Here is a 72,089-nt window from a genome sequence, read left to right on the forward strand (position 1 = left end):
CATCAATGTATAATGACATCCAAGATAGAGACTTATAACTTGACTCGACGAGGGCCCTCTTCTCCTCCACCCTAGAAGGGCCTACTTGCTCCATAAAGGCTCAAAATTTTAGATCATCTAAAGCATTTTGATACTTGTAGCATAAATTTGAATAATTACCTTGCTCACTTCCACCACTCTTTTCAAACTAATATTAACTTCCTTCAATTTCTTCTCTATAGAATTGAGTCTTTCTTCTTGTCCAATTTTGTCCTCCTCCTGTAGACACCTAAAATTTATCACTTATGTTTGATCAATTTATTCCCATTATTCATCTATTATATCTAATTTCTACTAGTTAAATAATTTACTATTATTTAATTAATCATATTTATTCCTCCATTTTCTATTTGTTTTCCTAAGGTAATTAATTTAATTAATTTACCTATTCAACACTATCCCTTATACACTCATCCATTAATTAAATAAATACCCTTGTTTATTTAATTAAATCCCCATCCCCACTTTCCTCCAATATTGAATTAAATTAATTCAAAAATCCTATTTACCCTCACCCACTTGCATTTTCCTAACTTCCCCATTTGCATATTAATCCTAATCCTAATCTCCACCTAACCCACTCTACTAATCACGTGCACACATTTAATCCTAAGCACATTGGCTTCTTACAAAAGCACATGGGCTTGTCCCCTCAAGTGCCCTAAAATAATTTTTTAATTCCTTTTTATTCCTCCTTCATCCTTAACCATAGATCTTCATCGATCAATCTCAACCATTCATCAAACCTCATCTAAAATCCTATAAATCAAACCCTTAACCATTTTTACCCCCCCACTCCTTCTCCATTTGAGTGTTGTTATGCTATTAAAATTCTGAGTGATTACACATCCAACCAAATATCATGGGTAAATCTACTCAACAAAGGGGTTTGATATAATTTTTATATGCTCTTTATGACCCCTTTTAGCCCAATCTTGATGTTGTTTTGATTTATGCTTTTGGGTTGATTTCTTGGTTATTTCAATCTATTTTGAAAGCATATTTTCACTGCACACATTATAGCGCGCCCGATGGGACCCATGTCACATGTCTCTTTTAATCATCTTTACCATTTTTAGTCTTCCAACTTGCAGGTCACGAATCGATAGATCTTCACTTCCTTCGATGAATTTTCTCTTAGATTGGCATATTTGTTGATTGAAAACCAAAAACCACAATCTTATAAAACATTGGATCCGCTTTATCAACTAGCAGATTCACTCTATAGACCAACATATTCCCCCTATCCTTTGGTGGATACAAACCCCACATACTAGCAGATACGAGCAGATTTGCATTAAAACCAAACTAGTGGATTTGCTTAAAAAATAGTAGATTTGCTAAAATTACTAAAAATCCAAAAACCAACAAATTCATCAAAGAACCAGCTGATTTCATCAAGAACAAATGGATTCGCTGAAAAACCAATGGATTCGCTCAAGAACCAATGGATTCATCGAAGAACCAACAAATTCATTCAAGAACCAACATATTCACTCAAGAACCAACAGATTTGCTAAAGGACTAGCAAGCTTACTTCTATATCAGCAAATCTGCTCTATGCATTAGCGAAAAGAATTCGTTCTTTAGTGAATTTGCTCAAGTTCAACAAATTTGCACTATCATTCAATGGATTCACATTGTGTTCCAACAAATTTGCAATCAGGTATAAAAACAATTTTAAATCATTTTTTGTGAAATTTTTCCTTCTCATTTTGGAGGTACAAGTGGGGGATTAGACCATCCCCCTATACCCCCCTTATCATTGGGTTGAGTGCTCTAACCCCCTAGGTTAACCCACTACTATCTTTTTTAATCTAATGAGTTTTTTCTGCAATTTGCCTCTCAATTGCCAAAGACAAAATTCAAAACTATTAACCTATCTTTTGTAGGCCAATGGTTAAAGACAATGTTTTTATCACTAATCTAGGAACACTTTAATTTTCTTAAGGGAAAGAACAATTGTCTTCTATGTTTGGTGCACTTACACATCTATGTTTTCCTATGTTAGTGTGTGTGTAGCCTTTCCCCTTGCCTTCACAGATATTGGGTGTAAGAGAAACACATGCTATCTCCTTTTTATTTTATTAGGAGGCCTATTTGGGGATTTGGTCACCCTAAAGGACGGCCTCAACCACATGTACCAATGGGGTATATAAAGGGGTGATGACTAAAGTTGTAGCCCAATTTGTCTCACGTCATGTAAATAGAAAAATCCTAAAGCTTGGGTGATACCAAGATAGGGGTGCAAGGCTGGTCTGAAAGGCTTAACTGACCTTCCTAGCCCACGCTTGTGACAAAGTGGTGTTCATGGATGTGCCTCACGTACCTTGCATATATCAAGGACAACCTTAGCTTTCCTATATAGGACTAGATAGAAGAATTCATCCACCATTACATTGGTGCAAGGGATGTAGATTGTACCTCGAAGATACTCACTATGTACTTGTTTAGGTTCATATAGAAATCTCTTGGTTGGGCTTATCTAGCCCCTTTAAGAGAGAGCAACGGGAAATCTCTTTATAGGCCTTAAGTCTAGCTATCCATCCTCTGTGGTATTAGCACTTGTGTTGTGAGCCTAGTGTAGTAGGTATTCCTACTTGTATAGCACAGGCATGTGAGCATTTCTGTTGTGTCTTCTTATGCATATATAGTATTTACCTCCCACCAATCCAATATGAGTCATCTTTTCTCTTCTTATTTTTTTTTGTCTTTAGTCATTTTTCCATCTCAGTTAATCCAGTCTGTTATCTCCATTCTTCAAGGGATCTGCTCTCTATTCTGGTGGATTTTCCTTTTCTAGTCTTCTCTATCCCTTAGTGGATTCACCCTGTACTCTAGTGGATTCATGTTTTCTAGTTAGTCCATCCTTCAGCAGATTTTCTTCCCTATCCAATGAATTCTCTCTTCATAGTTAGTCCATCCTTTAGTGGATCAGCTTCCTTGTCCAACGAATTTGCCTTTTCTAGTCAGTCTATCCTCTAGCGGATTCACTTCCTTGTCTAGTGGATTTGCCTTTCCTAGTCCATCCATCCTTCAATAGATCCACTCTCTATTTTGGTAGATCTACCCTTCCAAGTCCATCCATCCTTCAGCAGACTTGCCCCTTAGTTTGGAAAATTTGCCTTTCCTAGTCCATCCCTCTTTTCTAGATTCTCTATATCTTTTGGCACATTCACGTCTCCTAGACATCTCCATCCTTCAATGGATTCACTCCTTATTCCACTAGATCCACTCTCTAGTCTAGCAGATTCACTTTTTCTAGTCATCTCCATCTTCCAACGCATTCACCCTATTGTCTAGTGGAATTGCCTTGTTGTTTAGCGGACCTAAATATACTTTGTGTAGTCATTGTTCGACCATTCTAGAGAGTTTTCCCTATAGTTCAGCAGGTTCGGTCTTTTTGTATACCTGACCCCATCCACAAATCCAAATCATAAATCCAATCAATTTGCATTAGTGCTTGACCTCTAGTCTTTGACTTGATTGTCCCTACACCTTAATCTACCATCATTCTCTTTCTTTCTCTATGACCAATCTCATCTAGAGTAGGTTGATATGTTGTTACCAAATCACCTTAGTCTATAGGTCTGGTTGACATCAACTATCTCATTGCTTGAGAACATACTTCTGTCTTAGGTGATAATCCCATCAACCAATAGGTGTTTCAATTCATACCCAGGCGTTAAGTAATCCTTAAGCATCACATGATCCTTCATTCAACACCAATCAGTCAGTCCATCCTTAGATAATTGAGTTATTCTTGTCATCCCCCATTTATCTTTCTATCATCTTCAGAGTTAGTCTTCATCCTAGACCGAGCTTAATCCAAATCCTAGTTTGAGTTTAACCCAAATCCTAATCTAAGCTTAATCAAAATCCTAGTATGAGCTTATCATTCATCTTATTCTGAGCTATAGTTCATCATCCATCTCTATCATTTATCCTTATCTAACTCATCAACTAATCATCATGTCACAATCTTATTCTATTAATTTTGTCCATCCTTCGTTTTCTTTCACTTCACCCCATTCCAATGATGATGAGAGTCTTGTTGATCAAGGCGAACCTGAAATTGAAAACCTTGATGCCATCATCCTTAACAAGCTTAGCTAGCTTGCTCCAAACATATTCCAAATTTGAATTGACCATCCTAGCTACCCCATCATATCTCTATGCACATCCACTCATAATCACTATCCTACCTTTGACAAGGGAAAATCACTATGTCACCCATCCACATCTCCCTCTTATATCACACCCACATATCTACCATATGCACCATCCATGCCTCCACCTTCCCCCATGGCCATATCCCAACCTCTATCTTTTCATAACAACACTACCACCTATATCCCTAGTCCAAATCCACTATCTTATTGTCCACCAATCCAATGTGCAATCCATACTCCTAATCCTCCATCAAATCCCACTCCATCCTATCTCAATCCACCATACACTTTATCCTATCTCAATCCACCATCAAATTCCACTCCATCATTCGTCAATTCACCTTCATCCACCCCATCCTACATTAATCGACTTTTATCCACTCAATCTTATCCCAATCCACCGCCCTCCATTTCTACAACTTTTCTTCCACAATCTACCTAGATTTCTCAATCCACTTCATACGGTGTGTCCCAATCCACTACTTCTCCACCATAATCCAATCAACCAAGTTCACAAGCCATTCTCGCACCATCATATGTGAACTATCTTGTCTTCCCACCATCTATGAATGCTAACCATCCATCTCAACTTCCAATACACAAGTCTCTTACTCCAAACACCCTCTAAGGACAAATCACAAAAAAGCCATCATATAATCTAGCTCCTAAGATTGATGAGTCATGTCACTCTGCTTCATCATGTGAGGCTACTAGTGATGAGGTCCCTTCACCACCCATACCTATCTTTCCTCTTCCACCTCCTAACACCATCAAAACCCCCCATCCATTAACATCATACAACTCCAACCCCCATCTCCTACTCCTAGTATCAATCAAACTCAATCCAATGAACCTCCCTTCATTCCATCCACTTCATCTACCCTAGTCAAATAACCTCCCATCCTTCCATCCATTCAATCTAAAGAGTCCATTCACCCATTTTCCATACCACCATCCATATCAATCCCATCATGCCAAGATCTTTTTCCAAAACATGTTGAAATATCTATTGATCCAAATCAAGATCCTACCATTCTGCCTCCACCACAAGATCCATTATCATTCATGTTGAGCATTGAATTTAAATGAATGGAATTTCATGGTTTCAATTGAAGCTACAAAAGTTTTCTTAAAAAAAATGAAATCAAGAATGCCCTTGAGAATTTCGATAGAACCCTTGGCATTTCCATCGATATCAGAATCCTATAAAATTATCGCTCAAACCAAGGCCATCAGATATACATACTAATCCTTCACTGAAATATCTAGTTTGACCGAAATGGTACACCTGCTATATCGAAGAAACCTATCGGTGTTTCATTGACAAGATGACTTATCGAACAGACTTGGACCTCGTTCCAAAAGGTGCTCATTGAAAACATCATTTTCATCGACAGGTGGTATGTTGAGGAAACCACAAGAAGTTCTCATCGATAAGACTTTTTGAGAAAAGGAAGGTGTCGAGGAGGTGCAAAAGTTATTGGCCGACAATCATAGTTTCATCGAAAAACAAAAAGTCGAAGGAGGATATTCTTCTTTCGCCGACATAAATTTTTTTTCATCAATGACCCGTGCAGAAGCCGGATAATGAGGGACCGTTATCGACATACTCAAAAATGACAAGACAGTTGCAAAACATGGTGGTGAAAGGATTCCCGATGAAAATGGGGTTTCGATGAGCTGGTGGAGGATTACATTAATATAAACACGTGAGGTAGAGCCCTTCAATGAAAATGAAGAGATCGATGAAGCCACAAAGATCCTTAACAATGATGGTAGTTTCATCGAACCTTAGGAGACATCGATGAAACATGACATTTCGAGGGAAGATAAAGTTAAGCCACTGAAGTACATGATTCCATCGAAAAGGGGTGCGGCCATAAAAGTGATGAGCATAGATGGACAATATGAAGGGCTTCTAGACAAATGATTACTTTCTGCCACGAGGATCAATACAAAGCTTAATAAAGTCACTCCATCATAAATTCAAATAAATGCCTTTGTAACCGTTGTGCAACTAGTGATGGTAATTGATCAAGTCACCATGAATGCTCAATAAATTGACAAAAGAGGAAACACTTATGAGAAACACTTGAAGAATTCAAAGCGAGCCTCAGAGAGTCGAGATGATTCAAGATCAAAGTCACGAGTGGTCTACCCAGAATTCAAGTAAGGTTTTTCACTCTCACAGCTCTGTAGTGATAATGGAGGGGTCATCTTCTAAAAGGAATAGGGCTAGGAAAGTGTAGCGTCGTAAATTGTACGCACTTGCTAGGGTGGTACAATTTCACACCTAGTTTAGCACCCACCTTGGCGCATCTTGCATTTTGCATTGCATTTCCCCTTTAGCACTTAATTAATTAAAGTAATTAGGTCTAAGGTTCTATTTTATCATCTCCCATATCATAAATTTGGGCCCTTTCATTAAAGTGTGCCCCTTTCATTTTATTCTTCCAATACATCATTTAATCAAAAACCCTGATTAGGTCCTATTTTGAACTTGGGGGCTTGATTTCGGGGGTCAAAACATCTCAAAATCACCTGTAACTTCGGGATTCGCTCTAAAATCATCATATCCGACGGCCCTGAAAATTTGGTGAAAAGTTGTCGGGACCGTGGCGCTCGGAGTGCACATGGTCCCGGACATTTTTCCTGAAATTTTAGGAGCACAATCCAATCATAAAATAAAGCTTAACCCCAAGAAATTGGCGGGATAATCAATCTCTAGGTCGGCCAAAAGATGAAATTGCGACCTAGGGTTTCATACATAAGAGCTCTCTTTCTTCATTTGAAAGGATCCGATTTTCGTTTTGAGGAACCTCATATGCAGCGAAAGAGCAGATCTTTGAAGACTTCAATAACATTCAACATCCATCCATCAAGCATTCATCAATTTCATTCATTTAGGGCTTGGGAGACATTGAAGAACAATAGGAGATTACCGACTGAAGATTGGCTTGTACTCCTCCCTTGAGGGTTGGGTATGATTTCATGTTGTTTTCATGTCTTTGCATAAGCTTCAATATATTCTTTATTCATGCTTTAGATCACTTTGCATCTTGATTTAGAGCATTTACATTATCATTTACAAGCAATTAGGGTTTACTTTCTAAGTTGCTCTAGTTTGCTTTCTTGCATTTAAGGACCTTGCACACACACTAGGTCTGCACACACAATACATTTTACAATACAACTTGGCTATTCGTGGAGGTGGAAATCACCGAAGCGGGGGTTTGACTAAGGCAAAACCCTATATAGCCGCCCACCACACCTTTTCAGATATAAGTGCAGGTTTCAGAATTCGGACAACGTCGCAAGTTACAGATTCGGAAGAAGTAGACGGAGACCGAACTTCACACCAAATCTCAGAGCAAAAGACCAGGACAGGGGCATGGGGTGCCCTGGTCCTGCCAGGACAGGGGCGCTGGGCGCCCTGGTCCTTGGGACAGGGGCGCTGGGTGCCCTGGTCCTCCTGACAGACAACATTTTCAGCATTTTTGACAGCTTTTCTAGAGTGCAAAACAGCAGTTTCCGGAGCAGTTTCCGGGGCAGAATCAGGACAGTGGCGCCCGCGCCCCCGTCCCAAACATTTTCAATCAGATTTTGACTCCGGGTACACATTTGCATTCTTGTCTTGTCCTTGTGTTTACAGCTTTCCATTGTTTAAGTTCAATTCTGCAATCTTGTTATTAGTTCATACTTGCACTTTGAGGTTAGGGATTGAACTTGCATCATTTTATCTTTCAATTACAACAAAGGAATAGAAATCCTAATAGGTAGCCCGTGGCTCTCTCTTCCACAAAAAGAAGTAGCCAATTGTGTGATACCTCTAGGCTCTTTCGTATTCCACAAGTGTGTGGTTGAAAGTGAGATTAGGGCATGTTTGCTTAGTGTCACTTTTTCTCCCACACAGAAAGATAAAGAGACCCAGCCCCCAGAAGACAAACCTAAGAGATAGAAAAAGGAAGGGAACTCTCTGTCCTAGGACCTAATTGACCAATGTCCTATGTCAAGCCTTAGGTCTAAGAAAATTAAAACAGATGAGGAAGGTTTGGAGGATAGATTTGAAGGCCTAGGAGAAACATGGACAAAGATAAGGGGTCATGAATTGTTTATTTTTGGGTATATACGAAGGAGTGCACCTAAGCCTGTGAATAACTTGTGGTGGTTGATCTTGGGGAAATTGGCAGTGGCTAATGTCTTTGTGAATGTTGAACTCATGAAATCCCCAGCCAACAACTATGACCCCAAGACCAGGACAACATATGATTATATGGGGAGACCAATACTATCAATTACCAAGGAAATTATTGACACTGTGTTTGATTTGGATTGGGGATTTGAAGAGAAAATTGATACTAAGAAATTGGCACAAGAGTACTTCAACCTAAAGGACATCTATAAATGGTGGAGACTCCCTATCCATAGACCTAGGGTTGCAGGATCAATAGTACCATTTGGTAAAGATGACAAAGCTCCCTATGATGTAAATTTGTTTCATCCCTACTTCAAGTATACATACTATTGCGTTGCTCAGGTTCTGGGAATAGAGGCTCATCCCTTGATGGGTGTAGCAGCCATGGTCATCTGTGCAAATTTGCAATCTAAAGATCCCCGGTTATTTGATTTTCCTACCTATCTTGTTGATGCCATCAATCATGGACTAGAAAAATAGAAAGGAGATGTGTGCATTTCAAGTATTACTCTATTCTTATGCACATGTTATTGTATGTTGGGCAAGACAAAGGGCTATGGCCAAATGAGTTGTGCATTAGGGCATATGATAAGGCTGGGATAAGGAAACTTGTGAAACTATGGATATCTTCATGAGACCAAAGATACAACAACAACCAGTACTAGCACTTCGAGGAATACTTTGTTAAGAAACTACACAGATTATTGGGACACCCGTGTGATCATGCTTTGTCTCCTGAAATTCAGAGATTCTTAAGGCCAAAGGATTATGGTGAAGACACCGAAATTGAGCACAACTGGGGAGATTTTTACTATTTTTCAGATTGTACTCAAATAAAAGTGTATGGATTTGAGGGAAAACCATATGTATTGCCTATCACTATGCCTAACAGAGTGGCATGCCTAGAGATTGTCAGGAAGTTGTCAATAGTAAGCACCCAACACTTAATTGATCATGGAAAACAATCCATCGTGCCTGGATTATTGGTCTTTTCAGATTTTATTGTCAAAAGTTCAAAGAGTTATGGTTTGCTGTAGAATAAATTGGATTATTACAAGATGGTAGAAGGAGACCCTAGGCCAAACTTTGATCCAGAGGGATACATAGGGGTAGCGAGATCATCCCAGAAACTTAAGGCTGGAGAGTATGTATCGCTCATGCCTGATGATTTCATCAGTAACATAAGAAGGGAAGAAGCTAATGGAAAAAGGGCTAAGTATGAGCAAGTGTTACAAGCCTATAAATGGAAGCTCTTCCAAGGGAGAATAAATGAGGACATGCTTCGAAACATCAAAGATCCCTTAGATCAAACAAATAAACTTATGGAGCATGAGCTAGAGTTTCTTGAGGGAGTGCCTGCTTATGTCTATGGCAAGCACATCAAAACTATGAGGGATACAGAGCCCTGGGTCCAATTGTTTCCTCAATTTTTTTTTAATGTTTTTCCAGTTGACTCCCTCAGAGAAGAATATCCTCCTGGATTTGAGGGTGGTGTGCAGATGGATCTAATGATGGGACAGTACAATGTCCAAGATGTTGGAGATATAAGGATGTTTGAACATGAAGGTTTCATTGTTGATGATGATTTCATTTCCTCTAAAGAGTTTAATACATTTTTATACTAGCATAAAGGAATACAAATTAGGAATACTATGAAAGAGAAAATAGAGGAGGAACAAGCCCAAAGGTTACAAGAAGAGGTGGGCCTTTCTAAGAAAGAAATGACACCTGAGAAAGGAAGGTAGCCACTCAAGGATGCCGGTGTGCTAATCCACTGAGGGTGCGACATGAGGTCTGCATTTCTGTTTGACGGTTTCCTCAAGAAGCAAGATCCCTAAAAGTAGATCATACCAGAGGAGATAGACAAGATCTTTATGGGCTCGGGCTATGATCCATATCAAAAGGCTCTCATAATATGGGTCTTATATCTGAAGAAGAAGAGACCCATACTTGTTGATACAGATCAAGTTTTTGGCCACCTGATGATCCAACAAGTTGGGAAAACTGATCCCTGGATCAAAGCCAAATTGAACGTGGATGTAGCAAAACTGAATCAGGAACAAACAAAGTTTTTGGTCAAAGAGAACAACGCTTACAGAGGATTGTATGAGAAGCCTACTGAATAAATCAAGAGGCTACAAGGATAGTTGTCACAAAGACTCCTATTATGGGGGGATATGAACCAGATATGGATTTTCAACCCGACCTAAGGGTCTTAGATGCTATATCAGATGTTGCCTACTAGAGGATAAAGGCTGAAAAGTTGGCAAAGCAATTGACCAATGCCCAATAGAAGATGTACAAATTGGCAAATGATGTCATTGAGCATAGGTTCAAAGCTATGTTGCCACATGCTAACCAATATTGTAAAGTATACACAAGGACTGTGAAAGCTCTAAAAGAGCATGAGAGATTAAAGGCAATATTGCAAGATGTATTGAAGGACAATGAGGCCACGACTGCAGAAGAAAGAGTTCAAGGGGACCAATACCTGATGGAGCATGACAAATACACATACACACTGAATAAAGATCTCCAAATATTGGATGAAGACTATGTTGCAACAATACTGGTTGTCTACAAGGAAGGTGAGCTAGCTCCATTAGAGCAATGACAAAAGGAATTTGCATAGATTAAGGAGAAAGTCATGGTGAAGATTTAACCAGGATGAAGATGTAGCCCCACATGTCAACCAAGTAGTGTTTGATCTCTTTTCATTGGAGACATATATGAAAAGAAAGAGTGTGGCCGTTAGATGCTATGAGAGTGACATTTATATTTATCATATTGGCATGCTTAATCTCTTTATCTTTCACTTGGTTAAGAAATTGTAATTAGGTTGTTAATGATAAAGGGACATAGCTTCTCATAGAATAGGTGTTGCTCACTTATTTATATGAGCAAATTTTGTAAAATTTAGATATTATTAGAATACTAGATACTGGACAGATACTATAGCCTCTGGCATACTATTGTACCATTTTGAAGTTCTAATAGAATCAGTAATTTTTCTTCTGCATATGTGTCGTGGATTATCTCATTTTTTGTAGGCAGTTGTTTGTGATATTATCTAAAGGAGATAAGGTTATTTGTATTCTGATAGTGAAGTTTATGATCCTATGTTATAAATTTGGATTAAAAGGATCTACTTATGGATTGTAATTGTTCCTTGTAGTTCTTCCTTGAATGGTCCTCTAATGTTAAGGTTAAATTCATTCAGGCGGTTTATGATATAAACATTTAGCAGATCTCATAAGAAATAGTAACCGGCAGATTTACCAAAGGGAGTAGGTTTAAAAATTGTCTCACAAATCATACATTAAGTCCTAGAGAAATATAGCAACCCAAATAACAGAAAAGACACTGGTCATTCACAAATCACAACCTTAAACATATTAATTACCTTTGCATTAAAACTATAGGATAAGTAAGTAGGATTCATAGAACCAATTAGCAATAGTATACATACATATAAATTTCAAGTACAAAGATCGAATAGCTTCCACAACAACAATCTTGAATTCATCTAAAATCACCTATCCTAGAAACCTATGCCATTCTGAAGTAGGGAAGAATTTAGATCAAGATACTCAATCTACTATAAAAATCATTAGTCATCAAAAGCCACTAGTGAATAGGTATACCCGCCTAGGTCTTGCAGAGCCTAAAGTGAGGGAGTTAGTAACCAAATAGGTTCACTCTATAAGTTGTCTAAGTCAAATTGGAGGCTTTGATCATAGGAGTTGGCATTTCCTTAAAACCTATCCAATCTGTTGATTTGAGATCCAACAGATTGGCGACTTTGCTGGGGATAGTATTCATTTAAAAAGACTCTATTGTGGGAAAGAACTCATGTATAAAGAAACACATTTCCTCTCTAAAGAGAGGTGGCGACTCTAAAGTAAAGAAAAGAAGTTTTATGTACGGGAGGAGGTCAATAACACAAGGCCATCCAATAGTACAATTGAACTTTGATCAGAAAAGAAACAAGAAAAAACCAAACAAAGAACCTATGGACAATCCAATGGAACACATGAATGAATTCATGAATGAGAGGTATAACCAGTATTACTTTGAAAATAACTCACAGTCAGCTTGGAATAAACAACACTATACAATTGCTTCATGCCCAATAAATGAGGACTTGGTAGTTGCAGATAAAGCATGAAAATTAAAATTCCCTCTTGGTTTTGAAAGTCATCACCCAAATTCGAGAGCAAATACATCAAGTTCCTCAGGTTTAAGAAGGATGGATGCACCAAACCGTTTTGCAGATTTGATGAAACAAATGTTAGATGTGGCTACTGAAATGAAAGATATTGGAAGAACAAGGGAGTGTGTGGAATTATGTGCTAGGCTGGACATTAATGTTAATGAAAATGATATTGATCGTGACCTGAATAAGTACAAAGAAAGATGTGAACATGCAACCCAAGGATCAAATAAGGGAAGAAGTCATAAAGATGAAACCAACACAAAGAACAATACCTATAAGATAGCTGGAAACCCCTTATAAGATCATGGGAATGACAACTTGCATACACCCATGTACCTCCTGAACATCAGTACAATCATTGTAACAACTTTGCATATCAAAATCAGTTCCAACCCTCAAACCAATTTCCCCATTATAATAACATGAATCAGAACCATGGGAATTTCTTTCAGGGAGGATATGGATTGATGAATACAGAGCGTATCAGACAATTTGACTTTTCAAGAATGGTGGTATATCCTCATACCATTCCAAATGAAATCAGAACTGCAGTACCAAAATTCACTAGGAGTAATGCTATCACAAGAGAAGCACATTGCAAATCTTTTGATACAGTCATGGAAGATTTATGCCTCCCATATGAAGATGTCAAAATGAAGTTATTCATGCAATCTTTAACAAAGGATGCACGAGATTGGTTCAGAACATTACCTGATGTTTCAATAAGTAGCCTTGCAGAGTTTAAGAGACTTTTTCTCGAACAATATGGAGATCAAAATAGCCCTGAGTTTGCACTACATGAAATCATAAGTATCAAGAAAGAACCTAATGAGACAGTAGTTGATTTCAATAAGAGATTCAATAGAGTTATAAACAAAATTCCTAATAGGATAAAACCAGTCCCAGAAGTAAGCATCTTGTACTACATAAATGCCTTTGACAGCAAGACAAATTATGAACTCAGAACAAAAAATCCTACAACTCTTTAAGGAGTTATGAAAGCTACCATAACTATAGAAAACAATAGAAAAGCTGCTGGGAGAATTGGGAAGAGAGAAGATACTAGGTTGTTCAACCCAAAAGCTCCCAAACAAACTAAAGATGAAGATAAATTGGATAGGGTATTAAATGTTGTAAATGATTTATCTGTGAAGGTAAATAAAATAGAGAAACAACAGTTCTTCCGTCGTGATAGACCCAGACTACACGATATGCCTTACAACACTACCTAGAAAGATGGGAAACTGGTGGAGAAGAATCAAAAGGATAATATGCAGACACTGGATCCTCTAAAAAGAACTGTGAATCAAGTGTCAGATGATAACTTGTGGTGCTTTCCCTATGACATGCCACATTATCCTTACCAATGTATAGTAGCAAAGAAGCTGCAGGAAGAAGAAGAAGAAGAATGTGAAGGGTATACAGATGACCACACCATAAATTTTCTATCATTCGAGGAAGACAACTCATCTGAGGAAGAGGGAGACAGTGATGTAATTTCAAAATGGATCAATCAGCAGTTTTGTATGCAGCAAATATTCTTAGATGAGGAAGAAGAAATTAAACTCAGGGTCCCCACTGAAGAAGAAAGAGAAAGAATAACGATGGCTACAGTGGAACAAGCCAAAAGAACCTATGCTCTTAGAAATAGAACCATAAACCTTGAGCAGGGAAAACCTTCTGGAATGTTCATAAAAGAAGTTAATAAGATATCTAAACCAATAAATAGAATGAGTAATCTGCAAGAAAAGGACTCAGGCAAAACCAAAGAGAAGGGTGTTCAAATAACAAGACCACAAAAGGGAGAGAAAGACAATATAGCAAATACTTCCTCAACACCAGCCACTATGTCATTTGACATTGCAAATGCTTTGACACAGATGAAGGTCTCTATACCATTGCTTGAGATGATGAGATTCCCTGAATATAGAGAAAAGACTCTAAAAATGATCACAGATGTCTCAGGAGAAAAAGTGAAGGAACACAAGCAGGGCAGACAAGACAATAATGGTGAACATGATTCGGTTCCAACCATATATCTGGGGTCAACAATAACAAAGAGTCCTTCCCAAGTGGATCCCTTCTACCCGACCCTAATGATCAATAATAAGATGATTAAAAATTACATGATTGATTTAGGAGCAACAATAAATGTTATGCCTGTAGGAGTTATGAAAGAGCTTGGAATGGGGGTGGATACAACATTTGGCAAGTGTTATGCTATGGATAACAGATCTGTTCCAGTTGTGGGTGTTATGAAAGATGTAGAGTTCAAACTAGCAGCATGCTCTGAAGCATCCTACAAAACATACATCACAGTGGTAGATGTCCCTCCTAATTATGGAATGTTATTATCTAGACAATGGTCAAACCTGATAGGGGGACCTGTCCAATTAGATTTATCATATGCTACCATACCAGTGAATGGGCATGAAGTGATAATTAAGAGAGAGCCTCGTTCCTCATACATCATTGAGGATGTGGAAACTCCTAAGTCGATATGTTTTATTCAGTCAAACATAGATAATTTTAAAGGACGATTGATAAAGCCAAAGATTGAGGATTTGTCTCCAATTGAGTCTTGCATCAAAGAAACTAATGATCAAGTATGGCACATGTACTTTGATGGCTCATGCAATAAGGAAGGAAGTGGGGCTGGGATTCTATTCATTTCACCAAGTGGAGAAACATTTAAGTATTCTTTCAAGTTAGTGTTTGAATGTACCAATTGTATACACCTAAAAATGGTCTGAAGATAATTAATTAAATAAGCAATTATTTAAGTAATCTCTCCTCCCCAATTTAATTAAATTGACTAAGCAATTTGATTAAATCTCTCATTCATCTACTTATTAATAAATCTAAGGATTTATTAAATAGGTTCATTTCACCCCTTTAATTAATTAATTCCCTCCACCAAAATCATTTCTTCTAAATCCCCTAATTAATTAAAACAAATCAAATTATGAGTTGTTGAGATTAATTATCCTTTTCATATTATTTGAATTTCTAAATTCAAATTCTCCTAACTTATACCACTCCTAAACCTAACCCATTCTACCTACCCCCATGTCTCCTTTCATCCAACATCTTCTAGAACCTTTGTGACACTTGTCACTAAGTGTTCCCTTTAATCCAACCCCCTTTGCCAACCTCCTCCAATTTAACCATTGATATCTTCAGATCAATTTCAATCGTTGATTCATGCCAACTCACCCCTAGCCTTGGAAAATCATATAAATAGACCTCATTTTGGAGCTCAAAGGGTCCCAATTTCATATCATTCTTGCATATCGATTGATCCCATCTCATTTGCATTGAAGCATTGTTACTATAGGCATCTAGCTTCTAGTTTATCATTTCTTAGCAATGTTATCATGCTTAATTTTAGCTTAAATCTTAGCTTGATCATGCTAGATCAATCATTCATATAGCTTAATCATGCTATTCTTGCTAGATCAAGCATCTTAATCATTCAAATCCTCCATCTAAGTGTATTCAAGTCACTGGAATTTGCATAATAAGATCTGAGAGCAAAACTCATACTCGCATTTACTAGGAGGCAATAAGTCGATTAGCTATGGTTTTGTCTTTCATTGTTTCAATTTTCTAACCATGCTTGTAATGATTTATTGAGTGCATTGTGTTTGCAGGTACAGGTACACTTCACAGAGCACGACACCAACAATATTGCTGAGTATGAGGCTCTAATCACAAGACTAAACCTAGCAGTTAAGCATGGAATTAAAATCCTCAGTGTATTTGGGGACTCAGAATTGATAGTGTCCCAAATTAAGGAAAAATATGCCTCTAAACATATCAGATTGAAGCAATATAGGAATGCAGTATGGGACACCATTGAGTTATTTGATGCCTTTCAGATAAATTGGGTTGATAGGTCAAAGAACATAATAGCTGACTTTCTAGTGAATATTGCACTAAAGGAAAATGATGTGACATTGAATGGGATATTAGAAGTGGAGATAAAAGTCAGACCTTCTATCCCTGATAACCTATACAATTGGCAAATTTTTCAAGATGATGCTGACTTGTTAAACTTCTTGCAATGTGTGGATCATTATCAGGCACATGCTATTAACTTTAATGACTTTGTGGAGGAGGCTGATGGGAAAGAAACCTTGTTTGGACAGGAGATTATACAACTAAAATCAAACAAACTACCAAGAGGCTTGGTTGCATTAGAAAGGACTTTCAATGCACATGATATAATAGAAACTAAAGTGACTACAACTAGAGAAAGTGATGTTGAACAAATTAACTTGGGAAACAAGGAATCACCAAGGCATGTGTTTGTTGGAAAGATATTAACCCCTAAAATGAAGCAACAACTGATAATATTGCTCAGAAAGTATAGGCATGTTTTTGCATGGTCATATGATGACCTCAAGGCCTATAGAGAAGATCTTTTCCAACATGAAATGCCCCTTAAAACTGATGCCAAGCCATTTAGACAAAAACAAAGGCCTATAAATCCAACCTTGCTACCTAAGATGAGAGAAGAAATAATAAAAATGAAAGATGCAAGGATAATCAAACCTTGTAGGTATTCCACTTGGGTTTCAAACCTAGTGCCTGTCAGAAAAAAGAATGGAGATACAAGACTCTGTGTGGACTTTAGGAACTTGAAAATATCATTTTTGAAGGATAACTACCCATTACCAAATATGGATATCATGTTGCAAAAGGTAACTGGATGTGAACTATTATCCACGATGGATGGTTTTTTAGGTTATAACCAAGTAAAATTCAGGGAGGCTGAGCAATACAAGACAACCTTTACAACACCATGGGGTACTTATGTGTATGCGAGGATGCCATTTGGCCTAACTAATGCTGGAGCAACTTTCCAAAGAGCAATGGATGTGGCATTTGTAGAGCTAATAGATGTGATAATGGTGGTATATCAGGATGATCTAACCGCTTACTCAAAAAAGGTTGAAGACCACTGCAATCACCTTGAAAAGATATTCAAAAAGGCTTTAGAATATGGGATCTCTCTTAATCCAAAGAAATTTCATTTTGGAGTTGAGGAAGGAAACCTCCTAGGACACATAGTATCTAAGGAGGGAGTATTGATCCCGAAAGAGTGGCTGCAATCAATGAAGTCCCCATTCCAAAAACTGTTAAAGCCATTCAGTCTTTTCCAGGGACAAATCAACTTTGTCAGGAGATTTATCTTAAACTTTGCAGACATTGTAAAGCCTATAGTGCAAATGTTGAAGAAAGGAGCCAAGATAGATTGGGATGTAGAAGCATTGGATTCCTTTGTAGTAATCAAAAGGGCAATATCCAAGGCACTAGTACTAATATCACCAGATTTTAGCAAACCATTTCTGATCTTCTCTTTTGCCTCTTGTCACACGGTAGCAACAGTATTAGTATAGAAGAACCAAAATGGTTGTGAGCAACCCATTGCGTATTTCAGCAAATTGTTGAGCCCATTCGAGATCAAGTATGATATAAATGAGAAATAGGCCTATGCTCTGGTGAAAGCGGTAAAACACTTCAAACCATACCTGGTAGGGGCAAAGATCATAGCTTATGTTCCTAATGCAACAGTGAAAGATATTTTCAGACAAACAGAAGTAACATCAAAAAAGGTGCAAATGGATCAATCAAATCCAAGAGTTTAACATTGAGCTCAAGATTTCAAAAATCATTTTGGGTTAGGGATTAGGTAAACTCATGGCAGGAGCAGATTTTGAAGGATTTCAAGTAAATGAAGGGGGGCTTGAGGAAGCTAGTTTCAGTATCGAGCACACACCATGGTACACAGATGTTGTGTATTATCTTAAACATATGAAGTGTCCAGACAATATGACTGATAATCAAAAGAGGACCTTGAAGTTGAAATCATTAAAGTATGTGATCATTAATGGTGAATTGTATTGGAAAAACAGAGATGGAATATTACTACTATCTTTAGATGAATGTCAGGAAGACAAAATCTTGCAAAAAATGCATGGTGGAGTGTGTGGTGGTCATTTTTCTGCCAGGACTACAACTCACAAGATATTAAGGGCAGGGTATTATTGGCCACATGTGTTTAATGATTCCTATCAGTATGTTAGAAAGTGTGAAGCATGCCAAAAATTCTCAGGAAAAATGAAATACCAAGGAGCATTGAATTTAAATCATGGAATTTTGTGGTTTCAATTGAAGCTACATAAGTTTTCTTTAAAAAAAATGAAATCAAGATGCCCTTGAGAATTTTGATAGAACCCTTGGCATTTCCATTGACATCAGAATCCTAAAAAATTATCTCTCAAACCAAGGCCATCGGATATACATACTAATCCTTCACCGAAATATCTAGTTTGACTGAAATGGTACACCTGTTATATTGAAGAAACCTATCAGTGTTTCATCGACAAGATGACTTATCAAACAGACTTGGACCTCAATGAGTTCGAAAAGGTGCTCATCGAAAACATCATATTCATCCATAGGTGGTATATCGAGGAAACCACAGGAAGTTCTCATCGATAAGACTTTTCGAGAAAAGGAAGGTGTTGAACAGGTGCAAAAGTTATTGGCCGACGATCACAGTTTCATTGAAAAATGAAAAGTCGAAGGAGGATATTCTTCTTTCACCAACATAATTTTTTTTTCATCAATGACTCGTTCAGAAGCCGGATAATAAGGGACTGTTATCGACATACTAAAAAATGACAAGACGGTTGCAAAACATGGCGATGAAAGGATTCCCGCCGAAAACGGAGTTTTGATGAGCCAATGGAGGATTACATCAACATAAACATGTGAGGTAGAGCCCTTCGATGAAAATGAAGAGATCAATGAAGCCACAAAGCTCTTTAACGATGACGGTAGTTTCATCGAAACTTAGGAGACATCGATGAAACATGACATTTTGAGGGAAGATAAAGTTAAGCCACCGAGTACATGATTCCATCGAAAAGGGGTGCAACCATAAAATTGACGAGCATTGATGGACAATATGAAGTGCTGCTAGACAAATGATTACTTTCTGCCGTGAGAATCAATACAAAGCTTAATAAAATCACTTCATCATAAATTCAAATAAATGCCTATGTGACCATTGTGCAACTGGTAATGGTAACTGATAAAGTCGCCATGAATACTCGATAAATTGACAAATGAGGAAACACTTCTGAGCAACACTTGAAGAATTTGCAGCGAGCCTCAGAGAGCTGAGATGATTCAAGATCAAATTCATGAGTGGTCTACCCAGAATTCAAGTAAGTTTTTTCACTCTCACAGCTCTGTAGTGATAATGGAGGGGTCATCTTCTAAAAGGAATAGGGCTAGGAAAGCTAAAGAGACGCAGCCCCCAGAAGACAAACCTAAGAGGCAGAAAATGGAAGGGCGCTCTCTGGCCCATGACCTAATTGACCAATGTCCTGTGTCAAGCCTTAGGTCTAAGAAAATTAAAACAGATGAGGAAGGTTTGGAGGATATATTTGAAGGCCTAGGAGATACATGGACAGAGATAAGGGGTCATGAATTTTTTAATTTTGGGTATATACGAAGGAGTGCACCTGAGCCTATGAATAACTTGTGGAGGTTGAACTTGGGGAAATTGGCAGTGACTAATGTCTTTGTGAATGTTGAACTCATGAAATCCCTAGCCAACAACTATGACCCCAAGACCAGGACTATATATGATTAAATAGGGAGACCAATAGTATCAATTACCAAGGAAATTATTGACACTGTGTTTGATTTGGAATGGGGATTCGAAGAGAAAATTGATACTAAGAAATTGGCACAAGAGTACTTCAAAGTAGAGGACATCTATAAAAGGTGGAGACTCCCTATCCATAGACCCAGGGTTGCAGGATCAATAGTACCATTTGGTAAAGATGACAAATCTCCCTATGATGTAAATTTGTTTCATCCCTACTTCAAGTTTACATACTATTGCACTGCTCAGGTTCTAAGAATAGAGGCTCATCCCTTGATGGATGTAGCGACCTTGGTCATCTGTGCAGATTTGCAATCTAAAGATCCCCAGTTATTTGATTTTTCTACCTATCTTGTTGATGCTATTAATCATGGACTAGAAAAACTGAAAGGAGATGTGATTAATGTGCATTTAAAGTATTACTCTGTTCTTATGCACATGCTATTGTATGTTGGGAAAGACAAAGGTCTATGGCCAGATGAGTTGTGCATTAGGGTGTATGATAAGGCTGGGATAAGGAAGCCTGTGCAACTATGGATATTTTCATGGGACCAAAGATACAATAACAACCAGTACTGGCACTTCGAGGAATACTTTGTTAAGAAACTACACAGATTATTGGGACACCCGTGTGATCATGCTTTGTCTCCTAAAATTCAGAGATTCTTAAGGCCAAAGGATTATGGCGAAGACACCGAAATTGAGCACAACTGGGGAGATTTTTACTGTTTTTCAGATTGCACTCAAATAAGAGTATGGATTTGAGGGAAAACCATATGTATTGCCTATCACTGTGCCTAACAAAGTGGCATGCCTAGAGATTGTCAGGCAGTTGTCAATAGTAAGCGCCCAACACTTAATTGATCATGGAAAGAAATCCATCATGCCTGGATTACTGGTCTTTTCAGATTTTATTGTCAAAAGTTCAAAGAGTTATGGTTTGCTACAGAATAAATTGGATTATTACAAGATGGTAGAAGGAGACCCTAGACCAAACTTTGATCCAGAGGGATACATAGGGGCAGTGAGGTCATCCCAGAAACTTAAGGTTGGAGAGCATGTATTGCTCATACCTAATGATTTCATCAGAAACATAAGAAGGGAAGAAGCTAATGGAAAAATGGCTAAGTATGAGAGAGTGTTACAAGCCTACAAATGGAAGCTCTTCTGAGGGAGAATAAACGAGGACATGCTTTGAAACATCAAAGATCCCTTAGATCAAACAAATAAACTTATGGAGCATGAGCTAGAGTTGCTTGAGGGAGTGTCTGCTTATGTCTATGGGAAGAACATCAAAACTATCAGGGATACAAAGCCCTTGACCCAATTGTCTCCTCAATCTATTTCTAATGTTTTGCCAGTTGACTCTCCCAGAGAAGAATATCCTCCTCGATTTGAGGGTGGTTTGCAGATGGATCTGATGACGGGACAATACAATGTCCAAGATGTTGGAGATATAAGGATGTTTGAACATGAAGGTTTCATTGCTGATGATGATTTCATTTCCTCTAAAGAGTTTGATACATTTTTATACCAGCATAAAGGAATACAAATCAAGAATAATATGAAAGAGAAAACAGAGGAGGAACAAGCCCAAAGGTTACAAGAAGAGGTGGACCTTGCTAAGAAAGAAATGACACCTGAGAAAGGAAGGCAACTACTCAAGGATGCTGGTGTGCTAATCTACTGAGGATGAGACATGAGGTTTGTATTACTGTTTGACAGTTTCCTCAAGAAGCAAGATCCCAACAAGGAGATCATACCAGAGGAGATAGACAAGATCTTTATGGGCTCAAGCTATGATCCAGATCAAAAGGCTCTCATAATATGGGCCTTGTATCTGAAGAAGAAGAGACCTATACTTGTTGATATAGATCAATTTTTTGGCCACCTGATGATCTAGCAAGTTGGGAAAACTGATCCCAGGATCACAGCCAAATTGAATGTGGATGTAGCAAAACTGAATCAGGAACAAACAAAGTTTTTGGTCAAAGAGAACAACACTTACAGAGGCTTGTATGAGAAGGCTACTAAAGAAATCCAGAGGCTACAAGGACAATTGTCACAAAAGACTCCTATTATGGGGGGATATGAACTAGATATGGGTTTTCAACCTGACCTAAGGGTCTTAGATGCTATATCAGATGCTGCCTATTGGAGGATAAAGGCTGAAAAGTTGGCAAAGCAATTGACCAATGCCCAACAGAAGATGAACAAATTGGCAAATTATGTCATTGAAAAGTATACATAGGGACTGTGAAAGCTCTAAAAGAGCATGAGAGATTAAAGGCAATATTGCAAGATGTATTGAAGGACAATGAGGCCATGACTGCAGAAGAAAGAGTTCAAGGGGACCAATACCCGATGGAGCATGACAAATACACAGACACACTAAATAAAGATCTCCAAATATTGGACGAAGATTGTGTTGCAACAATACCGGTTGTCTACAAGTAAGGTGAGTTGGCTCCACTAGAGCAATGGCAAAAGGAATTTGCACAGATTAAGCAGAAAGACGTGACTAGATTTAACCATGATGAAGATGTAGCCCCACATGTCAACTAGGCAATGTTTGATCTCTTTTCATTAGAGACAGATATGAAAAGAAAGAGTGTGGTCGTTAGATTCTATAAGAGTGACAGTTATATTAATCATCTTGGCATGCTTAATCTCTTTATCTTTCACTTTGTTAAGCAATTGTAATCAGGTTGTTAATGATGAAGGGACATAGCTTCTCATAGAATAGGTGTTGTTCACTTATTTATATGAGCAAATTTTGTAAGATGAAGATCATTTTAGAATACTAGATATTGGACAAATACTATAGGCTCTGGCATACTATTGTACCATTTTGAAGTTCTAATAGAATCAGATGTTTTTCTTCTGCATATGTGCTATGGATTATCTCATTTTCTGTAGGTAGTTGTTTGTGATATTATCTAAAGGAGATAAGGTTATTCGTATTCTTATAGTGAATTTTATGATCCTATGTTATAAATTTGGATTAAAACGATCTACTTGTGGATTTTAATTGTTCCTTGTAGTTCTTCCTTGAATGGTCCTTTAATGTTAAGGTTAAATTCATTCAGGCGGTTTATGACATAAACATTTAGCAGATCTCATAAGAAACAGTAACTGATAGATTTACCAAAGGGGGTAGGTTTAAAAACTGTCTCACAAATCATACATTAAGTCCTAGAGAAATATAAGACTCTGTAGCCCAAATAACAGGAAAGACACTGGTCATTCACAAATCACAAACTTTACCATATTAATTACCTTTGCATTAAAACTATAGGATAAGTAAGTAGGATTCATAGAACCAATTAGAAATAGTATACATACATATAAATTTCAAGTACAAAGATCAAATAGCTTCCACAACAAAAATCTTGAACTCATCTAAAATCACTTATCCTAGGAACCTATGCCATTCTGAAGTAGGGAAGAATTTAGATCAAGATACTCAATCTGCTATAAAAAGCATTAGTCATAAAAAGCCACTAGTGAATAGGTATACCCGCCTAGGTCTTGCAGAGCCTAAAGTGAGGGAGTTAGTAACCAAATAGGTTCACTCTATAAGTTGGCCAAGTCAAATTGGAGGGTTTGATCATAGGAGTTGGAATTTCCTTAGAACCTATCCAATCTGTTGATTTGAGATCCAACAATCCCTTCATCCAGATCAAGATCCTACCATTTCGCCTCCTCCACCTTAAAATCCATTATCATCCCTTTATCCAAATCAAGATCCTACCATCCCATCTACTCCATTTCATGATCCTTCACCATCTCCTCTTCAAACCATCCCACCACCATCACTCTATCCCCTTGGTTCACTTACGTTCATCCATGGAAATTCACTCACAATAGAAGAACACCTCATATAAACCACCCATCTCCTTCCATCCAATAATGGGCTTTCATCTTGTTCCTTAAAGAACAAGTATCCTATTTTGGATCAAATGCGCAAGAAAATTAACTATCAAGGTAAAGGCTTAGGCTTACATGAGTAAGGTACTTTGGAGCCCATCCATGTCAAAGTACATCTAGGATCTCATGGTCTTGGTTACATATCCCAAGGCACTTCATCCAAAAATGTTGGTACAACTAACACAAAATCCAAGTGTTCTTCCAAACCCACCATCAAATCTTCCCATCATCCCTCCAAATCAATTATCACCACCCCCCCTTCCATCATTTCAACCCAAAACAACTGTCCACCTCCCTCCCTTATCCTCCACATCTATTTTGGGTCCCTATATCCCAAAATGCACCATCGAATATCCCCCACATGCTAAATCCATTTTGAACCCTTATATCCCAAAATCTCATCCTCCATCTTGTCTCACTCATCCTCTTATGCACCTATTGCCTACCCCTTTCCCCATCATAAACATCCCGCTCTATTAATTCCCAATCCGGATCAACAAAGGCACATACCCATACATCTTATCCAACAACCTACTTCCACCCCCTCCATGTCATACATCTTCTCACACTCCTTCCAATGCTACTAGCAACAATATAGATGCTAAAAAAAATGCATAAAGCTAAAATTTGATCCAAAAATGCAATAAATCTCAAAGGCCACAAAGGTCCACTAAAGAAAAAGCAAAAACAATGTGGATCCTAAAGAAAAAAGAAGCAATGCATCCAATATAAAAATCCCTAAAGGCATACAAAGTTGCTAATCCACAAGCTAAGCATTCCACCCCTCCATCTCCTAAATCCATTTTGGGTCCCTACGTCCCAAAATACCTATCATAACTCCTCCATCATCCGCATATCCTCCATCCATTTCTCCTCCACTCATTCCACACCCTCCACAACATGTGTCAATGTTGGTCCTGACAACATCCCCCCATCACGCTCACTTTCCATCATTCCATCTAAACACTTTCCAGCACCATATCTCCTACACCACATATATCCACCAACAAAACCATCTAATCTATGTGTTTGCATAATCCATCCATCCTAATAAGGTTGTACCAATATCTAATGATTGCTCCAAATGGGCTCCTATTACCTTTGCATGGAACTTGATGCTTTATTCCTCCATCCATCTCCCTTATCACCTATCTTCCAAATCCATTTACACACATCCATCTCCATCCATAAAATTCCTCCCCAAAATAAAAAAAATTAAAATTAAAAGAAAAAAGAAAAAATGGTCCAATGGTGAAAACTTGGCAAACAAGCACCTTAGACAAGTACTATGATGAAAACCTAGAAAACATGCATCATGTGTAATCCCTTCATGCTTTTTCTCTCCACACTTGGGGGCAAGTTACTATAGCTATCCATCCATCTCTTCTTCCATCCATATTATCTACCATACCCATCATATCTTATCCATTTCACTTCCTCCATCCTCCTTTGGATCTTGATAAAAAGAAAAGCTACCATGTGTACATGCTTTGGACACCTCTTGGAATCCATTTCCCCATCACACTTCCTATCCATCTAACCCCCTAGCCACCTATCCTTCCTCCCATCCATATAATCCTACCACATACCTTCATAGTCCTTATCCACCCATTATCATATCTTCCATCCACATCCCATATCCTCTTTTTATCCTATCATATCCCTCTCGATGCCTCATCACAAACAATATATACTAAGTGGGGGCATCTTATTTCCTTTGTGACGTAGTCATTGGAAACCCTATCACACCCACCATCCATCTACTAATCCCTTTATCCAATAATCCTTATCTCTCAATTCCTCCATCCGTCAACCTATAAGTGTTTCCTCCCCAATCCTCATCTATCCCCATCCTTATCTTATAATCCTTCCATCTCCCAATCTTTATCATCATATCCTTTATGCTTTCTTCCATATTATAATATCATTACATCACCTCTTACATCCCTTGTCATTGGTAGCTCGCTTTAAGATACCTCCATGAAATCCAATGCCATCCATCTAATTTGCTCCTTGTAATCCACCATGGCATGCAAATCCTATTCACATCCTCCTTAAAATTCAACATCAAATGCTAATCAAATCACCCAATCACCTTATGGTCTTGTTCCCATCCTTGTTGCAAGCCTTGAATGAAATCCAATAACCATCATCAAGATGCATCCCTCTCAATCCTTAACTTATTTTGGGATACATCCTTCCCACATCAATCAACACCTCATCAACCATTAATACATCATGGCTTTTCATCTCGACTAGGGCAACATCATGTTAGTCTTTAGTTCATGATCCATCATTCCAAACTCTTGCACATCTTGTAAATCGTGTCTTGTACATAGTGTCAATCTTGTGTCTTCACCTAAGCTCATTTGTATATATGTGTCCTTAGGTCTGGCTTTTTGTGTTAGTTGGTTGCATGTCATCAAGACTATGTCCCCATCTAGCTGGTGCTTCAACAATTATTTTTTGGTATCCTCAAAGTTTTAGGTGTCTCACTTGTCTCTTTTCATAGGAATCCTAGTTTAGTATCTATCATCGATCTTTGTAGGATGTATCCTTCCTCACATCATACCACATCAATCCCATTCATTAATCCTCCCTATGACAAAAGGTACTTGAGACACTTGTTATTTCTTGGGTGCTTTTGGATCTTTGTTTATCTTTATCTTATGCTTCATATTTTTACCTCCTTATGGTCACCACGATCCTTGATATTATGGTGTGCTATGAATGGTGAAACTAGGGGCACAATCTTGCTTTTTTTGTTTGTGTGTGTTTTATTGATGTGTCTCATGTTGTTCCTTCATGTAGTCATTATCACATGTTACACTGGGGCATATATTTTGCTTATGGTTTTTTTTAACACCTTTTCCCTCTAAGTTCTCTATAGATTTGTGAGATGTTAGACAAGCCTTTTCTGTTTGTTGTGTTAGTCCATGCATTGGTTGTGAAATCACCTTAGTTCCTCATACCTTGGTGCTTCATAGACAATGCTAAATTAATATAAGTGCTTATTTCATGGCAATTACCATACGATGTTCTATCTCCCCCCATCAATTTATCCCACATATTTCTAATCTATCCATTCTATCTTCCCATCACCCATCTTGTTTCCTCTATCCCCTCATCTTTTGCATTGATATCTCAATCCTCTTTTCTTTCACTCATGTTCCCTTGCATTTAGCCCATCTTTGCATTATCATTGCATCTCATGTCCATATCATTGCAATATCATTTCATTATATCTTACATAACATAGACTTGTTAGTCTATCCATTAATCATTCTCATCCTTTCATCACCGATTAGGCATCATCATCATCAACATCATAATCCCTATCAATTGCATCCATAATGCATTTTCCATCATCATCCTAGTCAATTGCATCCATAATGCAATTTCTATCATCATCCTAATCCATTGCATCCATAATGCATTTTCCATCATCATCCTAAGCCATTACATCCATAATGCATAATTTTCCCTTATTCATCCATACATCATGCATGCATCATCTCACCCATTTCGAGAGTACACCTATGTTCTCTTGAACCTGCATGTCCTCTCAAGGGGGCATGCTCACCCCTATCTCCCATCATCTTTCCTCCTTGTCACTCTTTTGAATGACTGGGGCTTCTTCCCTAGTCTAACTATTTTCTTCCAAGCTCTATGTTTTAATATTTTTTGAAATGATGCTACTTCGTAACACTATCTCAAAGAGCGGCAAAATGTAGACAACTAAAATTGATCACTTATGTTTTCAGATCAATTTATTCCCATTATTCATCTATTATATCTATTTCTATTAATTAAATAATTTATTATTATTTAGTTAATCATATTTATTCCTCTATTTTCTATTTATTTTTCTAAGGTAATTAATTGACATATTCCACACTACCCCTTAGATTCTCTTTCATTAATTAAATAAAACACCCCTGTTTATTTAATTAAATCTTCATCCCCACTTTCCTCCAATTTTGAATTAAATTAATTCAAAAATTATATTTACCCTCATCTACTTGCATTCTCCTAACTTCCCCACTTGCATATTAATCCTAATCCTAATCTTCACCTAACCCACTCTGCTAATCATGTGCACACACTTAATCCTTGATTAAGTGAAAGTCAACTCCTCCCATCACATAAGCACATGGGCTTGTCCCCTCAAGTGCCCTAAAATAATTTTTTAATTCCTTTTTATTCCTCCTTCATCCTCAACCACAGCCCAATCTCCCCTTCTCCTAATCCTTTTCCATTTGAGTCTCGTTATGTTGCTGAAATTTTGAGTGAGCACACATCCAGCCAAATATCATGGGCAAATCTACTCAACAAAGTGGTTTCATATTATTTTTATATGCTTTTTATGACCCCTTTTAGCCCAATCTTCATGTTGTTTTGATTTATGCTTTTAGGTTGATTTCTTGATTATTTCAGTCTATTTTGAAAACATATCTTCACTGCACACATCTCCAATTTATAAATGTTTTCAAGAGTCTCTAAAATTTTCCAACTCAATTTAATCTCCTCCTCCCAATTAAAAATATATTATTTATAACTTCAAAATTATAAATAATAAATTCCACTTAAATTTTAAATATTTTCATTCTAAATTTATTTAAAATATGCTTTCACCACAAATTTCACAAATAAAAAGAACAAATATGAGATGGTAGACAATGTGTGGTGTAGAATATCTCAAAATTAGGCTTATAAAGCAAATTGTTAATTGTGTTCACAAATGAAACAAAAAGTCATAAATCCTATAGTATTAAATGCAGTCCTTTGGTAACAAACTCTCTTCCTTCCCTGTAATATAAGTGGAAGGAGAGGAAGTGTTGGTGGATTCAACTCTTGGGCGGGTAACAGATTTAAGGTGTGAAAAGGTGTTGAAAGGGAAATCAAGGCGATCGATCGAAAGGAAGCCTGTCACAGCTCAAAGTGAGTCTCTCAAATGCTTCCTTTTCAGGAAGATCCAGATGGCTACAATGACTATGTCCAGATTTGGTTGTTTTCCCCAAAGGCGTCAACTGTACGTGGGATGTTTCTCACCTCGCTCCAACTCCAAACTTGCCTATTAAATCTTTATTTACGCTGTAACTGAGTAACTATGTTTTATGTGAATTTGGGTAGTAACCCCTATAATTCTATAGAATAAAAGTTTAAATGCAAAATCCACTAGGGTGAAGAAGAATGTCACGTTCATGTACATCTGCCCAACCCTTCTGTTATGAATTTGTCTTCTAACTATATCAAAACGAGAGACCTATTCTTGTATGAATATTGTACAATGTACAGTGAGGTCGTATTCAAGCAGTAGAGGGTAAATGACGTCGAGGAAGAGTCCTTACCCAATCCTCAGAGTATGGACATCACTAGTGTGCCATAATTTGCTATTTATCCCCCATATCTTGTGAGCTACAGTCCAATCTATAACCCAAATTGATCCTACCCTCTATCGTTTCATTATTGGATATGATATTACTTTTCAAACAGAACCAATTGCCTGCTATTCTTGAGAGATTAATGTAGTTATGGACCATAGGAACTGCTACTCCACATTCCCTAAACGAGAGAAGAAAGCCACGCTTATTTTAGATGATAGCAATATCTAAGCATTCATCATCTTTTCTATCACAAATAAAGACTTATTGTCAAAATATGGCTAATCTATTATCCCAGGCGATGCATTCATATATTCTTCGAACAAATTTCTTCCAGTTTTAGAGTAATAAAAATCAGTCAGAATACGTTAAAAAATCTTTTTATCTTCATCGACTGTACAATGTTATTCTTAGCAATGCACATCCGAAGTTTATTCGCTGAAAGATGAACAGTCCTACAATGGTATCTTTCTTTATTCTTTCACACCGCCAGCATAATTTTATAAAGTTCACTCCACAATATGTTTTAAAAAATTCTCCAGTGTTGTCATAATTTTCTAGCATAATGCGTAGTTTCTGTAGTGCATGCAAGCTGAGAGTGTTTTTGTGGTCCGTCAACCTCTGCTTTTGTGTCAATAAATTGGCAACGCCTAATTTACCCGGGAGCTTTGTCACAAGGTCAAAAATTAGTAGCATACAAAATTAAAACAATGTCTAAAGTAAATTTAAAGTAAAAAAGTTCCTTTTTTTTCACAAGGAAGTTCCATATCTCCTACAAAGACATTTTGGTTGGTCGTCTATTTTATCTTCTTTATGTTTTTATATTTCTTTTGTTGTTTATGGCTTGACTCATGCTTATGAGTCTCATTTCTGCATAGTATTTCCATGTAAAGGCTTATTAATATGCTTTGATTTAGCCGAAGTTCCACGAAACTTGTTGGAATATTGATGTTCCATATCCTCTATGCAAACATCTTGGCTGGTCAATGTCCAAAAAATTCTATTTTATCTTCTTTATGTTTTTATATTTATTTTGTTGTTGTGAGGCCCTACCCCGACCCATCCTATCTCTTCAGTTATTTTCATATTGGAACTATTTTGGATGCTAGTTTTGACACACTAGGGATATAGAACTTTATATGGTCCCACGATTTTGGTAATATTGATATATATTGATGCTTCATTTCTATGCCTTGTGGTTATAGAATATTATATGATCCTAGATTAGGGTAACATTGTGATGATGTAAGTTATTATCTGAAATTCAGGATTTGTTATAATGCTAGAAATATGTTTGCATATCTTGTAAATAGATCAAATTTTGAGGATTATGATGAATTGCTACGATTTGTGACAAATCGTATTTTATAATGACAAGTCTTTGCAGAATGAATGTATTGTATCCTAATTGTGTGTTTTATATTATATGAGGCTATTGGGAAGTACTAATGTTTAAATTGAGATGTGCAGGAAATTATCCATGTGACCATGGAAATATTATGGAGAATCAAGCCTAGGCCTATGTGCATTCGTAAAACCAAGGGTTGTCTATTTGGAGAGGTAACACCCCGTATGTATTGTATTTTATTCGTAAATGTAAAATGTTGCATGAGTGTAAATTGTATTTATTGAATTGTTTAAATCGTTTAAGGGACAATTGCCACGTGTGTATTATGATGTGGAATTATTTTGTAGTGTCACTTGACACATATGTAGTATGTTGTGTTGACAATTTGTCATGTCACCTTTTTGGAGAGTTTTATTTTTTTTGTTAATTGTTATATCTCCTAATGATCCTTGAAGGAACCAAGAAATCTAGGTTAGTGAGCCACAAGGAGGGTCAACTCAGAGTTGACCCGTAGGTTAACTTTAGGTGGACTTTCTGAGGGTCAAATCAACTCCTAGAGTCAATTTTAGAGCATTTCTATTAGGCCTCATGGGGTACCTATGGGTGAAGGCCAAAATTGGCCATGTGTCTTTCCCTTAGGACTTGTTTAACCACCCAAAAAAGTGGTTTTCCCAAGATGGACGAATTCCATCTATAAGAGTGCCATCCTTGGTAGGATAACCTTCTTGAAGGGAGTAATCCCTCTTCCCCATTCCATTTCCCTTCTCTAGGTACCTAGGTTAGGGAGTGTGTAAGACCTAGGGAAGACCAATCCAATGGGGGATCCCTCACTCTATCCAAGAGGTTGGAAGGAGTGAGAGAGGCCTTCTTAGGCTAGGAATGGAAGCTTAGTGAGCTAATCACCCACTCTCCATCCTTGGAGATTTTCTAGAAATATTTTGGAGGAAAACCAGTTTTAGGGATAGTAAATTGGGGCTAAGGAATTGCAGAAAAAGATTGAGGATTGGGCAACTCTTCATCAAGCTTTCCCCTAGATTTTCCTTTGCAGGTCAAGGTTGGTGTTACTTTTCCCTCTTATGTAAATGTAAAAGAATATGTTCTAGAATGCTTGAATGGAAATTGTTGTATTTCTTTATTTGTGTTGTACTTGTAAAATCTATGTGACTTTTTGCTTATTTCTGTTTTATGTATTGTTGTGTTTGGGGAGTGTTCAAGACCATCCTTTCCTTGGGAGGATAGATTGGTCTTGGAGGTGGAGGGAGCTTGACAACCCTTAGGGTGAGAGGCTCTCATTATGAGAGTGATCTCAAGGGTCTGTCCATGAGACCCTTGCTGCTTTTCTTTTGTGTTATTTCACTTGGGGGTCATAAGGGGGTGCAAGTATTGCATGGTTGCCTTTTTGGGGGTCATAAGGGTGTAGGGATTAAGGATTATTTTTGGTTATGCTTTCATGGATGCCATGAGTTGGCTGTAAGTTCTATCTAGCAGATTTCTCCCCTAGGGTACTTGGTCCACTTCCACCCTAGTAAGACATCACATTTTGTGATGGAGTTTCATCCTGGGAAGGGATGTGTCTGTTGTGTTGATTTTTCCCCTTTGCTTGTTGTGTTGCTTGGTTGTAACCCCGTCTAGGTCTTGATTCTCCAAGCTCGGGGGTGGCTTCTGGTAAGCCTAGGCTGGGAGGTGAGCACCCCATGGTCACAACCCTAAAATTCTATATGCAGGTTGCTGGGAAAAGAATCTAGAAGTTGCAAATTTTTATTCAAATTCAGAAAAGCCAAAAAAAGGATATAATACCATGTTTTGTTGCAGAAAAATATTATAAGGAGCCTTGTGTTGTTTTCTTTCATTTTCTGTATAAAGAAATGTACTATTGTACTTGAGTCCTCATTATTGAAATGAAGGAATCAGTTGGGTTATTCCCTCCCATTGTAATAGATGATTTTGTATTTGAAATTACTATGAGAAGAGTGCATTTTATTAACTTCTAAAATCTACAATGTTGTTGTAAATAAATTTAATTCTGTTTCATAATGAGTTCTGTATTCTGTTTATTCCTGCAATTTTAAGTAAAGAAATATGTATAAAAAATAGAGAAGATGGGAGAAATGAAATGTGTGAATAAGTAGATTTCTGTAGTATTTGAATACTGTTATTTTGTTACTTTTACCTCTGTATAGGCATAGCTGAAAACTAGTATTTAAGCATTGTTGTAGAAAACATGTTGTATAGCTGTTTTGAAAAATATATATATATATATATATATATATATATATATATATATATATATATATATATATATATATATATATATATATATAGCTAGGAAATGTGGAAATCATCACAAGCAAATCAAAATACTAATCTAGCTCAATCACAAAGGCTCAAATGCAATGATCAATCCTAAACACACTCAATAAAGACATGAAAGAAAAACATTCAAGATTAAAAGCTAAGCAAACCAAATGCAGATCTGAATATCTCCTTCATGTGGCTCCATTGTCCTTCTTTCTTCTTCAAATAACTTTGTTGTGGATCTCACCTACAAGTGCATACACATGAGATGAAAGCAAGTAGACAAGAATACTCGAAGCATGATTGATTCGATAGAGTGATTATTAAATAATCTGATTCGATTGGGATTGAAGAAATTCATCCAATTTATAGATAAATTGGAGAAAAGATCAAATTAGCATGAAGAGATTCAAATGGAAATTGCAAATCAATATGACAAATTATGACAAATTTGCACTTTCTATGCAAAATTGATTGATTGATAATTCATGACAAAATTATGACAACTTTCTATGTCAAAATTGATTGATTGTCAATTATGACAAATTATGACAAATTGAAATGTCATTCCCATGAAATTAGGAGAAAAATAGGAGGAAATTAAATTAGAAATTAGGAAAATTAGAAAATGAGGAATTTAGGAATTAGGAAATTAGAAAATGAGGAAATAGGAATTTAGTGAATTAATTAATAATTTTTCATTTATTAATCAATTCACAAAGAGGGAATTTAGAAAATGAGGAAAATAGGAATTAGGAAATTAGAAGAAATTAGGTAAATCAATTAATAATTTGTCATTTATTAATTAATTCACAAAAAGAGGAATATTTAGTTAGCCAATTAAATTAAACATTTAATTGTGACACGAAGACCTAGGATAAATAAACAAATTATTTAACCTAGAGGGAGAAATGACAAACAGGGTTAAATGAATAAAATCATGAAACCCTAAAAGATGAATTAGAAATGCAAGGATGACAATTAGGTCTTGACAAAGGATAATTGATATTGATTCGATTTGATCATGATTCTGACTTGATAAAAGACCAATGCTGACAAACGATGTGATTGATAAATGCGCCAATTGACAAGGAACAATGACTAATTGATCCAAATTGAGAAAGACGACGATCGATGACAAATCGATCACAAAATGACAAAATTGACAAGAAGACAAGGATCGATGACAAAATAGATTGCAAAATGACAAGATTGATGACAAATTGATCAAAAGACAAGAATCGATGACAAATCGATCGCATGATGACAAGATTGATAAGAGGACAAAACCCTAATTAGGATTCACGATGTCCAAAATGATGACAAATGAATACGCAAATTGATGCGATAGGATAAGATTGACCAAAATCATGACAAATATTGCTATCGACAAGACCAAATTCGAGAGCGAGATAAATGAAGAATGAAGAAGAAGGACTCGATGCTCGTAAATGATAAAGACCAAGTGCATGACATAGGAGAAATGTTAATGCGACGCAAAAACCTAAAATAAGGCAATGCGCAAATGTTAAAATACGACTCCGCAAGCGTTGACCATTTTTAGGTGTCTACAATATATTAATAACTTCTGAATGTTGTATATTAAGATAAATCACACCTAGGAAATGAGATTTAAAATCAGTGAATGTGCTAGTATTTAACCCACTCCTGCAAGTTGTAAAACAAAAAAAAATATTTATGTCATGGACCTATGTATTGCTGTTACAAAAAATATAGGGGTTGCATGCTTATGTGTTAAAATTATTCAAAATAAGCTTCCTAACCCTATTAGGTTGATATATATATATATATATATATATATATATATATATATATATATATATATATATATATATATATATATATATATATATATATATATATATATATATATATATATATATATATATATATATATATATATATATATATATATCCCTGCATCAAAAAAAAAATACTCAATGGATACAAAAAAAAAGATATATGTTTATATTCTAGTCATGGCAGTGTATATATATATATAAAAATATATACATATAAATATATATATTATATATATATATATGTACATATAAATATATATTTATATATATATACATATAAATATATATATATATATATTTTTATATTTAAAAAAAAAAAATCATATAAAAATAAAACTAAGAAAAAAATAAATAAGGGAAATCGGGGGTACCGGCCGAGCCACTGTGTTTACACACAGTGGGCGGCGCAAGAGGCACCGCACTGTGTGTAGACACAGTGGAACGGCCGCGGCCGCCACTGTGCTACACACAGTGAGCGATGCCCCGCCACTGTGTGTATACACAGTGGGCGGCGGTAATACCATCCGCCACTGTGTGTGCACACAGTGGGCAGCACTGCCCGCCACTGTGTGTATGTACAGTGGCGTCCGGGGGAGCCCGCACCACTACCTCCGCTCCTTCCCTCTTCGAAACCCTCTGCCGTCCATGGCCGTCGTGCCCTAATCCGACTTCGTACCTGCAACCACACACACACTCTAAACAAAAAAAATATATGGTATAATAAACCCTAACCCATTTCGGGTTAGGGTATAAATTATTAAGAAATAAAACAAAAGTGAGTAATAAATAGAAATGCAACCCTAACCCAATTTCGGGTTAGGGTTAGCATTTTATGAATAAGGGATTTCTACATTTAAAAGAATTTTAAATTAGATATGGGAAATTTGAATTTGAGTTTTAATATTTTAATTAATAATTAGGGTTATTTAAAGAATTGAATTATTATATGCTTATATTCCTTAGAGAATTAAAATTATAATATAGTTATTTCAAAGGGGTTTAAAAATGAAGAGTTAATATAGTTGGATACACTATACACTAAATCAAATTAATTTATTTAATTAGTTAATAGATTATCCTCAATTTAATTGTGGACGTTAGGTTATATTGTAAATGGGGAAAATTTAAAAGGGGAAATTGTAAATTAATTTTATGAACCATAAGCCTTTGAGACCGGTTTTGGCCGGATTAATTAAATCGTCAAAATTAAGGGTTTAGGGAAATTAGAATTGGCTTTAGCCTAATATTGGATTTAGTGGGCAAATGGCATTATAGAAATTCGAACCCTTATCGGTTGGATTTAAATAATAAATTTGTGTGTGCATCAATTAATTAATAGCATTATCATTATATTGTCGGGAATGATTTAATACATTAAGAAAACCAATTAACCCTCGTTTTTAATTAGCGACAACTTAATTAAGGTAATTGATCTAGCTAACTAATCCGTGACACTAATTAATCTCCACCAAATAGAGTCGCTCGTTCGAGTTGGTTAATTAACCCAACCTTTGTAAACAATTTTATTTACATCCTAGATAAGACAAAACTCTAATGAAGTTATTTTAATGTAGACTATGTTATGAGTTACGTTGTTAAAAAAAATAAAATTTGTTGTTCCATTTTTTTGCCCAAAAAGTTGGGCACTACAGTTGTTTATGGCTTGAGTCAGGCTTATGAGCCTCATTTCTGCATAGTACTTCCATGTAAAGGCTTACTAATATGCTTTGGTTTAACTGAAGTTCTATGAAACTTGTTCGAATATTAATGTTGCATTGTGAGCGTTAATCCTACACACATAACATAATATTGTAATAGCACATTGTGTGAACATTTAGGTGTTTGGATTTATCTTCATTGGTTGTACTTTGTAAGATCATTGGTTAGTGAGAGTTTAGAAGGGAGTTGTTGTACAAGTTTTATTTAAGTTTTTAAGGTGGGAGTGATAAGGATTTGTTTTGTGCGCGATAGGGGAAAACTTGGAAACTTTAAAACATTTAAAACTCGTCACACTTTGCACACAACATCATGGAGTAGCTTGTTTTCACTAATAGTGAGGTTTTGTTTTGAGTTGAAATGTAGCATGACAACTCGTTTGCTAGAGAATGCATGCGGTGACTTTGTTAGCCAAGATCCAACTACACTTTAGTTATTGAATGACAATTTAGTATAGTATTACTATGGGTTGAATTTTCAGAGAGAAAAGGTAATGTTGTTGAAGTATGTTGATACCCCAATTTGAACACAACTCATAAAGTGTGACACTCTATAAAAAATTTGGAAGAAATTGTACAAAATGTATGAGATAATCGTCCACAAACTGGTAGATACGAGTGGATTTGCATAAAAAACCAAACCAACAGTTTTGCTAAAATTACTCTAAATCCAAAAACCAACAGATTCATTGAAGAACTAGCGGATTGATCGAAGAATCAATAGATTTGCTCAAGAACCAATGGATTCGCCTTAGAACTAGCAAATTCACTCAAGAACCAGTGGATTTGCTAAAGGACTAGCAACCTTACTTTTATATCAGTGGATCTACTCTGTGCATTAGTGGAAATGCTCCGTTCTTTGGCGAATTTGCTCAAGTTCAACAAATTTGCGTTATCATTTAGTGGATTCACACCATGTTCCAACGGATTTCCAATCACTTGTATATTTTCACTGCAAACACCTCCAATTTGTAAATATTTTCAAAGAGTCTCTAAAATTTTCCAACTCAATTTAATCTTCTCCTCCCAATTAAAAATATATTATTTATAACTTCAAAATTATAAATAATAAATTCCACTTAAATTTCATCTATTTCATTCTAAATTTATTTAAAATATGCTTTCATGGCAAATTTCACAAATAAAAAAGCAAATATGATGGTAGACAATGTGTAGTAGAGAATACCTCAAAAATTTTACACCAAAGGTGTTCTTTATTTGAGATGAATGAATGATTTTATTGACGTCCATGAGACTAATCAGTCTATGGGATCAAGAAAATCACAGCACTAGAGCCTTTGAATTCCTTTCCATGTCAGATCTCATGCTATGAATCTTGACTAGATAGCTAGCAATTCGGTTGATATTGTCCTCATCAAATAAATGATACATGTTGTTGGCTTTCAAGAAAAACTCATATTGAGCATGTATATCATTGTAAGCAGTGCACTCAATGAGAAAGTGGCGTTTAGTCTCTATAGCACCCGTCTTGCAGAACAAGCAAGTACTCTCCTCCCTGACCTCTTTGGGTCTTTGCCACCTACCCGTTTCATATCTGAGATGATGTGAACCAGTCCTTAGTTAAGCAAGTAACAAATTTGCCTTCCCTTTAATAGCTATCCCTAAGTATGCTTTCTCATCATGTTCTCTAGTTGGGTTAAACTCTTTGATGTAATACGCCTTTTTACGACCAATGTGATTAGTCCACATGGTAGTTTGAAGCTTTTCAATGACAAACTTCTTTATTTCCCCATTAGTATTAGGACATTCGTGCAGTTGGATGTTCCATTTGTTCAACCACTTTTTGTTTTGTTTCATCCAAGTTTTCTTCCTATGGTTAAGACCTTCTTCCATCACAATCTTGGGCCACCTTTGGTTACTCATGTTTTCAACCTTCTTTAGATAACTTATTAACCGGGTTATAGCTGATGCCTCCAACGGAAAAGTACCTGCTTCTGCTAAAAGGATATCATAAGGAACTGAAGTTTTAACTTTGAGATTGCTTGTGATCAAGTGCTTTTGAATTCTTTCTAATGGTCTCCACCCACAATTTGACATGCTGCCCCCCCAAACCTCACATCCATATAGAACAACTGGTGTGACCAGCAAATCGAAAAGATTTTTCTTGGTTTTCCAATCCCACAACTCAGCTTTTCTGCACCTATTTTGAAGTAAATATAACGCTTTCAATCCCCCCTGTATCCTTTTCGCTCTACAAGTTTTCCAACTAAGTTTACTTTGAAATTCAATGCCAAGATATTTGTATTCTTTCACAATTTCCAACGGACTACCTTCAAAAAGAAATGCAATTTGCTTAGCTTTCCTCTTTAGAGAGAAAATCATAATCTTGGTTTTGGTAATGTTCACCTCCATCCCCACCTCTTTACAAAAGTGCTCTAGAGCTCTTAAGTGATTTCTCAAACCATGAACCGTTTTTAAGATCAATGGTCAAGAGGTTACCAATGCAAGACAATTGAACTTATTGCATCCATCGATTTTTCATCCTCCTTGTTGGAAAGTTTCATAGAAGCCTCCCAAAAGGGAGCGTAGACTATTCTTGATGGATTTGTACGTAAAGTGGAATATGGCTCTAACATTTTTCCTACACCATTTCCCCCCACTTCATTTCCAATTAAATGTACATGTTTTCAATTTCAATCTCCACTATTGTTTGTCTTTCCTTGCACATACACTTCACATTGTCGTGAAATGCATTATCATACGGATTTCAATGTGTTGATTTTCCAGCTAAAAAAGATTTTGTAGTTTTTTTTCCAGCAAGTCGATTTAACATTTGGCGATCTTAGAGCATAAGTGTCCATCTCTCAAATTTCCCTCGGTACCCTTCTATTCACTCTTCTTGGTGCATGGAACCTTGGTGATATGCTTAAAGGTAGAGGTTAAATGATTTAGAATGATGAAAAAAGTACAATGCTCAATGTGAAAGACAACCTCCTTCCAATTTTTTATATTGGTGAAAAATGGGATTGAAGGGCCTCGATCCTACATAACAAAACAACCAAAAAGACCTCCTCCATGTTATTAATGTACACTATTGTCACCATTTGAGTCATGCCTACAAAGTTCTAGATTGATATGTATTTGGGCATATTTACTTGATCACCACTTTACCATTGTTAGTATTTACATATCAATTTTTATAGCTTGGCATTGTCTACCATAGCTTGAATTCATCTATGTTTCTTGATTGACACGATTGCTATTGTAGCTACTGCAATGATCAAGATATAAATTATCCTAAAAAAGGTTAAAATAATGCCACATGATGCATTGAATTGATTATACCCAATAACATTTTACTTCTTGTCATAGACTTCACTTGTGTTTGAATAACATTTATGTCAATATATGTTATCTAAAATAAACAACATAGATCATAAAGCACTAGAAGAGTCATGTAGCTCAAAAGACATCAATGGTACAAAAATATGACAAATAAAGATATTATACGAATAATAATAATAATGACTATAGTTTCCTCAACTATCACCGTGAAGTTTAATATGTAAACAAATCTCAATATTCCTACTTATTTCAATGGCAATCAATAAAAATGTACGCAAATTTTGTAGGCATTTCTAATAATGTAATATAGTTGAAGTCATCCTAGTCATTCATGTCGCAAAGCCCACACTTGTCATTAGTTTGCATGCGAATGTGATAGCAATAATTATGCCTAAGCAAATACACCATTGATCTACCATTAATTGGTTTGGCCCATGGAATTCATCCACATACCCTCTCACTAATGGGGTTCAAAAAGATTAGGCCAAGTGTCCAATTAACTCCACATCTTGGTCCATATAACTCCACTTGTTTGAACATGACCAATTATAGACTATTTATTTATTGATGACTTGGTCTCCTCATAAGATATTTTTTTTTATTAAAGATAATGAGTTCAAAATTACATAAGAGTTCAAGATTACATCAACCAGAGGCCTAGCCTCACTCGATCAAAAACATATACAGTTTACAGAGGACGACACTGATCAAAAAATATAATTACAACCAAGATCTGCAACAGGACTAAGATAGAATGTCCAATGAGCGATCAACCCAAGCCACCCAGCCAAGAGGACCATCCATCCAGACCAAGTCTTTGTGAGCTTGCACCTGAGCCAGCAAGGAAAGCTCATCTAATCTGGGGTTCCCATTCTTCCTGATTTCATCTTTAATTTTCTCGCAGGCAACCTCGAACGCATGTAGGTCATCCAGGGTTCTCCGCCAAAGGGGGCCATTCTTCAACTCATGAAAATAAAAGGATGCACCGCATTGAATGAACCTCTTTAACTTCTTCCTTTCCACCATCATCGTAACATGAACCTGCAGAAAATTTTTGAAATGTGTGAGTTTCCTGAAAAACTCAGTAAGAACTCTCGGCTTACCTTGAAACTTTTCTTCGTTCCTGCATTTCCAGATCTGCCAAAGAATGTTAGAAGACAACATATTCCAAAATAAATTCGAATCCTTATGCAAGCCAGGCACATAACCAGAAATGATATTAAGAATGCTCATATTGAACGGATAAATAATGCCAAATCTATTCCAAATTTCCTTAGCAAAGAGACAATAAAAAAGGATATGTTTACCAGTTTCTGGAACCTTACACAGATTGCACAGATCAAAATGAGAATCAGAATCAGTACTAAACCTCTTGATAGGAAGTCTGTCAAGTAAAACAAGCCATCTAAAACAATTGATTTTCGGCTCAACAGGACTTTTCCAGAGCCGCTGAAAAACTTTACTCCACATCTTGTCATCAAGGGATAGATGCCACGTAGAGTTCACATGACTGAAAATGTCTTTATTCTGATTAATAACAGAATGAATGTGTTTGGCTTTAAGGCAGTCCATAGCCACACCTCCGGGCCACAAGCAATGAAGATGTCTAAGGGAGTCCACGTTGCAAACAGAGGGGAGGTGTCTGGAGGCTTGTCTCACCATATTGTACGTTCTTCTCTGAGAGTCAGGAATATCAAATTTAGATTTGATAGCGTCCCAAGACGGGAGAAGATCACCCTCGAACAGGTCTGCAAACTGCTTGATACCTTTTTTAGCCCAAGATCTAGCAGAGCAGCCCTGCATTAAGGCAAGGGGTTTCCCATTAATGACAAGATTCCACCAAATGGATCTCTCACCGTGGAGAGAGCCTTGGTGGTACCAGCTCTTATTCATAATGTGGTCCCTGACCTGTTCCCAGGCCTTCCAAATGGCCTTAAAAACCATAGAACCTTGAACCGCAACCGGGAATTCCCCCAACAGAAGATCACCAAAAGGGAGATTCTTCCAAGACTTAGCTTTCTTGGGATAACCTCTCTCTATGTTGTGCCTAACAAGCACTTTCCACGGGCAGTCACCATTCAAAGAGAGAAATATCCACTTGGCGGAGAGGGCAATCCCTTGGAGTTTCAGGTCCTTAAGCCCTAAACCACCAAAGGACTTGTCCACATGACACCAAGCCCACCTGACAGCATGACACTTCTTATTACCTTTACCATCGGACCAGAGGAAAGATCTGATGGCGCTCTGAATGTCTTGGATCTGGTAGTTACTGAATAACCAAGCTGAAGAATAGTAGATACTATAAGAGGAAAAAATTTTCTGACACACTTGAATACGACCGGCCAGAGACAAAGTTCTATTATGCCATTTATTAAGCTTGTTAAGAATTTTATCTCTAACCCACAGCCACATGCTTCTAAGACCAGGATCTACAGAAAAAGGAATACCGAGATATTTAACAATTTTCTTAGGACCACCCCACTGAAGACCAGAACAAGAAAACCACTCAGGAGGTTGATCTTCCCAACCCAAACAGATCGACTTGGCAGGGGATATGCGAGCACCAGAGGCAGAACAAAAAAGATCAAGTTTCCCTTTAAGGACACTAAAATTCTCTTCGGAGAGCTCGAAAAACAGAGCAGTATCATCGGCGAACTGACAGTTAATAAGCATATCATTGTTGGGGAGACTAATACCTTTGACCACAGGAGAAAGAGAGGCATCCCGGAGAATGTAAAACAGAGCCTCAGAAGAAATAACAAAGAGAGCAGGGGCAAGCGGACAACCCTGCCTTATAGACCTACTGAGCGGAAATGAGGGCGAAAGAATACCATTTATTTCAACTTGAGCTGAGGCATCCTTGAGCAAGGTCTGAACAGCACTACAAAAAAATGAAGGAAAACCAAAAGCCTCCAACATCATAAGAATAAACTTCCATTCAATCCTATCATAAGCCTTTTCAAAGTCAAGAAGCAGCATGGCCGAATTCTGATTGGAGCACTTAGCCCACTCCATAGCCTCCCAACTAGTGATCAAATTCTCCAAAATATACCTCCCCTTAATAAAGCCAGTTTGAGTCGGACAAATAAACTTAGGGAGGATATCCACCAGTCTCAGGGCCAAGACCTTCGCTAATATTTTGTAGGAGACATTGAGCAGAGTGATAGGCCTCTAGTTCTCAATGTATGCAATCATATATAGCATGGAAAACCTATTTTAGGGCTCCATTTAAGTTATATGCCACAACCTATAAAATATCAACATGAAACGAGAAGACAAAGACCTAGACTTTTATTTAAGAACTTTGAACTAGACTACAACTAAATTAGATTAGGAGCTTAACATTGTGTAAAATAATGGAAAACTCACCCAATGACTATAATATTGATTACAAGACTATATTTGATCGTTCTTGGTAGAATGTAAAAGTCACATTATTAACTAGAGATCAATAATAAGAAAACAAGAGGTAGATTTTCACAAACATAAGATCAAGATATTTTATGAATAGAGAGAAATCTATGCCTATCAAATTGAAACACTTTCATAGAGTTTATAGAATTTATAGAACACTTTTCTAAAATACTTACAATTTTTTAACTTTATATTAATTTTTTTCTTATAAGATCAAATTTACAGAACATTATATTATAATTATTTCTTACTATATAGATATCTAATAGTATAAATATATTATAAAAACTCATTTTTTAATATAGGTATACATTATCCTATCTTATAATATATATTATATATGATAAATTATATAGTATATAAATTATATTTATATAATAATTATATATGATGGATAATAATTGATTCTCACTATCCATAGTCATATATCCATTTTGTATATCTGCTTTAATATTATGTATTTCAATTGTCCATATATGTCAAGATAATTATCCTAAGAAAGAATATATGTGAAGACATGTCTTGTTTTGCTATGTCCAAAGATGTATTTTAACAACTTGTTATATCTTACAATTACGTATAATAGGTACCTAGATTCTCTTTCAAATTATGTTTGTACATTTATGTAAATTAATATGATAAAATAATTATTTCAAATAATTTATGTATAGGTAAAGCTAATCAACTTCAAATAAACATTTATATCAACATATGTTGTGTTATTATAATCTATGCCAAATTTTATTTTCAAGCCCATCATGTTATCAATCAACATGCCCAAAATAAATATCTATTCATCAACAAAAGACAAATACTATAGTTTTATTAAACATCTATATTCTAGTACTTTACAATCATCACTAAAAAAATTTATTTAGGGAATTACAAACACAAGAAAGTCACACCTGATAATAAAAAAAATAAAGTCCACACTCATGAGGCCAACACCAAATCGACAATCATCATTACTTCTTCTTGCAACAACAAGCATTACAACATATTACATATAAGCATCGATAATTCATTATTCCTTTTGAGTACCAATCAAATAAGTGCCCCCCCTACATTTGATACATTCTAATAGATGAAATGAGCTTCTTTGGTCAAAAGTTTCTACAAATTCATATTAGGTTGCGTGAAGCATTCTCTACCCATAGCCACATCCCATTTGGAGGACACTCGATCATTCTCTTCGATGACTTGGGGCAACTACTGCCAATTAAGGGCATTTCAATGTATTCTTCAACTTCCTATGCAAGGACACTATGACATTGATTCATAACAATTATAACATTGAACAAATATCTCATCAAATTGGAGAGGAACTTGCCTAGATTGAATTCTATGCACTTCTCTTGAATCTATAGAATGCAGATGCTACAACTACATATTGGAAACTTCTAATGTTAGGATTAAGTTCCACACACATGTTTGAAGATAAATCTATTTTCTTATCATTCGTACATCTATTTGCAACAAATGAATGACATCACTCCATAATAAAAGCATAATGTTGTCTTTAGCAAATCCTGTTATCCTATCCACTGCATAGCAATTTAGGGGATTGACTTGTTCAAATTGAGATGAAGAACAACTTGAATATAAGACCCTCTTATGTATTGGCCAAGAGGTTATGCTATGTACAAGTGGAAACAAAACTTTTCAATGGTTCACTTGGACACATCAAAGCAATTATATACAATGATGACAAAAAACCACCTCGACTTCCCTTATTTATTGTTGTTTAATTCGTCACAATAAACAAAAAATATCCCTGTAACCCCAATGAGTCATAGCATTTGCCATCAAATACCACTAAAAATCACATGAGCCTTAACAATACACAAATATTACAAGGGCTTATACTTCAAAGAGCAACAATCAACATTAGTAACATTGAAAAATAGGGGTTGACAATGACAACTATTTCAAGAGTCTATTAACTTGCAAGTATTTGCATACATTGCCTTCACATTTCAAAGATGTGCATGCATACAACGAATCCCATATATTACTCATCGAAAAGAAGAGGAGGCACACTTGACAACATTATCAAATGTAAACTCTTCAAACAATACACAATGGTTGAAAAAACTCCATGTTTGTTCCCTCATATATTTCTTTAATTTTATTATTGCTTACTTACAAATTTCTACAATTTGTAAATTTCACACTTGCCAAAAAAAAAAACACATTTTCATTTTATTATCTTTATGTAATTCATTTTAGATCTTCCAAATGTCCAATTTTTAAAAATATGCACATTAAAATCTACAATATTGTGTGAGTATTATCTCTATGACCTTAATTTAATTTTCACTTGAATGATACAAATTTTAAATACTTTAATATATAAATTTCATGTATACATTCCCCATTCATTGTGTTGAAAACAATATACTTAATTATTATTCTCTTTATGTAGTTCATTTCAAAGTAACTATCTTTAAAAAATTAGGTGAACCATGTATTATCAAACACTAACAAATATTTATTATTCTCATATTTTCTCATAGTGTATGGAGTGTTTGGAATAATGATCTTCTATAGAATTGCCTCCATTCTAGCGATCTATTGGACACTTATCATATTATCATGTGAATGATTTGATATTAAAGATAAATAATTCATCTCTATATGGTAAATTATTTTGTTTGTGAAACTTATTAACACTTATGATTTGTAATATGCCAGTTTTCCAAATATTGTTGCTGTTTGTCTCTTCAATTTACGTGTTTTAGTGTTCTGCAGTCTATTTTATTTGTTAAATGCCCCCTCCTACTAAGGGTTTCTATTTTTTCTCTTAAAATTAAAAAAATAAACCTATTTTGAACTCATTTTGTATAAACCAAGCCCTCTACCAACACTACTTTAATATCCAATTGGCCGCGGCTAAACTGGCTCCAAAATTGCACAGTAAGGATCAATAATCTTTGTGTTATTATTTTTTGCGAAAATTACAGATCGTTGATCGTAATCAACAAAATTAACTGCAGCTTTGATTTTTCAAAATTAAAAAAAAATCAATAACACGAGTTTTTACATACAGTTTTGAAACCAGTTTAGTCGCGTCCTATCCAATTCACATATGTACCAGACAAAAAAATAAAAAAATAAAAAAAAACACCAAAATTTTCCTTATTCTAATTAAAATACCCATTACACAACTAGGTTGCTAGTAATAGCCTTATAAAACAAATCGTTAATCGTGTCCACAAATGAAGCAAAAGGTCATAGATCCTATAGCTATTAAATGCACTCCCCAACACATTTAAGTTTCATCTACATGTTATGTGAGGTGTAACATTAAGCTCTTGTGCTCTACCTAGATAGAGAGGGAGATGGCTTCCATATTCAGTGCAGTGGGCCCTTTTCCCTCACACCTCCTTCCCTGTTGTAACAAAATCTCTTCCAGCGTTTCGTCCCCCTGTAATATAAGTGGAAGGAGAGCAAGTGTTGGTGGGTTCAACTCTTGGGCGGGTAGCAGATTTAAGGTGTCAAAAAGTGTTCAAAGGGATATAAGGTGTATGTGTGCATCCCAAACCAAGGCAATGGAGAAGATGGGTATACAGATCGAAAGGAATCCTTCTCAGACTCGCCTTTCACAGCTCAAAGTGGCATCGTGGCCCAAGTGAGTCTCTCAAATGAGCCCTTTTCCTTTTCCTTCTGTCTTTTGTTTTCTCATTCTTCGGTCCTCAATCTACGTTGTGAAATACCTTGCAGGTGGGGATGCCCTCCGAGTAAGTTTCCATGGACTTATACAGCCAAGGAGGTGTGTTATTTATTGGAAGGAAGAGTGAAAGTGTATCCAGATGGCTACAATGACTATGTCGAGATTGGACCTGGAGATTTGGTTGTTTTCCCCAAAGGCATGAAGTGTACGTGGGATGTTTCTGAAGCCGTTGATAAGCATTACACATTTGATTGAGCTCGCTCCAACTCCAAACTTGCCTATTTAATCTTTATTGCTATATGAGCCACTGCATTATTACTTGCACTTTATTTCATGCATCTCTATGTTATGGCCGCATTCAATAAGCAAGGTTTTAGCAAGGGTATTTACGCTGTAACTGAGTAACTATGTTTTGTGTGAATTTGGGTAGTAACCCTTATAAATTGTGAGCTCGTCTTGTAATTGTGTACATCTATAATTCTATAGAATGAAAGTTTAAATGCAAAATCTCCTAGGGTGAAGAATGTGCCAAATAAATTCACATTCATGTACTTCTGCCGAACCCTTCTGTTATGAATTTGTCTTCTAACTATATCAAAACGAGAGAATTATTCTTGTATGAATATTGTACAGTGAGGTCCTATTCAAGCAGTAGAGGTAAATTACGAGGAAGAGTCCTTACCCAATCCTCAGAGTATGGACATCACTAGTGTGCCATAATTTGCTATTTACCCCCATATATTGTGAGCTACAGTCCAATCTACCCAAATTGATCCTACCCTGTATCATATCATTATTGGATATAATATTACTTTTCAAACAGAACCATTGCCTGTTATTCTTGAGAGATTAATGTAGTTATGGACCATAGCAACTGGTAGTCCACATTCCCTAAACGAGAGAAGAAAGCCACGCTTATTTTAGATGATAGCAATATCTAAGCATTCATCATCTTTTCTATCACAAATAAAGACTTATTGTCAAAATATGGCTAATCTATTATCCCAGGCGATGCATTCATATATTCTTCGAACAAATTTCTTCCAGTTTTAGAGTAATAAAAATCAGTCAGAATACGTTAAAAAATCTTTTTATCTTCATCGACTGTACAATGTTATTCTTAGCAATGCACATCCGAAGTTTATTCGCTGAAAGATGAACAGTCCTACAATGGTATCTTTCTTTATTCTTTCACACCGCCAGCATAATTTTATAAAGTTCACTCCACAATATGTTTTAAAAAATTCTCCAGTATTGTCATAATTTTCTAGCATAATGCGTAGTTTCTGTAGTGCATGCAAGCTGAGAGTGTTTTTGTGGTCCGTCAACCTCTGCTTTTGTGTCAATAAATTGGCAAGGCCTAATTTACCCGGGAGCTTTGTCACAAGGTCAAAAATTAATAGCATACAAAATTAAAACAGTGTCTAAAGTAAATTTAAAGTAAAAAAGTTACTTTTTTTTCACAAGGAAGTTCCATATCTCCTACAAAGACATCTTGGTTGGGCAGTGTCCTAAAGTCTATTTTATCTTCTTTATGTTTTTATATTTCTTCTGTTGTTTATGGCTTGAGTCAGGCTTATGAGCCTCATTTCTGCATGGTACTTCCATGTAAAGGCTTACTAATATGCTCTGGTTTAGCCTAAGTTCCATGAAACTTGTTGGAATATTGATGTTCCATATCCTCTACAGAAACATCTTGGTTGGTCAGTGACCCAAAAAGTCTATTTTATCTTCTTTATGCTTTTATATTTCTTCTATTGTTTATGGCTTGAGTCAGGCCTATGAGCCTCATTTGTGCATAGTACTTCCATGTAAAGGCTTACTAACATGCTTTGGTTTAGCCTAAGTTCCATGAAACTTGCTGGAATATTAATGTTGCATTGTGAGGGTTAATCCTACATAGATAACATAATATTGTAATAGTACATTGTGTGAACATTTAGGTGTGTGAATTTATCCTCCATTGGTTGTACTTTGTAAGATCATTGGTTAGTGAGAGTTTAGTACGGCATTGTTGTACAAGTTTTATTTAAGTTTTCAAGGTGGGAGTGATAAGGATTTGTTTTGTATCTGATAGGGGAAAAACTTGGAAACTTTAAAACATTTGAAACTCGTCACACTTTGCACACAACATCATGGATTGGCTTGTTTTCACTGATAGTGAGGTTTTGTTTTGAGTCGAAATGTAGCATGACAACTCGTTTGCTAGAGAATGCATGTGGTGACTTTGTTAGCCAAGATCCAACTACACTTTAGTTATTGAATGACAGTTTAGTATAGTATTACTATGGATTGAATTTTCAGAGAGCAAAGGTAATGTTGTTGAAGTATGTTGATACCCCAATTTGAACACAACTCATCAAGTGTGACACTCCATAACAAATTTGAAAGGAATTGTATAAAATGTATGAGATAATGGCACTTGCCCAATTTGATGGAAGCATTAGGTAGTTTCAGGGTCGAGGATGAGCACAATATCCTTGTGTATTTGAATATGCTTGAAGGGTAAAAATCCAAGCTTGTGGCTCTTATAGAAGACTCCTGGAATGATGACAAGTGTATTTGCACTCTTGTTTTGGAGAATCTTTTAGCAACACATGGTAATTTCTTGACTCCCATTTGATATTACACTAAAATTAAAAACAAATCATGAGAGGATCACAAGAAACATATACTGGCTAAAGAGAAAAAGTTCAAATGGCTAGATCTACTTGGCATGACATCCTCACAAACCCTTGTTTATGCATCGAATGGCTGAGTTGTTCAAATGAAGAAAAAAATTCACAAGAAAAATGATAGAAATGAGATAACAAGAAATGTTAGAAGTTAGAAGCAATAAGAGAAGTAGGAAGAGCTAGAGTTTAAGGTCATAGGAACTTTGAATGTATAGTTTGGCTCTCAAAACATAGAGAAGTAGGAAAGAGAGTGGATGAATTCCTTCTTGAAGTTGTCAGAGGCATCTACTTTTGGTGATTGTGATACTGGTGGCAAGGTAGTGTCGTTTAGTGCTTTTGGGAAGGCATCATATTAGACTCTTGACATAGGTGCTCATAAGTACATTGGCTATAACAAAGACTGCTTTATTTCATGTAAATGAGGAAGTGGTGGTCAAAATGTTGTGTTTGGTGATGGTTGCTTAGTGTTAGTGCCAGTTCTTGGTGTGGGGACTATGCAGTTGAAGAATGGCTTCTTTGACAATGTTTTGTATGCTTTTAGCATGTAAAAGAATCCTTTGCCGGTGGGTTGGAAAAGGATACATGATTGAGTTTTTTGGCAATGAGTGTTGGATTAAAGATCCAAGGAACAAATTTTATGTTGTTGCAATTGGTAGTTTAATGGATAACTAGTGGATCTTTGACATTTTGTGGCTAGGAGAGTTTGATATTGATTGCTTTAGTGGATGATGCTAGTTGTTTGTGGCATGAGAGGTTTGGACACTTTAACTACTAAAGTATTGCTTTCTTGAAGAGGCTCAATATGGTGCATAGTGTTCCATGTGTCACTGCATCCAAGAGTGTTTGTGAAGGGTGTGCTTATGGGAAGATCAAAAGGAACCATTTGATAAGAACACTACATGAACATCTAAGGAACTAGAGTTCGTGCATAGCAATTTGATGGGTTCCCAACCAATAAATTCCCATAGTAGTTTGAACTATGTTTTAATCTTGGTTGATGATTTTACTAAGAAGAATTGGGTTTACTTTTTGAAGGAGGATGAGGTGTTGTTTACCTTCAAAGTCTTCAAGGCAGAACTGGAGAATCAATTTGGTTCAAAGATCAAGAAGTTGCAGCTAGATAATAGAACTAGATATGTCGACAAGATGTTTACAAATTTCCTTGAGCAACATGGCATTATGAGAGAATTGACGGTTCCTCATACCCTGTAGCATAATGGGGTAGTTGAGAGAAATATTCATACACTCATGGAGATGCTTAGTTAGGTATATGTTTGAAGCTAGGAAGTTGTCTAAGGTTTATTGGACAGAACTAACGAACTGTGCTTGCCCTGTTGTTAATTGGGTGCTAACAAAGGTTGTAAAGGAGGTGATTCCTGATGTAATGAACTTGCAAGAAGAATAAGATAGGAGACCCAAAAACATGTAGTTAGAGAGAAACATAATGCTCTTATCATTTATAGTGCCACTTTGAGTGGGCAACCTCCCAATAAAGTGTAAACTCCAATTACAAGGTGCTTTCCACTTGGGAGGTCATTGAAATATAATCTTGCTAAAGACAACTACTACCATCGATAGACACTCTATTCTATCTAACTAGTTTGATGACTTACAAAGCATATGCACCCAATTGATACTAACTAATGTATTGTAGAATGGGGTTTTTAATGATTGAGGAGAAATGGAGTGGCAATAAGTCTTGCTTGTCTCACCTCAAAGTGTTTGGGTGTGCTGTTTATGTACATATTACTAATGAGATTAGGAAGAAACCAGATGTGAAGAGTTAGAAAGGTGTCTTTATCAGTTATAGTGAAGAAGTCAAATCTTGGAGATATGGGATTCGATGATGATGAAGGTATTTGTTCATAGGGATGTGGTATTTGATGAAGGGAAGAGTGGACTCGATGGTAAGTGTATTATGGTTCCTAATCTGCCTACTTCTAATGTGCATCCTCTCACTTAGAGGCCATTGCTATTGAATTTGAGGGGTGCAAATGAAGGGGTAATGGAAGCGGAATCATTGAGCAAGTTGAAGAAGTGAAAGAGACTTTAGGAGAGGCTTGAGGTCTCTAACAGTGGTAGCAAAATGCCTAAATGGGTTAGTTAGACCCTTCATAATACTTCAATGGAGGTAGATGTTGTAGATAATAGAAAGACAATACGTCAATTTGCAAACCTTGCTTTGATGGTTAAGGTACAAGATTGGAATCATTCGAAGATGTACAAGGAATCCAAGGGCAATCTGCATTGGGTGAAAGCAATGCGAGATGAATATGGTACTCTCATGAATAATCGGGCTTGGGAGTTGTGTAAGTCATCAAAAGGTAAGAAGGTTGTTGGTTGCAAGTGGGTTTATAGGACCAAGTTCACTTTGGAAGGGGAATTTGAGAAATACAAAGCTACACTTTTAGCCAAGGGGTACTCACAAGTTGAAGGTATTGACCATAACGAGACATTTGTTTCAGTTGCAAGGATCCCCATGGTGAGGATATTTCTTGTTGTAGCAACAAAGTATAAGTGGCAAGGGGATTAATTGGATGTAGAGAATGTGTTTCTTCATGCTGATTTGAAGGAAGAGATCTTTATGTAGTAGCCTCTTGGGTTTGTGAAGGAAGGTGAGGAACATTTAGTTTGCCAACTAAATAAGTCATTATTTGGCCTGAAGTAGCCCCCCCCAAGCATAGAATGGGAAGATTAGTCAACATTTCTAGGAATTGGATTTGAAGAACTTTGAGAAGGAGCACAATTTGTATGTCAAGATGATTGATTGGTATATTCTCATAATTGTTCACTATGTGGTGATCTAATTTTGATAGGAAACAATTGTGGTTTAATTGTTCAAATAAAGAAGCAGCTAGCCTCCTAGTTCGATGACAAATTTTGGGTTGCTTCACTAGTTTTTGGCTTTGCAAGTTTGGTAGGAACATGAGAGATCTGTTGTCTCTCAATCAAAGTATGCTAAATAATTGTTGACAAGATTTAGGATCGAGGAAGTGAAAGTTGCCAAAGTGATCCTTGTATTAAGTTGAAAAAAGATACAGGGACAAAAGAGGTGGATCCTACAAAATATCAATATCTTGTGGGAAGTTTGCTTTGTCTTACCTACAATTGTCCTAATATTTCTTTTGTCATTGGATTGTTGTCCAAGTAATGCAAGCACCATGATAGTCACATAAAAGCTGCAAGTTTTGTCTTGATATATGTGAAGGAAACTTTGGATTTTGGACTTTAGTTCAAGAGAGGAGGTGAATGCATTATTCATGGCTATATAGATTTAGATTGGGGAGGAGATCCTAATGACAAGGGCTCCACTTTGGGATATGTCTTCTTGTTGGTAGATTCATTGATCTCATGGTCTTCCAAGAAGCAAAATATTGTTTTGGAATCAACATTAGAAGTGGACTACATTGAAGTAGCTCATGCATTGAATGGAGTAGTGTGGTTATTTGAGATGTTGGATCACTTGCATGTGCTAAAAGATGTGCTTAGCGATTGTTGTGACAATTAGAGTGCCGTATAGTGTATACAAGCTTTTGGGTAAAACTGTGTATGTTTATTGGATTGACGTTTCGGATTACACCCAGTGATCCATCATCAGGAAAAAAAATACATAATAGATTGTGAGAAAGAGTCTTATAAAGGTTGTGGCAAATGAGTGTATGTTGCAGAAAGACTTTTACTGCAATTTATTATGTATTTTTTTTCTCATGATGGATCACTGCGTATGATCCGAAATGTTGATCAAATAAACATACACAGTTTTACGTAGAAGCCTGTATACATTAATCTGTGGACTGTGGAAAGCTCATACCTTCAATTAGAATGGCCTTCAGATTGCCAAGAACTAAGCATATGGAGATGAAGTAGCACAAGTTTCCTGAACTGTTGGAGCTGCAGAAGATTTCGATTGGCTATGTTGGGACTGAGGATCAAGCGGTAGATATCTTCACCAAGTCATTGATGGAGAGCAAGTTTGTCAAGTTTTAGGAGTAGTTGTGTCTCAAAGAGCATGCTATGAAGGGGATATTGTCATCATAACATGCTCTTTCTTGTCTTTGTACTATCTGTATTACATTGAATGTGTTGTAAACCCTTCAATTTCACATTAAGAGGGAATGTTGTCATGTTAATGTTACATTGTGAGGATTTGTCCCACATGCACATTGTAATGTTGTAATAGTACATTGTGTGGACATTTAGGTTTGTGGGTTTATTTCACATTTGATTTACCTCTTAAAGTCATTGGCTAGTGTCAGTGTTAGGAGGTTGTTGTACAAGTTATAATCATCATGTTCTTAAGCGAGTAATGAAGTAAAGGTACCTCCTGTATCTATTATGAATATTTTGTGTTCTATCATGCATCCTATTGTTTGACAATGGAGGTCTTGAGCTAGTGAGCTAGTGTGTAATGTGTTTTTCTAACCAAACTGCTATTGATCCCCCATTTCTGAATTTTTATTTCCAAAGTGGAAAGGGGAAAGGGGATACAACTTTGCAACAATTCCAAACTGTAGGGGTGTTGGTGGAATCGATAGTGCTGCTTCTGGGTCATTATTTGTCCTTTAGAAAAAAAAAAGAAACAAAAGAAAAAAGGGAAAAAAAATCTTATCTCTCCTCACATTAACACACCCAAAAACAAATCCAAGGAGTGGAGCTAGTGGGTGGCAGTCACTCACACATCTAGTTCTAATGATCCTAATAATGATGTAGATCAAGAGAAATTTAAGGAGTGGAATGTTTTACATAAGTGTAGGATGGCTGGCAAATCTTTCTACTTCAAGAATAAGAAATATGTGCAAAGTGGTTTTTAATTTTATTTCTTATGTTGAACCTATCAACTGTGTTTGAGTTCTGCAAGTCGTAAAACAGTGTTTGTGCATTCAATCCTTTAATTCATAAAAATGAATATTATGTTTTTTTTTTTTTTCTATATTTATATATTTTTTATTTTTAATATTTTCTGCATATATGTTGTCACAGCATTTCCTTTCCAAGGGCTCTTGAAATATCAACATTTATTGTACTTAAACCATATACATATCCTTATACCTTGGAGCATAGGCTATAGCAATAGGGCATATGACAATTTGGCAACTTGATATTATTATTTAACCCATAGAAGCAGATATATTTATTAAATTGCATTTAATTGCAATAGAATGTTTCTTGGCCAGTTGGGCGATTTTTTATTTGAAAAATATATTTTGTTTCCTAAAAAAATTGTTTGACTGGAAAATCATTAAAAAAAGTTATGTTTTTTCCAAAATCAGTTTCTGGTTAGGATTAGGGTTTTCTTTTTGAGTTTTGCAGCGTTTTTTCCTTACCCTAACTTTAACCCTAACCTGATTTTATCTTGTTAATTGAAAAAATCTGTATCTTCTGCTTTCAGATTTATTCTCAAGATTTTTGTTTCTGCTGTGGTTTAAACAAACATTGACATGGCCATATCATATATTGTTGGAAAGCCTAGACATTCTTTCAAGTTGAAAAACCCTTATTTCATTATATATCTTTACTAATATTCCCATAGCTTCATGAAGGTCTTAGATTAAGTGTTGTGGTATGGTAGCATAACTTTGATGAAAAGTTCAACCTGTTATAAATACAATTTTGACCACTCGTTGTCTGGTTGACTGAAATGCTGAGCAATAATTGCCATAAACATTTGAGTTCAATTGCGTTTTGTGTTTCTGTAGGTTTGCAGGGTTGAATTACTGCATTTGTGCTTTTTTGAAGGTAGGGTGGGGGGGGGAGATGAATTTGTAGTATCTTCTTGGGGTGGATTTTTCTATTATGAATTATGATATCTTCGGAATGTTTGTTATAGTGAAGCTCTTTTGGTTGTGACCTAAATTAGGCCACAATTTCAGAATGAAATCATCAACTACGTTTTCAAGGCAATGGTGGATGGTCTCAGGGCATAAAAATAAACAGAGTAAGTGGTTGACACTATTGGATATCACATAATCACTCATGATATCACACAATCATTTATGACATCATAGTTAGACATATTTGACTTTGAAGATATAATGAGGAAAAAGTAAATTAAACTGGGGAAAGTAACTTTTGTTTTCTAGAGACATATGCTTAAGTTTGCTGCTTTACTGGCATTAAATTTACCATTATATATATAGGTCAACTTTCAAACTAGTTTACCTATCAGTCTGTAAATTCATGTCTTTAAATCCTTACACAAATTTTAGGCAGAGGCAGAAAACTCTGACTACCTATTTTTAGACATCATTTGGAGTAGGCATTAATATAAATGTGAAAACAATGATTGTTGTACTTGTGGGGTTGGCATTAATATAAATTTGAAAACAATGATTGTTGCACTTGTGGGGTTGACGTTAATAGTAAAAACAATGATTGTTGCACTTATGGTGTTGACATTAATATAATGTGAAAACAATGATTATTGTACTTGTGGGGTTGACATTAATTCTAAACCCAGTTGTGTCCTGGGCTAATAGTCTTGAGAGGAATGGTGGTGAGAATGAATAAGATGCAAGAATTGACGATCCTTGTGATTTGTGGCTTGACTCAATAAGAACCAACATTCCCATGGATGGTACATGATTGAACAAGAGTCATCAGTCCCACAGATGAAGCCATGGCTGACCTATGAGCTAACAATTTAATGGATTATGGCATAAGTTTAGTATCAGTCAATAGTAGAATGCCTGGTGGCATGATTTCCAAATGAGCAGGCATTCTTGTGGCTAACAGCATAACCAAATAAAAGTCAACAATCTTGTTGATGTTGGTATAATTGATATATCGGCCAACAGTTGGATGGTGGCATAAATTGAGCATGAACCAACAATCTCATGGATGGTGTTGTGATTGAATTATTAATCAACAATGATGTGAAGAATAGTGGTAAGATGAATTTGCAATCTTGTAAAGGATGAGGCAATATCAGAGTGAGGTTCTCAAACTCCATGTAGCACGGTTACAGTAAGGTTCTTGAACTTTGTGAGGCATTAATAAGAGGAAAGCCCTCAATTCATGCTATGATTTGATCCACAGAAACTTATTTTTTTGTTTTTTGTTTTGGGCTAGCTGATAAGACTTATTGGTTGGATATTGATGAATATCAAGGGACACCTATATTATATGCCTTTCCTTGCATCTCACTTGGATTGTCTTGCAATACTCTATATTTTGTAGGATAAGTAGTAACCCAATTTTGACATCCTCTATATGTTGAGAGCCACTACGCTTGGTTTGCACACACAAGATCTTCATATAGTTGGCTAGTAGCTAGTGTGGTTAGCATGACATTATTCCTTATTGATCTACTACTTACTATTTAATCTTGGTTCATGGCACATTGCCCCCTTTTCCACTTTGATCCATTATAGGTTGGACTAGTAGTCACATATCCCCTTTGTAGAACTAAAGGAATTAATTGAGGGCCTGTAGCCTATTCTTTATTTCTCGTAGGCTAAGGAATGAATTAAGGGAAACAATAAAATGTTTAAGTGGGCCCAATCTCTCTATTTTTTGAAGGGCAATTCAAATATTATTGTATGACTGACCTATCTAATATTTAAAAAGCATATGTAATTTAAAAAGTGCTTTTTGTAATTTAAAAAGTATATTTAAATACGTGGAGGGAAAAAGTAAATTCAAATAAAATGCCTAAAAGGCAACTATAAAAGAAAGTCATTTGGTGAAAACAAATCATCTAATTTGTCATTTCACTTTTCCTTCCAAATTGGAGTTTGAAGCATTCAAGGAGGAAACTCCTTGGTGTGGGAGATCTGGAGGATGAAACCTCTCTTGGTTTCCATATTTGGATTTGAGGACAAAATCCTTTTTGTCCATTGGAGGTGGTTTCATCTGGGAACCACAATTGTGCTAAATTGTTGAAGATTGCTGAGCATCTGCAAGATTTTTTAGATCAAGTGTTGCTGATTTTTCATCATTTTAGGGCTACGTCTTTATTGGATATGCTATTGTGATGATACTAGTTATCAATTTAATGTTTCCAGCTACCATAATGGCTGCACCCAACTTTTGATCATTTCTTTTAGCTATATCGTCAAGGCACCTAGGATTTCAGACTATTGATGCTGTTTGAGGGATATTTTAGTCATTTGATCAGCTGTAATCCATGTTCCTAGGCTATCACTTTGAGGGAGTTTTGCTATTGTTGCTGACCTAGGGTATGTATCTTCTGTTTGTTGAGGTTTTCCACCATTAATCAATGTTTTCAGCCCTCATAATGGCCGTGCCCAGCATTTCTTTGAATTTTTCTAGTTATATTTGATGTTGTGTCTTGGGTTGGACCTAATTTACTGAATCGGAATCAGGTACGGGTGCAGATACATGGGTAGGATATGCTTGTACTTGTTGTGACCATTTCACACATCGCCCCATTTAAATGGGGACCCCCTCTTTTTGCTCGTTTTTGCTCGCCTTTCTCTCTGCTTTTCTAGGGTTTTGGTTTAGTGTGCCAGTTGTCTGGAATAGGGTCAAGCCTTAGGGTTTCTGTTACTGTGTTTTCAGGCCAGAATCCAGTCCAATTTTGAGCTTTTGAGCTTCCTCTCGTGGAATGCAATTCTGAATAAAGTAAATTCGCCAGAGGCTGAGTAAGTTGGTCTAGTTTCAATTGGAATTTTGAATGCAGAGTCCAGATTTGTCTAAGTGTGAATGATGAGATTTTGATTTTTTGTCCGATTGAGTAATTTTGACCAAATTTTGAAAATTTTGATAATTGATCCCGGGCATTGGAAATGACTTGTTTTTGCCTTGTGAAGTGATTAAAATCCCAAAATCTTGATATTTTGGCCTGTAGAAGCAAAATCGCTCCTGTCCCTCAGTGAAGGACCGGAGCTTGTTTTTCAAAATCTTACTATCTCTGCAGGATCAAGATGAATTTCGAATTGGAAGTGATAAAGGGAGGCATGATCTGTCCGTTGAATATAATTTGAAGAATTTCACAAGCATGGAAATGTGCCAGGAGCAAAAATCGCTCCTGTCCCTCAATGAAGGACCAGGGCTCGAAATCAAACATTGCCTTGTCCTTGCAGGATTTGAACAATTTGACGATTTGAGGGGATCAAAAGAGATATGTTTCATCAGTTGAATATAATTCGGAAGTGCTTTTGTGAAGAAGATTGGACCTAGAAGCTAAATCGCTCCTGTCCCTCAGCCAGGGACCAGGGCAAAACTCAGTGGTAGCTCTCGTCCCTCTCCCAGGGACCAGAGCGAAATTCATCATAAGGCAAAATTTGAGCGAAGATCAAGTGAACATTAAGTTTGAGGCAAGCAAAGAGGGTGTAATGAACTCGTTGAAGACAAATTGAAGATTACAAGATACCAAAGTGAGGCCCAAATTGGCCTAGGCGCTCCTGTCCCTCAGTCAGTGACCAGAGCGATTTTTGCCTTAGGTCAATTTTTCACCAAATTAGAACGAATTTCATGCCAAGGATAGGTGAAAGGGTCCACATCGAGACCGTTGAAGATAATTTTGGAAGTTAGCAAAGTGTGATGGAGCCTACAAGTGAAAATTCGCTCCTGTCCCTCAGCTAGGGACCAGGGCGAAATAATGGTTATATTGCCTTCCACCCAAATTCAAGTCATTCTAAGTCAAAGTATAGGGTGGCAAGGGCGTTTTGAGGTGTCTCGACAAAGAACGAAGTTACAAAGATTGACAAAGATGAAGGATTTGCACTAAAATGCTCAAGTTCGCTCCTGTCCCTCAGCCAGGGACCAGAGCGAAATCTCCATGGAGGCTTAAGTTTTGAATGATTATCACATTTCATGCGTTCAAGAAGGATCAAAGGACCTCATCTTACATTGTGAAGGTGATTGTAAATTGATGAGAACAAGGATGAGCCCAGAATACTCAAATTCGCTCCTGTCCCTCAGTCAGGGACCAGGGCGATATCCATTAGATTGGCTAGTTCTTTCAAAATCACGCCAAGTAAAGGGCGTACAAGGTTACACAAGTGTCAAAGTGATCTTAAGAAGATGATATGCAAAGAAACCAAACGTTAAAGGGTGATCAAATTGAGCCAAGAAGCTAAATCGCTCCTGTCCTTCAGGCAAGGACCAGGGCGATTTTCACATAATCACTCATTATCCTTCAAGATCACGTCAAAGCCAAGCTACACAAGATCAAAGATATCATTTTGAAGGTGACAAACGAGAAGTTAAGGTTAAGAACGAAGAATTTTGGCTAGAACATAGGGATCGCTCCAGTCCCTCACCAAGGGACCAGGGCGATAATCCATTTAAGCATCAAAATGTCTTGTTAAAGACAAGTGAAACAAGCATGGAACGAAAGATAAAGTTGTTTCTCCCTCATGATGAAAGTTGAGGATCGAAGATGCAAAGGTCAAGGAGAAAACATAAAGTTCGCTCCTGTCCCTCAGTCAGGGACAAGGGCGATATCCACCTTAGAGGGCACTCATTCACACAATCAAGACGATCAAGCTCGAGGTTCTTAGCAAATATGCCAGTTTCAACGTGAGGATGGAGATTTTGAACGTAAAAAGCAAAAGAATCCAGGCTAAAATGACAATTCGCTCCTGTCCCTCTCCCAGGGACTAGAGCGATGGGGTTTGTATCTTTCCCTCCAAATTTTGGCGCTAAAACAATTTTTAAATTTTATTAAATGCTAGAAAAATCGATAAATCAATTAATAGCATTTAAAAAATTGCGCTTGGATATTTAATTTATTAATTTTGCCTATTTTAAAAATCGAATTAATTAATTGCATAGGCATTAAATGAATTAATTATTATTTTAAATAAAAAATCAAATTGGAGCGCTTGGATTTAAATATTTACAAAGTCGGCCATTGGTTTTTATTAAAAATTGCTTTTAATTATCTTTGTTTTTACCAAGTCGGCCTTGAGGTAGTTGTAAGGGTAAGCGCCTATAAAGGGAAGGTGATAATTTCATTTTCAAATCATCATTTCACCTTCATTCATATGCGATTTGGAGAAGACAAAGAGGTGTGCGATTTGTATTTACAAGGAGCGAATTTCATAAAGGAGAAGTGCAAATTTCATTAAAGGAAGGTGCAAACATCATCTTCAAAGGGGAGTGCGAGCTTAGTTTCAAGTGAGGCGAACTTGCCAAAGACTACGTCAAAGGCATTCCAAAGGTGGCGAAGTTGCTAGCTTGGGAGAGATCACGTTGAAGTCACCAAATTTCGATTGTTGCCTAGGCGAATTTCTTGTTTTGCATTTTAGAGTTAAACTCTCAAGTGAGGTATGGCGAGGATCCCTTGAATTTTGAATAATTTTGATCGTCATTGCTTCAAATTTTGAATTTTGAAATTTTGAATTCCAATAGCTCGATCGTATTTAGGAAATGATAACTCAAAGACTTATCATGAAGTTTCCTAAATTCAATCTCTAATCTAATCTATGTTATACATTGCAAAATCTAGTTTCTTATTATGAAATGTTGTGTAGGTATGGCGACCCCGAAGGCGGGAGCATCCACCAGTCGTCTAGCTCTCATGAAGGAAGATCAAAAGACCGAAGAAGTGGAGACCAAGATCGTGTCTAAGTGGAGCAACATTGGAGATACCAACTTGGGCAACTTCAGTACGAAGAAGTTTCGAGAGGTCCCTTACATTGGCAAGCCATCACCTGTCGCCCGGAGGATAATTGAAAGTGGCATCATTAAGGCGGCCGACTTCCCTCCAGCAGTACAGTGTCATGAGTTGATGATCGAGTGCGCTCGTCATTATGATCCTCAATCCAGAACAATCGTGTCCAAGGAAGGAAACACTTTAGCTTATCTTTCAGAGGAAGCTATAAGTGAGGCTTTCCATCTTCCAGAGCACAGAGATATGGTCTACAAGAGCATAGAAGGAGCCAAGTCCATATACGAAGATGATCCAGATGCTTGCCTAAGCATCATCAACAAGAACTAGTTACTCAAGAGTCGTCCTCGTCTGAGTAAGATCCCGAACACACCACACAGGATTGATTTCCAGGAGGAGTACAGAGATTTGATTACAATGCTCAACCGAGTCACAGGTGCACCTCAAGCTTTTTACTTTGAAAAATGGATGTTCTACTTTATCCAGGTGATAGTTCAGGGAAAAGGAACAATACATTGGGCTAGAATGATTAGCCATTGCTTGGACGTACAGTTGAGGAGACTCAAGGCTATCAAGTCCTTCCACATGAGTTCATATGTCATATATGCCTTGATCAGGAGTTTTGAGTACGCAGGACTACCTCACAGAGGAGTGATTGGAAGAGGACCCGGCGAGGTCAGAGTTTGTGATTCCTATGTTCACTTGCATCATCCGCCAGGAAGCAACTACAAGTTAGTTAATGATACCTTCATGTTGAACATCACAAGGACGTTGCAAGGCGGGATCCACAATAGATTATCTCAGGATGCACAGGAACTAGTAAAGAGGTACGGTGCTTGGTTTATCCAATTTCCAAAGTTTACTTATATCAGAGTTCATGGATGTCCTTCACCTCCATACATGTTGCCGAGATATCCGACAAACAGAATAGTGTTACTTGAGGTAACAAGACAGTTGGCAGCTTATGCGAAGGCGTTCAGACACAGGCATGGGAATGGAGTTCCGGTACCTATCATATTGGGCAATTCAGTTGAGGTATGCCCTAATGCTTTAGCCATGGATGACGCAGAGAAGGAGTTAGCTTTGTACTCTTTTTCATTCTTTGCCTTGAGGGAGAACTTTGATCCACATGGATATATAGAGGAGACAGTTGGTAGGAAGTTTAAGCATGAGTTTCAAATAGAAGATTTTATGATGAATCTCTTAGACGATCTTGAAGTAAAAAGAAAGATGCATTCTAGATTGCCTTTGGATTTCATCAGGAAATGCAAGATTTACAGAGTGGCCGACCAAGCTCAGGACAGTGGCAGACATCTCCAGTCATCCTATGATCGGGAAAGCAAATCAATAAGGTTAGATTGGAATGAGCCCGAGGTTGTGGATCTAGATGCTTTGATGGCTCTAGTCTTGTCTTGTACTTGCAGATGGGTTGATGTGCAGCATCAGAAGTTGAGAGAACAGGGCATAGCTATGACTTTCACTTTGGAAGAGAGACCAATTGAAGGAGGAGCAAGTGTAAGTGAGGGTAATCCTAATCCCAGAAATGCAAGCGAAGGCAACCTTCAAAGTGTGAGTGAGGGCAATCCCCCTCCAAGAGGCTCAAAGAGGAAAGAGAGACCTGAGAAAAGGGAATCCTCCAAGAGGAAGCAAGAGGCCAACCGAGATCGTTCATCCGACACTTCTTCTCGACAGGAGAAGAGGACATCTGAGATAGAGGAGTCCATGGAGTCAATGGTACAGAATGATAAAGAAGGACAGGCACCTCAAGGGTCACCAAGTGGATCTCTCCAAGATTATGAGTTACATGAAGACAAGAACAATGACGAGGTAACATCTCCTCCTAGAGAAGAAGAAGCATTGCATAAGGAGATACAGGTTAAAGAGACGAGATCGGCTATCCCAGATTGGTTGAAGGAAAGATTAACGAAGGTGATTGTGATCGAGGACGAAGACAATGTGATTGATTTAGAGAGCCTTGTTGGACATTCCCAGGAAGTGGCAGAAAAGAGGAAGGCTACCAAGATGTCCAAGATGATTAGAGATGAGTCTGGATCCAGAAAATTACAGATAGCTACACCGGCCGTGGACAAGTACGAAGGTGAGATCCTAGTAGAGGAATATGATATAGAGACATTTGAGCTAGGTCCATCCACAGCCGAGCAGACACTAGATGATGCCACCGATTCGTTTGAGGCGTTGAAAGATAAGCTTAGGGAAGAAATGGAGAAGAGTAGAAAGCTTGAGAGAGAGGTCGGTGCATGGAGAACATATTTCAGCCATCTCAATCAGCCTTTAGGACGTCAGGATCCAGCAAGGTCACCCATACAGGCGCTTCCCCTTCAATCAATTGGTGAGGCAGAGAGATTCAGGAGTATGGTCCAGCGTATGAGCACTTGGATGGATAAATCTCATACAGTCGCCACGGAATTTGCAACGAGGATGATGCAGACCATTCACCGAGCTATTCAGGTTCTTGAGATCATCCACAACTTGATGATAACAGTGGCCGCTTTTGCTCATACCAAAGATGTTATCATTCCTGTCTTGCGAGTAATCAGACAAACATCAAGGAGGGTCTTAGCCCAGGAAAGGATCATGGATGGAGGACCTCACAGTTTACTTCAGTGGTCAACCTTACTCCAGATGAAGGAAGTTCTCTTCGAAGACATCAGTACTAGATGTAGCCATGTTGAGGAGGTGATCAACCCGATCCAGGACAGAGTATTTGAGGTACTTCGTACCATTCTTGGCAGGAGGATCGAAGTTGAGACAGATGTGGATTTGCAGGAATTAGAAGATAGAATCAAGGTCATCTTTTGCAAGGACGCTAATATCACAGATGAGCAACAGGACCAGATGTTTGCTACCATGCTCTTGATTGAAAAGACTAAGGAACTTGAACCTGGATGGGACGTTGCTCTTCTCGAGGCATTTGATCAGGTCATCCACTTGGAAGAAAGAATGAAGAATCTTCCCGAGATTCCAATTGCTGAGATCGAAGGAATCATATCAAGATTCATTGCATATGCTAAAAAGGAGCATTGGAAAGGGAATAAGATTCTAGATGAAAGGTTGTTATAGATGACATGGCATCTTAATTGTCATTGGTCTATGTCTCCTAGGTTTTTGTGCCAAATTTAATATTTGGGTATGCATTTAATATTGTTCAGTAAAAAGGAGGCTATTTGTAACAAACCCTAATTAGGGTTTAGGTGTCATGATCTTGACCGTTGATCTGCTTTTTGATCTGGACCGTTCATTGTAATTGGGGATGCTATTTATACCCTCATTTCATTTCATTTTATCATCAGAAATTAGAGAGAGCTGGAAATTATTGATGTATTAGAGAGATTAGAGTTTAGAAGCAATTTACTTTTGTAGCAAGATTGAGCTTTGAGAAAGGAATTCAAGCAATTGTTGTACATGATGACTTTGAGATCAATGAAATATTGAAGTTATGGTGTTTTGTTGCAATTCTTTTGGTTATCTTCATGGTTGTTCATTTTCCTTGAATCATTCTCAATCGAAGTAGTGTGTTAATTCGAAGGACAAAGTGTTGGACTTGATCTTTGGTAGGATTCGTTTTCCAAACCACTAGCTTCTTGCTGATTGTAGGAACGCCTTGCGTGGTCGACTGGAGATATTGGAATCACTCAAACCTTCAATCATTGTTGTGTCTTGGATATGTACCTTCGTGGTAGTGTTCCTGATCTTTGATTATTGAAAAATCATTTGTTACCTTAGAAGATCGCATCAATTTCAATAGAGTTGTTAATTTATGGCAATATTGAAGTTGGTTGAATCTCACCAAGTTTAGTCCACATCAAGTCATTCTTAGGGTTAGACTAGATTAGACCTCTTGCAAACCCTATCCTTTTGATATTTTTTAAAAAGCTTGTTTAGTTTAGCAAAATCTTCGGCAACGTAAGGCCCCTTGATGACACAGCAATCACAACGACCATTGGTGCTTATCCACACGTAGAGACCCTACTAAAAAGAACATTGGAGTCATCCTAACTGATCCTCCTTGCGAAATCTTCAGCAGTTAGTGACTTTATTCAAGAGAGGATAAGATGCCTTTGGGTATTTTATTCTGTGTATGATTGTGTACAAAATACACGTCAACAGTACCCCAAATATTTTTTTGGGGGGGTTGAGTATGTTTGGGTGCATTTGTGCAAAAAACATATTAAAATATTGTATATATATATCCTTAAAAAATGAGTAAATTACGAAATACTACATATTATACATATACTGAACAAAATGACCATAAATATTATAAATTCTAAACTATATACTAATTCCATATCAATTTGTCAAAATCAAATGTCATAATGAATATTTTTTATAAACATCTATTTATCAATTTAATAAATAGACAACTTATATTATATAAATCTTATAGTAAATTTTATTTATTAATTTAATAAATAGATAACATATATAATTAAATAATTAATCGTTTGCTTATTTAAAATTTTAAATAGATTTAAAGTTGAAATCCAGAAAAAAAACACAACAAATTATAAATCAAACAAAAATGAAAAATAAAAGAGCGGAAAATGGAAAAGGAATTTGAAAATCGTAAGGTTTTTTTTTTCTTGTGAAGCAGCAGCAGCGAGCAGATCTGAAGTAGCTAGCAGATCTGTAGTAGGCAATGGCTTTGGCTTGAGCGGTATAAATCCCTCACACGCATACATATATGCTTCATGAGTCAGTTTCACGCACATTTGGAAAACCATATTTAGATATTTTAGAGGAGTTTTGGTGTTATTTATATGAATAGAGAGGTGCACTATAATTGGACCTATCTTTGGCATACTCATTTGCTGTTTGTTCTCCTTCCTATAGTGGATTAAACTCACAATATAAATAGATGACAAGTTTTAGGGCTTCTACAAGGCAAAAAAGCCAAATAAATACCCCTCAAAAATCATGGCTATAGTTCAAATTCAAAACACTTGAAATCAGCTCAGGAATCACCTCGTTGTCATTGGAGTCGGTCAGATTTGCCACGTGGAAGTTGCAAACCTTTCGGGTGGGAGAAATTCAAACCTTGGTCAATTAGTAGGAGATTCGAACTAGTATCCGATTTAAGTACATTTCGTACTAGGAATTGGCCTGTATATGTGCCAATTTGGCAACTTAGGTTTGGAAATTGGATTATTACATTACTTTGTAAGTCATTGGATCTGCATTTTGGAGTGTTTTCAGCTTACATCTTTTGTAATCTTGCTGATTTTAGAGATGTTAATGTTGATGTTGCTGATAAGGGTTTATATCTGCAAAGATATCGCAGCATTGCTGCCCTATTTCCATATATTGTGGAGCTGCTTGTTGATTTTACAAGGGTTTTTTAGATATATTGTTGCTATTGGGAAGTTAAATTGCTGTTTTGTCATATGTTGTTGATTTCTAGGCCCTAATTGCTATTTCAAGTGAAATTACTGATTTGTTTATGAGCTGGAATCGATAAAGTATTTTCAAAATTATTTGCAGACCTTGACAAGTGCAGATCTAGGGTTTATTGCTGCTGAAACTGATAAATTTCCAATTGTTTTGAGTTGTTGTTTATCATAGTCATCAGGTTTACTATATATGATTGATTAAAAAGCAAATTCAAATAGAGGACCCAGAAGGCAACTATAAAAGAAAGTTATTTGCTCTGAGAAAATCATCCGAATTTGTCATTTCATTTTCTTTCCAAATTGGTGCTCAAAGTATTCAAGAATGAAAACCTTTGGTTTGGGAGATTTAAAGGATGAAACCACTCATGGTTTTCATGTTTGGATTTGAGAACGAAAAGCCCCTTATCCATTGGAGGTGGTTTCATTTGAGAATCACAAATAGTGTTGAATTGTTGAAGATTGTTAAGCATTTGTAAGCTTTTTAGATCAGGTGTTGGTGATTTTTAATCATTCTAGGGTTGCACCCCTATTAGATATGCTATTTGTGATGTTTCCAGCCACTTTAATGACTGTGCTCAACTTTTTGATCATTGTTTTCAGCTATCATCATCAGGGCACCTAGTGTTTCAGACTATATGCTATTGTTTGTGGGATATTTTAGTCATTGGATCAGCTGTAATTCATGTTTCCAGCCATCACTTGGAGGGAGTTTTGCTGTTGTTGTTGACATAGGGTTTGGATCTGCTGTTTGTTGAGGTTTTTAATCATTAATCAATGTTTTCAGCCCTCATAATGGCTGCACCCAATGTTTGATTGATGTTTCTAGCCATATTTGATTCTATGCCTTAGGTTAGGATTATTTCGTTATTGTTGTAAGTCATATCAGACATTGGATCTGCTGTTTGGGGTGTTCTCCAGAGCCCAGCCTACATCTTGCATCCTAGCGCTGTTGTATAGTTGTAACCTTGCTGAATTTGGAAATGTTAACGATGATGCTGTTGATAAAGGTTTAGATTCTCAAAAATATCACATCATTTCCATCTTGTATCCTTATATTATGGAGCTATTTGTTGTAGTTGGTGATTGTTCAAAGGTTTCTGGATATATTGTTGCTATTGGAGGAGTTGAAATGCTCTTTTTTGTCATATGTTGCCGATTTTGGGGGGTGAAGAACCTAGCAAGGTTGAGGGGTAGTGCCCCTCGAGACATTTTGGGGGTAGTGCCCCTTGCGATATCTTGGGTGTAGTGCCCCTTGTGATATCTTGGGGGTAGTGCCCCTTGTGATGTGTAGGCCCAAATTAAGGACTTTAAAACCATGCAAAACTTCATGTTGCATGCCATTTTCGCAAATTTTATCACTCAAGGGGAAAATTATGTATCTTGGTTCTTTTTTGTTTTGTAAAGATGTTAGAAAAATGATTTCTTTGCTTTTGTTTTTGGTTGGCTCATTGGTTTGCCCCAAGTTTCCCTAGGGTGCATGTTGGACACCTTGGGTTTGGAAAGACCCACAAGGAACCTGGGGTGCTTGAAGTGGACCTTGGGTGAACCCTAGGTCGTCTTGATGTCATATGCGACCTCGAATTTGACCCCTATGGGCACATAGGGGTTTTGACAAACCTTGCAACATAGGAAAAAATCATGAGATATTTGTAGCAATGATTAGTATAGTCTTTACAATTTCATTCCAACTATAATTCATAGAGATAGAAACAAACATGACACGTAAGATGGAACTTTGTTTGTTTTTTTAATCAGAGCAAAAACAGGTTTTGAAGGGACCTCGAAACCATTTAGCATGAGAGAGAGTTTCGACTTAACAAGGCATTAAGCCAAAACACAAAATTGAACAAAAAATCCCCACATAAACATATATAATAGTACATACTTGGGGCAAGACCAAAAAGGACGAACTAAGAACTAAACAGACAAAACCAACAAAAAGACAACATTAATCCAACAACTGCATGGACTGCTCCATTTCTTTTTCGATATCCCTCATGGTACTGGTGATTTTCTTCAACCTTTGAAAATTAGGAGGAGGAATTGCTGCATTTCTCTTCAGAATACCTCTGGTCCTTTTGCTTGGTCCAGAAGTAGCATCCTGCTCACAAGTATCAACCTCCACACCCTCCTTCAGTTGAAACTGGTCCTCGAGACTATTTATCATGTTTTTAAAGCTATCAATAGTGGCACTTAACACCCCACAACGATTATTAACCTCAGTCTTAATGGCTTCCTTGATTCTTTTCACTTGATCTTCCTGCGCAACCATCCTAGTCTCATAGCCCTTTTTGAACTCATCAAAAGCTTCCATAGTAGATTTGATGCAATCAATAACCGATTCCTTGTCTTTTAAAGATCCAGGGCTAGGCTCATCTGCAATTTGAGACTTCTCCAATTGCATGATTTTGTCTTTCATCATGTCAATCTTGCTGCTACTCGCACTCTGCTTCAACAACACATCCTTAATCTCATGGAATATCCATTTGAAGATCTTGAAAGTATCAACGGTCTCGTCCCGGGCTAAAGCTAACACATCAGTAACCACCTCCTTATTAGAGCTGAGGAGATTGGAAGAAGGATCAAGGTTGTTAGGGAAGGGCTGGTGAGTCTCAGGGTTCTGAACAGGATGAGATTTAGAAGAGGCTGAGGGAGAGGGAGCTTTGCTCTGAGGAGCTTTCCCCTTATTTTTCTTAGGAGCCGGCTTGGGGGAGAATCCTTATCCTCTGAATCAGTATCAAAATCATCCTCTTGGGATTGGGTCTTCTCAGAGTCAGAATTAACCTCAAGAGGGGAGGAGGGTGCAGGCGATAGGGCTTTAGCATGTTCAAAGATTAACGAGATAAGACCAACATGCAACACATGATACTTAACAGGTTCCTTTTTGTGGCCGGCTAAACTATCCTTTGAAGAGCTGGCAAGAAAGAAAGGGAAAGAAATCCTCACGTTGTGTCTAAAATGGTTGAGCAGGGCAAAATGGTATGCAAAAGCCCTAGTATATCTTCCGTCCAAAGTTACATATTCCATCAAAAACTTCAGCACATTAGCCCAGATTGTTTTAATCTTCGCCGTGTTGTAGCTGGTTGACCCATCTCTGACTAAATTCTGCTTTTCCTTCTCCTCCTTGGGGAAAAGCTTCACGACATTCTTAGAAAACTTCCCGTCTTTGTAAACTTTTGCACCATCAATTGAAAGCCCAGTGATTTCAGCAATGAGATCCTCATTGATTTCAAATTCCCTACCAGACAAAGATGCAAAACCTTTGTTGTAATTCTTCACAAAGAGTTTGGTGATTTTGACTTTGTCCCCATGTAATTTCTCGATGTAGGTGGTGAGACCACCTTTCTCCAAGATCCTCCAGATGGTAGTATTGTTCTTCCACACTGTACAATCCATGGGCTTCACTCTCTTGAGGTCCCCCCCATTCTTTCAAATCCACCTATACCAGAATTCTGTTTGCAAATCGTTGTCTCAGAGTCACTTTTCACCTTGCAAATGGACCCAAAGTGGCAATTCTCGCACATCAAATCCAAATGCACCCAAAAAGCGTGCAGAAAGAAGTCTCTAGAAAGGTAATAAATGCCTTTCTTCTGGGAGTTGTCCTTCACATGCCTCACACGAATGGCAATCAGCGCAAAAAAATCCGGGATGGAACTTTCTTTGTTGTTGCCAATGAAAAATTGTAAGTTTGTCTTGAGAGAGTATCAATCAATCACACATTGCAATGTAGAATATAAAACAAAACTTTGAAGCTTGAACATCCTTTCTCCTCATTAGATTATGATCATGATTATCTATTGTCTACTCTAAGGTGTCCAAAACCTTATCCTCAATTAATGCTTCCTCATCAACAAAAACATCTGTTCTAATTCAAAATAAACGTTGAAATTTTGTAAAAGCTAGTTGTTTGATCATATATATATATATATTTGGTAATTTTAGTGGAGTAAAGACCCTCTCCCATTATATTTATAAAGTGAGGGAAATTATAAAAGGTGTCCATCCATGATTGTGGGCTGTTAGAATCACTACAAATTCATATTTATCGTATCACCATCTCGTATTGTCAAAATTCCCTCTTGATTATCTACCATCCTATAGATAAAATGGCTATAGGGACTACCTAGAGAAAACATTTATGATACAAAACATCCTTGAACAAATAGTAAATAACTATACTTGGTAAACAAGAAGCCTCACAACCAGCAATTGAGCCAACATTAAATCCATGGTCATTATCTACTATGTGTGTTGATGATAGAAGATCCATAGGTTCCATTCTCCTACTTTACTAGCTTTGCTCTACGCTACAAAAACTTGATAGCCTTTGTGACACTTGCAACATTGCATCTCTTGATGCATGGAGTTCTTTATTGGTTCACTAAGAGCCAACACATTCATTATCGGTTTATAAGAGTTCTAACTCTTGAGGAAATCTTGGATATTGGCCATCTCCTTTACTAAATTCATAAACTTGGTTACAATCCCTCATTGTGTCCATGGATGCCAGCCCTTGGAATTTGAGGCCCTGTAAATAGGATTGACACCATCTTATTGGGTTTACTCTATCCACCGCCTTTATCATTTTGTGTTGACGCTTATCCTAGATGTAATTTCAACCTAAATCTTCTTTTAATTCCTTGTCACAAGTGATAATGAAGATGTTTGAAACAAACATTGGAGAGAGATCCAAACTAATTGGTGATGGGTAGCCTCGTCAATGATATCTTGCCCTAGCACCTCCTTCATACCTTCTAATATGTCTCCCTCTTGAAAGAATATTGCATAGTCTAGTTCCTTTGATTTCTCTTGTAAAAGCCATTTGTCATAATTCCCCACCACATGGGATATACTGTTCCATGCCCATTGCTGTTAGAAGCACCCCAAATTTACAAGATAATCTAGCATTTTGCAAAAAATGGCTGGAATATAGCCTATATGATGATTTCCCCTCTTCTCTCAAGGCTTCCAAGTGTCCAAGGGTCTATCATATCCAGTAAGAATGATCAGGGAAGAGTTCAAATTAAGTATGATGATTAAACCATTGCCAAAACAATCATACCCAAAATATTGCTTAGGTGAGGCCACCTTCTAATACTCTCTCTAATGATTATTTCATTCAATCCATCTATGCCTTGTTTGGACAAGAAGTCTAACACCTTGTCGCCTTCCCTTTAATAATAGGAAATTGTATATGAAGAGAAAGATTCCAAGATGTCCCACGCCTC

General features: G+C 36.8%; 2 protein-coding genes across 2 annotated transcripts; one reads left to right on the plus strand and one right to left on the minus strand.

Moving 5' to 3' along the window:
* Positions 1-40,854: 40,854 nt before the first annotated feature.
* On the minus strand, positions 40,855-43,125 carry LOC131060216 (uncharacterized). The gene has a single exon (XM_057993377.2). It carries the CDS (start codon positions 43,123-43,125, stop codon positions 40,855-40,857), a length of 2,271 nt encoding a protein of 756 aa, XP_057849360.2.
* A 3,624-nt stretch (positions 43,126-46,749) lies between these two features.
* On the plus strand, positions 46,750-47,704 carry LOC131060203 (uncharacterized). Its single transcript, XM_057993358.2, has 2 exons — positions 46,750-47,155; positions 47,248-47,704. The coding sequence occupies exons 1-2, from the start codon at positions 46,866-46,868 to the stop codon at positions 47,450-47,452; spliced, it is 495 nt and encodes a 164-aa protein (XP_057849341.1). The 5' UTR covers positions 46,750-46,865; the 3' UTR covers positions 47,453-47,704.
* The last annotated feature ends 24,385 nt before the right edge of the window (positions 47,705-72,089 follow it).

The sequence above is a fragment of the Cryptomeria japonica genome, chromosome 3 (genome assembly GCF_030272615.1).
Source record: "Cryptomeria japonica chromosome 3, Sugi_1.0, whole genome shotgun sequence".
NCBI lineage: Eukaryota > Viridiplantae > Streptophyta > Pinopsida > Cupressales > Cupressaceae > Cryptomeria > Cryptomeria japonica.

Excerpts from the sequence above, each read along its gene's own strand:
- LOC131060216 (XM_057993377.2), bottom strand. The coding sequence starts at position 43,125 with ATGGAGTGGGCTAAGTGCTCCAATCAGAATTCGGCCATGCTGCTTCTT.
- LOC131060203 (XM_057993358.2), top strand. The coding sequence starts at position 46,866 with ATGGCTTCCATATTCAGTGCAGTGGGCCCTTTTCCCTCACACCTCCTT. Across the intron at positions 47,156-47,247 it reads AAAGTGGCATCGTGGCCCAA|GTGGGGATGCCCTCCGAGTA; the intron begins GTGAGTCTCTCA and ends AATACCTTGCAG.